Here is a 60,948-nt window from a genome sequence, read left to right on the forward strand (position 1 = left end):
TCTCTAAGGCGCTCTATGGACTTAAGCAAGCCCCAAGAGCATGGTATGAATGCCTTACAGACTTTTTAATTGCTAATGCTTTCAAGGTTGGGAAAGCCGATCCGACCTTATTCACTAAGACTTGTGATGGTGACTTATTTGTGTGCCAAATTTATGTCGATGACATAATATTTGGTTCTACTAACCAAAAGTCTTGTGAAGAATTTAGCAGGGTGATGACGCAGAAATTCGAGATGTCGATGATGGGCGAGTTGAACTACTTCCTTGGGTTCCAAGTGAAGCAACTCAAGGACGTCACCTTCATCTCTCAAACGAAGTATACGTAGGACTTGCTCAAACGGTTTGGGATGAAGGACGCCAAGCCCGCAAAGACTCCAATGGGAACCGACGGACATGTCGACCTCAACAAAGGAGGTAAGTCCGTTGATCAAAAAGCATACCGGTCTATGATAGGTTCCTTGCTTTACTTATGTGCTAGTAGACCGGATATTATGCTTAGCGTATGCATGTGTGCTAGATTTCAATCCGATCCTAGGGAGTGTCACTTAGTGGTCGTTAAGCGAATTCTTATATATTTAGTCGCTACGCCTTGCTTCGGGATCTGGTATCCAAAGGGGTCTACCTTTGACTTAATTGGATATTCAGACTCCGATTATGCTGGATGTAAGGTTGATAGGAAGAGTACATCAGGGACGTGCCAATTCTTAGGAAGATCCCTGGTGTCGTGGAGCTCTAAGAAACAAACCTCCGTTGCCCTATCCACTGCTGAGGCCGAGTACGTTGCCGCAGGACAGTGTTGCGCGCAACTACTTTGGATGAGGCAAACCCTCCGGGACTTTGGCTACAATCTGAGCAAAGTCCCACTCCTATGTGATAATGAGAGTGCTATCCGTATGGCGGATAATCCTGTTGAACACAGACGCACAAAGCATATAGACATCCGGCATCACTTTTTGAGAGACCATCAGCAAAAGGAAGATATCGAAGTGTTTTATGTTAGCACCGAGAACCAGCTAGCCGATATCTTTATCAAGCCTCTAGATGAGAAGACCATTTGCAGGCTGCGTAGTGAACTAAATGTCTTAGATTCGCGGAACTTGGATTGATTTATAGCATACATGTGTTCTATGCCTTGATCATGTTCCTTATGCATTTTGTTGTTTATTTATGGTGCTCAAGTTGTACAAGCACTCCCCGGACCTCACAAGTCCATTTGCAAGTGATGCACATATTTAGGGGGAGATGTGCTACAACTTGACTCTTTGGGACTAACCATGTGCTTGAGTGTTCTTAAATTAGTCTCAAAGGTGGATTGAAAGGGAAAGGTGGACTTGGACCATGAAAGACTTCCACTGCACTCCGAAAAGAGGGTAACTTACTCCAAGTTCATCTCCATGTCTCTTATTGCCTTTTGCTCTTAATTGATAATTTTGGTGAGGCAATGGGGTTTAAGGGCCAAAAATGATCCCGTTTTGGTGCTTCATGCCAAAGGGGGAGAAATTAAGGGCCAAAGCAACAAATGGATCAGCTACCACTTGAGAAATTTTGAAAATAGTAGAGTTAGGACTTTTGATTTGTCAAAATTCTAAATGTCACTTTTTGTCAAAAGTTGGTCTCTTGTGGGGAGAACATTTGATTATGGGAAATAGGGGGAGTTTTTGAATCAGTGATCAATTTCTCTTGGAATACCTTTCTCTATGCCTCAACAAGTGAATTTGACTTAGAGATAGGAAATTGAGTTTGATTTGCAAAAACAAACCAAGTGGTGGCAAAGAATGATCCAAATATGCCAAATTTGAATCAAAACAAATTTGTGTTCTCATTTGCATTGATGTTGCACTTCTTTTAGTTGCTTTTTGCTGTGTTGGCATAAATCACCAAAAAGGGGGAGATTGAAAGGGAAATGTGCCCTTGGGCCATTTCTATAAGATTTTGGTGATTAAGTGCCCAACACACATTAAGGAATGAGTATATGCCAAAGGGTGGACAAAGTGCAAATCAATACAAAGGTATGATTCTAGACTTAGTACATTGATTTTTGTGTACTAACATATTTGTCTAAGTGCTAGAATCAGAGAAAAGACAATTGGAAAACACTTGGCTCGAGCAACCAAGACTCTGCTCAGTCTGGGTGCACCGGACAGTGTCCGGTGCGCCCGGCTGGCTCTGGTGAAAAGGCCGCTCTCGGGAATTCGTCGGCGGCGTACGACTAAAATTCACCGGACTGTCCGGTGTGCACCGGACTGTCCGGTGAGCCAACGGTCGGCCGCGCAATCCGCGCGTGACGCGTGGCCGGGCCAACGGTCTGAAGTGGGCACCGGACTGTCCGGTGTGCACCGGACACTGTCCGGTGCGCCAACGGCTCCAAATCTTCAACGGTCGGCTGCGTCAGAATAGGAAATAAATCCGCACCGAACAGTGTCCGGTGGTGCACCGGACTGTCCGGTGCGCCAGTCGACAGAAGACAAGAATTGCCTTCCTGGAATGCTCTCAACGGCTCCTTGCTGCCTTGGGGCTATAAAAGGGACCCCTAGGCGCATGGAGAAAGACACCAAGCACACCTTGAGCATTCTTGATCATTCACACTTCGTCTTTGCACACTCGTTTGACATTCTTAGTGATTTGAGCTCTGTTCTAGTGAGAACTTTGAGATATTCATTTGAGCTCAAGTCTTGGCCGTGTGTGTGTGCGTATTGCTGTGGACTTGTGTGTGTTGCTCATCCCATCCTTACTTCCGTGTTCATTTGTGATAACCTTTTGTAAGGGCGAGAGACTCCAAGTTGTGGATATTCCTCACAAACGGGAAATAGTGAAAGGAGGAAACATCGTGGTATTCAAGTGGATCTTTGGATCACTTGAGAAGGGTTGATTGCAACCCTCGTCCGTTGGGACGCCACAACGTGGAGTAGGCAAGTGTTGAACTTGGCCGAACCACGGAATAAATCATTGTGCCTCTCTGTGTTGATCTCTTTGTGGTTGGTGTGTTTTACAAGAACTCCTCTCTAGCCACTTAGCTTTATTGCTCTAACACTTAATCAAGTTTGTGGCTGTAAGTTTGAAGTTTTTACATGATCACCTATTCACCTCCTCTAGGTGCTCTCAGCAAATCGTACACACGTTGGTGGAGATGTGATAGTATATTTAAAAATGTATCAGAGAAAAGGAAAGGATTGCTTTTAAAAGCTGATATATAAGGTAAGAGGGTTGTTTTGTACTCCTTGATCTCAAAATATAATTCGTTTAAAATTAATTGTATATTTATTAATTAACATCCGAATGAATAGGTTTATATTTGTTATTATTATTTGAATGAATATGGAAAGAAAAAAACGGTCTGCAAATAACTATATTTTAGAACGGACCTACTAAAAATATTATAACGGTTTGCACGGTTCCATTCATAAATGATCTATCCACAATCCGTTTGTCAGACACACCACCAGATTCGCGTGTGGTGAAAGCTACTGGTAGATCGCTTGACGGAATTCGGAAGCCACTGAGGCGAGCGGCGAGCGCACACCGTCACAAGCACCACGCCGCCGCTACTGACTGACCCGACCATCACTCACCCAATACTTGGAGGTGCGAGATGGCAGCGTCAGGATCGGGAGGCAACGAGCCCGGCGGGCGGCCTTGGACGGCGACCAGCACGTGGGTCCTCGGTCCCGCCGGCGGGACCGCGGAGGACGCTGTCTCGTTCGAGACCTCCGACTACGACGCCGAGGCGTCACCGGCTGGCGTCGTGCTCTGCCGCCCGCCGGCCGACGCGGAGGGCGACGTGCATTCCTGCCCCTGCGAGCTCACTGGTGAGTCCTCTCTTTGTCTTCGGTAGAACCAACCAACCTAGTAAAAATTAAATTTGGAGGTTTGTTGTGCTCGCTTAGTCGAATCGTTGATCGGATGCAACTGCCCGCTCGGCTGGGAAGTGTTGCTACTTGCGTCACAGTCGGACAGCGTCTGAGCGGGCAAAACCCTAGTAGGCTTATATACTATCTATAAATCGAATTGGGCATCGGCTATTTGGGTTCTGGGGATCTAGTGCTGTGATTGTTCCATTGGGCTGGAAGTGTCGTATTAATGTTTTGTTAGGGAGAAGGTTATCCCCGCTTTTTTTCTGCATGACGCATTCTAGGCACGTCCGCCCACATTGTCTTGGTCCAAAATCTGGAAGACTTGAATAGCTACATGGCCTAAACTTAAAGTTTCTCGAGAAATGACTTCATCAGATACTGCTGCATCTTCCCAGTTGGAGTCCTGAACTGTTCCAGTTGCATTGAGCTTTAAAGTATGAGTGAATTGTCCACTTCTCTCCATTAGCTTAAGCTTTTGGGTTAAATTGGTGGATTAATGCTTTGGGGTCCCTTTGTTAATCTTACGTGTTGTTGAAACTAAGTAACTACAACAACTTGTTGAGATGCCTAAACCCTGCTCATAATGTTGGTACAGACTAATAAATTGATGTATGACCACCATGAGTTAGTTACCTATAGCTAGGGGTGATAATGGGCTCTAGATTTTACACTGTAAAATTTAAGGATCGAATCGGATTAGGATTAGGCTTCATTCCTATTTATTTTTGAACAAGAATGAATTAATGGCCCTAACTTATTGTAAAGAAACATTTGGATCGTGATCCATTACCACGCTTACCTATAACACTTTGACTCTTCTTATTCAGTCCACGATCATAGCAACAGCATTTGGTTGTTAAGGCCCATATTACCCATATTACATGTGCCTATATATTCTACCAAGTCCCTAAGGACTAAGGACTCTTTTTCAAATCCAAGGTTAGTAACATTGGTAGTTTCAGATGTATGATACTTTGGAAATTACATTTGCTGGTGTTTTACATCTCCTATAGCTAAACATTGTCGGATTCTACTTTACCATGGAATCTGATTATGGCATTATTTCCAAATCAACTTTGATAGCGTTGTACCTGGTTTTGGCGTCTTCTATTGAACAGTCGAACCGTTGGATTCCTATGGAAGCCTTTAGTAATGCAAATTTGTAGACAGTTACATTCTCATCCTGTATACACAAAAACTTAATCAAGGATTTTGTTCAGTTAGTTTCAGGGGGAAGTATGAGATTCACAGGGTATATGTGCGAAGCACAGCTCGGATATATGAACTATACCACTCTCCTGATGCAAAGGGCACCGGCAAGGATTATCTATGCACCGTGCGTTGTGGACTTGCTGTTAAAGAACCGCAGCCCTATGGCGAAGAAAGTATGTCCCAGCGGACTGGCAGTGCTTTAAACAGTGCCAAGCGTGAACATGAGGCAAAAAGTGTAAGCAGTGGTAGTGATGAAGATAGTTGGGTTGATGTCAATATTCCAGAATCTCCTGCGGGAAATAAAACACTAACATCTCAAGAAAGGAATGTGATTCGTACCTGCCAAGTAAATACTATGGTATGCAATTCATTTTTTTTATTCTGCCGATGAAACATTGGTTAATACTCATTTATCACCAGAAATTTATGCAGGCAATGGTTTTGTTAGATAAAATAAGGATGTTTTTCTTTGTTATGAGGTCATCTCTAGCAACCTTATCTGTCTCACCTCCTATTTCAAACTTCGCTTTGTGAACAGTGCAGAGACTGCTGTGCAAAACAGTGTTTTGCACGGTCTACTGGAGTTTCTTATTGAGTTCTTTTTAAGATATCTACAACCTTTTTGTTAGTGATACTTTTAGAGAAGTGGGATTGATGAGCAGGCGGACTTACAAGTTGCAACTTTGGACGTAGTAAAAACATTGTCCTTATCTTCTGTTATTATATGTATTGCAGGCACACTATGAAGCTACTGCCGAGATGACTGATGTTAACCCATGTGCATCCCTTACTATACGTCTTCTATCACTTCAGTCAAATACGTCAGTGCACATTGAGGAAATCTACATATTTGCTGATCCTGTTGAATCCACCAATGATGTTTCAGTAAGAGGTCCTGGAAACATGGGAGGCAGTTCTTTGCTGGCAATGCTTGCTCCTGGCCTTATGCAAATGTCTAAGTCAAGAAATTTGAAAATTGATGGTAGTTATTTTTCTGACAAATCAAGGGATCAAGATAGCGTCACATGTGAAAGGGTTACACAGGAAGCAGGGCTGTGTAGCACAAATGATTCAAAATATACGTCTGCAGGGATAGAAAGTGGAATGGGCCCTACAATTGGTGTTACAGTATCTGATGAAAAAAGTAGCCAAAGCGAGTTCCAGTTCAAGGAGCCCAATTCTCTTCCACTGCCTGTACAAACATTAGATAGCACACAAGCGCCTTCAGTGAAGGATCGGCGAGAATTAAACACAGGTCATCCCCTCATGAATGAAAACTTTACTCCTTATAATCATATTGAGAGAAAGCTGGATACTCTGCTGTCAAAGGTAGAGAAGGTGGAATTATATTGCTCTAGGTTTGAGGACAGCATGATAAAGCCCCTTGGTAGCATTGAGGCAAGGCTTCAGCGACTGGAGGAACAGTTTAGTTCGTTCTCTCTGGATATTCAGTCTTTGAGAGGTTCTTCTGCATTTATGTCAGCACCAGATGGTATGCCTAATACAAAGAGCTCGCAGGAGGAAGCACCTAATGATGCTAATGATAGAAGTACTTCTACAACTGACAGGAAGCCAGGTTTAGTTGTTAGGGCGCCAGATTTTATGTCAGATGATTCCTGTGGTTGTAATGTAATAACTAATGGAAACCAGGTTAGTTGCCATGGGCCTAATGTGGTGCCAAGGCTACTTGTGAAGGTCCCTGATTTTATTTCTCAAGCTGAGTTAACTGATGGAAACCTCCATGATGGACATGCTCTATCTTCTGAAAAGGAGTGTAAGCCTTCCCCGGGTTTAATTGTCAAGGTTCCTGAATTCCTAGATGATGATGATGATGATGACGATAATGACAGCGACGACGAAGTGGAAGGGAAGAAACAGGCAGAAGTTTGTGGTGATGGTGATGCTCACGCATGGTCTGATGATACTCTGAAGAAAAACACATCCAGCAACACCAAGAGCAAAAAAACTGTATCTATCAATGGGGCATTGGCGTCCGCATTGGAGGCATTACTCACTTCCACCATAGGACCACCATCTTCAAAACCTGCTGTTTGCGCTACCAGTAATTTAAGTGCTGAAAATATTAATGATTCCTTCAGTTGCTCCCGTTATCCTGGAAAAAGTGGCGAGATGCCCACTAAATATGGTTCAGTTGACCAATTTCTGGGTACATCTGGTGATCCAAATTTGGTCGGTGCCTTCATATCTTTTCAGGATATTGATACGACTCATAATTCTCTGTCAAAGGAAATGTTGGATAGCGAGGTTGAGATAAATGAACATAACTGTGATCTCAATACAGAAAAGGTGGCATTTGTTGCAATCACAGAACCATTGGATGTTTCCTCACAGACTGATAAAATTGACGAATCTATTTGTGATGGAAGTTGGATGAACAGACAAAACAATGGTTCTAATTTTGATACAATGCCATATATCATGAACATTGAACCTTTGGATCCTTCTAAGCCTCCTACAGTTTTTGGACCTGTTGATAGTGGAGTTCAGGTGAATGAAGATAGACCTTCCATATCCTTGCTGGAGTTTCTTGCAGCAAGGAATGCAAACTCTTGCAAGAATGATACTTCGGAGGTATGCCTTGGTAACGAAGCTGCTGAAAAACTGTCTTTTGAGAGAACATCGGCTGGAGCTGGTAAAAACTCGAAAAATACCAGTCAACTTCTAGTGAAGAAAGCTCTTGAGATTGACGCGGACGAGAGATTTTTTTTGTCTAGTGTACCCATCGGGGCAAAATTTGAAAGAACAAGCAGTCCCGCCCCCAGAACTAGTGGGCACGATATTAATAATACAAAAGAAGCTGTCTCAGATAAGGAATGTGGCCTGGAGGATAGAGAGAATGGAATTAGGCTCTCTTCGAGGATGGACTCTATATTTTCTCAGTGTCATGCTACAGACTCCTTGTCAAGTTTGAGTAGTATGGAGTCATTTAGTGCAGCACCTGCCACAGACCCTGTTGTTCCAGGGAATGACACATCGGGAAATTTCGTGGAAGATCTTGCAGGCATTGGAGATCATCCTGTTGCAACACTAATATCTGGGGAAGATCTCCAAAAGGTTTGTGATTTGCTTTATGAGTTGAAGGATGACATGTTGGGCATGGCCTCCACAGCAAAGTGTACAAACAAGAGCAGCCCGTCCCTTGAAGTCTTGCTTGCTGAATCATCTGATTCTGAAGTGCAAATTTCTGATCTTGAGGAGGGTATTGCCAGTGGCGCTGGCATTGGCTCAGCTGGACTGTTTGGTACATTCTCATCTTCAGATGACGATGCTTCTGCTGCAGGCGAGCCTTTAGGTGATGTTGCCGACCTGACTACACCATCAGAGCCATATACTTCTGCCTTCAATGAGCCTCTGGTTGACGTGGCTGACCTGACAAACCCTTCAGGGACAGATGCTACTTCAGTGAATGAGCAGCCTTCGGCTGATGTGGTTGATCCGCTACATACTTCAAACGAGCCTTTGGTCAGTTTGGATGATCTGCCAAACCCTCCAGAGATGTCTTTTGGTGGGAGCAGTGGAGAACATCCTGACAGTCTTATATAGGATAAGGCTATGCGACACTGATAGTTCAGAGATGAGCGATTGAGCGGAACATGTTCCTGCTGCTGCACTAGTTGGTGTGTGCTGTACAGTGATGACTGTTTTCTTCGTGCAGAAGTTTCTGTACATAAATAAGTCTTTGTGTCCTCAATAGTTTATGCTAAATACTACGAAAGCAAAGTAACTTTGGTTTCGGGTTGCTATTCTCCGGTTCGTGCAATCCATCATTACAACCGAACACCTGCCGGCATATTACTTTTTACTGTTGCCCGTTCATTTTAAGATCTGAGCATTTGCAGGAGAAACACGTAGCTACCACTTACCAGACGCGCCTATATTGGGTACAATTTCTAGACCAGACCAGAGTTACAATCAAGAATCAACCCTTCATCTAGAACAGACCATACAAGGTATGGCAAAACTTCACTGCGTAGTACTTTCATTATCTCCCTCTTTTCTGATACTAACTGCTTTATTAGTATGTAATTTCTTGTAGTAATCTAGTGACCATTTAACCGCTGGCAGCTGGCAGGTGAATCTCGGAGCACGCCATGTTCTGAGACGGTACACTCCATGTTTGTTTCATAAGTAAGCGGACAGAAGAACAGGCGGCGCTCTGTTCACATGTGAGCTTGCCTGCCGCCTGCGGTCCGCGTATAGGCGCACATGGGCTAGCGACCTGGCAAAGTCGTCCCGCCATTAGTACGAGGCACGGGCCCGCGCGGCCCATTAGTGGGTCCGAGGTGCATCTTCTCTCTGTCCAGCTGCAAGGAATCCATGGATTCTCATCCTCTCCGGTCTCCGCCCCCGTGCAGTCAGAGAGGTGCATGAAGGACGATGTTTTCTTCATCCAAATAATCCTCTAGAAAGGAGACGAAACAATTCTCAGGTATTATGGTACCAGAACCTCCTTTGGTCTCTTCGTATTAACATTGTTACAGTGTTAAACCGAGCCTAACAACAAACGAAAAAAAAACTTTCGTCCATAGTCGTTGCCGAGTGAGTAATAGACTGAAGACCATCTTTTTGTGCACTGCACTAAACTCCCCACCCTAGAATTAAGTAGTTGAAGGTCACTTTTCTGTTAGGGACGTGGATATTGTCGATCACCTTCTTTTTTAAAATATACGACGACTTGTCTGGAAGCACCATGTAATGTAAATAAAAAACAGAGGGGGTACTAGTATGCTTGCCTTTTTTGATAGACTATGATAATGGTAGCCGGAAGTATGGGTCGGAATTTATTAATATAGCGACACGAAGACCTAGCCCTATCATCACATCAGCCTCCTTTTTTGCAGACGGCACTTTCGGATATACTAGGATATATTGTGCGTTAATGATGATTGCCATTCCTCTCAGTCTCGCATTTGTTAACAGCTGTGAGTTGAGAGGTGACATTCCATTAGTCAGAAACAGCTTCCCCGTTGAGCACTTAAAAACATTGCTGGGCTGGGTATATGGAAGCTTCACAGCAGCGAAGGAATTAACACAAAGAAACAACAGAAACGAAGAAAGCCGTTGCTTCAGAAATCAAGTGTGCAAGCGGTCCAGTTTACGCGGTGGTAATGGTGTTCATATCTTTTCGTAATTGACATACACAACCATTATATTGGTGAAAAATACATGCAGCTCCTGTCCTCAAGACTCGGGCAGAGGCGCAGAGCACATCCTTCTAATGGTGTATACATATGCTTTCCCTGTCTATCGTGGCCATGGACTTTGCAATACCATAGATACCATACGAAAACACGAAACGGGAGAAGCAAGGAAACGTTACAAATCGTACATGTGGATACAACACTAAAACAAGCGTTCCACACAGCTAGCACGGCACTGATCACTGTGCCTGATCCCGTGGAGTGAAGCGGTGAACGGTCCGACCCACAGGACAACTGAACTGAACTGAACTGCACAGGCGGCGGCGGCAAGACAGAGGAACTGGTGAAGAAGAGGCCGGTGGGTTCAGAAGAAGGAGCGCTTGGTGGAGGGCGCCCTCCCCACGGCCCTCATGAAGTTGGCGAGCTCCAGCACTCGCGCCACCTTGGTGCCCCGCTTGGCCTCCGCGGACGCGCGCTTCTCCTCCGCCTTCCGCCGCGCCTTGGCCACCTCGTTCTGCGCCTTCTCCATCGCCTTGGCACGCTTCTCCTCAAGCTTCCTCTGTGCCATACAACATAACAACACTGACGATATCAGAACTGGGCAATCCAGATACATGATTAGGGGGGGTTTGCTGGGTTTTGAAGCTATAGACCCATGGATATTAATTACCTCGTACTTCTTGAGCCACGCGCTGGCCTTCTCGACCTGGTCGCCCTCCCAGCCGTTGATGACGACCTCCTCGCGCTTGAAGCGGTTGTTGACCTTGGCCACCTCGGCGACCTGCCACGCGGCGATCTTGGACTCCACCTCCTCCTTCCTGACCTGCCCCACGGACACCCCCCCGCCTTCGCGGCTTCCGTGCCCGTCGGCGGCCACCAGCGCCGCCGCGTCGGCGCCCGGGGCGGCGGGCGGCGGGCCCCGGCGCGGCGACGGGATGGGGTTGCTGTCCGGCACGATGGCCAGCGGGTTGGTCTCCTCCAGCTCCTCCTCCTCCTCCTCCTCGGCCCTGCCCACGACGTCGCTGCCGGCGTCACGGCTGTCTGCTGCGGCGCTGGCTGCTGCGGCGACCATGGCCGAGAACTCCCTGGTCATAGTCGGGAAGGGCTCGCTGGGCGCGGTGTCGCTCCCCACGGAGCGGACGGACGTGTGCCTGCTCCCGCCCGCGGCGGACCCCCACGGCTCGCCGCCGCGCGCCCGGCGGTACGACGACGGCTGGCTCGGCGGCGGGCTCAGCGCGTGGATGTCCCTGAACTCCTCCTCCTCCTCCTCGTTCTCCGCCACCGGCTGCAGCCACCTGTCCTGACGCTCGACGCCGCCGCCGCTGCTGCTAGTGCTAGCCGCCGTCTGCTCACTCAACATGTGGCACGCCGCTTCCTCCCTCTTCGTCGACGCTAAGTCTCTAGCGGCCGCGAAACCATCTGCCGCTATGCTGGTCAGCTACCTGGTCGAAGGGCTTGGCGCCGCCGGGTGTGCGGTGGTGGTGGTGGTGGTGTGTGGTGGGTAGGATGGTGGCGGGGGCGCGCCTTCTTAAATAGAAGCCGGAGGCGGTGCCTGGCCAGCGCCCACCACACTAGCGTAGGGCGGCGAACCAACAGAGGAACAGATTGGTGTTATTTTACAGGACCATTGGCCGTCCTGGATACTTATTTCCCAAATTTCACGTCCATTTCTCGCGGCTTTTTCGTGACCTTCGTCTCGCTTTCCCGGCACCGGAGCAAACTGGCGTTTTTTTTTTTGGGTGTGTGGGGTGGGAGGGGCACGGGTCGCGTGGCGTGGGCAAAGTGCGCTGACTCACAACCGATCAGTGCCTGAGTTTTCATGTTATCTTCTCCCGGTTAGATACGCCTGCGCGCACGTCAAGTTGTTTTCGTTATCGATGTGCAATGGGCAGGTATCATTGGTGGCGACCATTCCAGTGCTTCCGGTAGCGGCGGTGCAGTGTGCGGAGATATCATATCCGAGCAAATTGACACACGACTGAATTAAAGCCACTCTGCGGTGATTATGCATGCTGACCGAATTCCAGTCGATTTTAGCCTCTCGAGCAAGGGTTTGTAGCCCTCCACAGCTGATGATAAGGAACAAACAAGAGGAGGAGGACCTCAGCGGAAACAACTCTTTACCACATACAGCGCCGGTATGATTTCAGATCGTTATCAATCTTATTAAACTTTCGTTTGACCGGGGCGGACAAATTTTTGTGACGTACGCCTCCTCCTATTCACGTACCAGCCGGATAGAAAGAAAAGAGAGAGAAAGGGATAGATATTCCGTTATTATGGGTGGGGGATTAATTAGAGACGTGGTCGGCCGCGGCAACACACGTCACCGTCACACGAACACGATCAGAAGAGTGGGCTTGCTGTGACGAAATTGACCGCGTGCACTGACGGGTGAAACATGACGGAGACGGACGCAGGCGGAGGCGGTGGGGAATTAGCGTTAACCCCGCGTGGGGGCCCTGATAGCTCTGCTGCGTCGATGTGATAATTAATAATAAACGGCGCCCATTACAAATAAACCGGTAGACGTGGACAAGGCGTGGGCTGGGCCTGGGCCCTGCCAATATCGAGGGAGATACGTCTGGTGGAAGCATCTTTTTTGCGAGCGAGAGTCTGTGGCGTGCCATCTAAAGATGGCAACCGTTAAAAACTCGTTAGGTATTACTTGCTCAAATTTATATCCGCGAAGAAAAAATACGGCTGCTAAAAAACTCATACCCATGACGGATATAAAATTTGCCTAAACCTATACCTGTGGGGATTTCGGGTACCCAACGGGTTTTCCATACCAACTAACACCAACATAAAAAATAATTCACCATGTAAATAACAATCAATACATTAATAAGCTAGGATAAAAGGAACAAGTGATAACTAATTTTAGCTTAAAATTTGTTATATAAAGTTTATTTCAATTAGAACATATCCAATTAATAATATTATAAGATATATTTATAATGAATGATGATGTTAAGGCAGGTTTTAAAAACCTTTGCGGGTATGGGTAGTGGAAGAATTTTGAGGTGGGGTGGTAGACTGGTATATAGTTGGCTCTCAGAGCTCGGAAGGGGAAACGGAACGGGGGTGCAGAACGGCCCCCAAGGCCGCAGAACGCACTAGGGGACCAGTGTCGGAATCGCGAAACTGTGCAGTGCACACCTGCTGCCGCGCGCACACAGACACACGGACACACGGACGTGGGTGTGGCCCACCGTGTGTCCCTCCTCCCGTTTCACGTTTCGACGCGGCATCTTTCACACTTGCTAAGCACTCTCTCTCTCTCTCTCTCTCTCTCTCTCTCTCTCTCTCTCTCTTCGCCATCTGAAAGCTACCGGCAGTCCGGCACATAGTACTAGCTTGGTGCCATGAAGCACCTAACAACAGTCTCGGAGTACAGGCCCGGTGCATGTCATGCCATGCAACATTCATGCGTTCACGCATGGTAACACTGCCATGCCCATGCATGGCTCTCACCTACACCCAGCGCCATGACATGCACCACGTACGTACCTACCGCAGCGTGCGCATCGAATCAACGAAAGCTGGAACCAACTTTACTCCACTTTACAGCTGCTCCTGGTAGTTACTAAGAATGTCTGCAAAGCGCTTGTTCTTCGACGTGGTCAAACCCACGGCGCACAAAAAAAAATCGCTCGCAATACCACTCTCTCTCTCTCTCTCTCTCTCAGTCTCTCTTTATCTCGAGGGAGCAATTAATATCGCTTTCTCTCTGATAAAAACAAGGGAAAGCCGCATCTCACGTTTCTTTTGTACCACTGCTGCCTCGTGGGATGGAAAAGAGAACGTGAACGCGAAGCTTCGGTGACAAGGCGCGGAGCGGACACAGACACAGTCATACGTCAGAGAGATCACGGGATAACGGAGCAAGATTGGGAAACCCCCCACCCCCATCGTTGCCCCTTGGATAAAAATCTGGACGGGACCCACCCAGACCTTGACGCGCCACAGGTAACGGACAAAGGCCCGAGGACCGATCGCCTTCACAGTCACGTCTGTTGCACTGTGCTCTCAGCTCTCTATATATCCGTTGCATTGCACGACGCCTTCGCGTTTTCAGTAACCATGCATCTCCTTTCCCACATTAGAGGCGTAGCAACAACAAAAAAAACGATCATGAAATTATTAAAGCTGGCGCTGGCGCTAGCACTCTGCAGCTTCGTAGTTAGTGTGCTCTGAAACAGACAGCACAACTGCAGCGCATCGTTCGGCGCCAAAAAGAAATAATAATAATAAAACGCGGCATCGACGATCAAGATCAACCACCTTAAATTGCTATTCCTAATAATATTGTAAACCACCACCACGTATAGTGCGCTTTTTAGAAGAAGATCCTGATCCTGGCTGGGAATAAACGGAACCGAACGGGACGAGGTCAAGGTCAGCCATAGGTACCCTACCAGTCTACCACTCCCACCACACCACGCCCGTCCTGCTCTGCTCTGCTCGGCTCGGCTGCTCCTACCACTGCAGTGCGCAACCCGACGCGAAGCGCAGCGCAGCCAAAAAAGCGAGGCGCGCCCACCACGTCATGGGGAGCCATGGCGAGTCAGACGCGGTTGTCGGCCGGGGCCGCGCAGCATGCTGGCCAGACACGTGGGTTACCGACAGCGCCCGTGCCCCGCGGGGCCCGGCGGCGCTACGGCCACTCCATGTCCATGTCCAAGCGGCTCGCCCTCGCTCTGGGCTCTGGCTCCTCCGGCACGGCGATGCATCCGTCCACCCGTCGCTGAGAGCGCCGTGAGTCCGTGACGTCTAGCCTTGCCGTTGCCGGTCGCGACGCGTCCCGTCCCGTACCGGGACAAGATCACGTTGAGAATTTATGGATGCGGTTCCCAGGAATGGAGAGCAGGAGAAAGAGGGGCGATTGGTTCGCGGACCACTCCGGCTGCCCGATGTTGCGGCCGGCCACATGCCGCCGGCGGTTGCTTGCTGCCTGCTGGGTGTGGTGACGGCGCCCCCCTGTTAATTATCGATCGTATATTCATACTGCTTTAATGCTTTTGTTCGTGGGGAATCTGGATGATAGAAGCTGATAGTATGATGGATTCGTTTTGTTATCATTAGAGTATGTACATTGATGTTTAATATAGAGCTTTTGAGATGTATCCGAATACTTAGTATTCGTATGCACAATAAAATGCACAATAAAAACTGTTGTATGCATTATTTGCTCCCCCACAATAAAAAAAAAGGTGAAATGGAATATCCGAATACTAAGTATTCGTATCTATATGTAGATTTTATATCTATCGTTTGAGAATGTAGATTTGATGTTTACCTTTTATTAATATATACAATATCGATGGTGAAAATAATAATACGAATTTGTACAGCAGTATCTATATCCTATCTATTTATAATAAAAAATAGCGAAAAGAATAAAAAATGATAGTGAAATAATTATTCATCTTCATCCCAACAATGGACTCGTTGCCGCCGCAACGAAGGCAACCTAAACTGCCTTCTCCACATACGGGAGTGGTGGCCATCATTGCACACTCAGAAACCACTCCCACCAGTAGGGGTGAAAACGGGCGGATACGGACGGATAGTAGCTCATCCTATATTCTACCCTAATGTATTTAAAACGGATTCGGGATCGGATACGGATAGTTAGAAACGGGACGGATACGGATACAGGGACCGGATATTTGTCTGGGCGGATAAGTGACGGATACATATATTATTTGATCGGATAACGGATACTTGTCGGATAATGCATTAATTGGTTATCATAAAATATTCTTGTTCGACCACGAAATTGCAAGTAAATTAATACTAATAAACATTTAATAGAAGATAATCTCAAGTTCCCACATAAAATGGTAAAGTGAAGTATTGATTATGTTGAAACTTGGATACTTAGAGTGATTTCACGTGTAACTCACGTAATAAGTGGAAATAAAATAGAAAAAACGTTGACATCCTGTGGATTTTATGGCCCCATTATTTTTTTATGACTATATGTGGCCATATGTTGTACCGTCGTATAATTTCATAGATTTCTGAGGCTATTTGTACATTATTAATTTCTTTCTACATAAAATCATCAAAATATAATTAAAATTCATAAATACACTAGTTTTGACCCAAAATTGCAAAAAGCTTACCAAAAAAAATAAACATTCTATTCAAATAAAACCTCAAGTCGACACATGAAAATGATAAGTGAAATATTAATTATGTTGAAACGTCGATACATTAAATGATTTCACATGTAACTCACGCAATAAGTGGGAGTGGAATGGAAGAAACACCAACATCTTGTGGATTTTATAATCCAAATGTTTTTGAGAACTATATGTGGATATATGCTGTGTCCCCGTAAAAATTCATGAATTTTTTAGGCTATTTGGTGTATTATTAATTTCTTGTCGTAGAAAATTATCAAAATACAATTAAATTCATAAAAAATATTGTAGTGTCGAACGGAAATTGCGAATAAGTTACCAATATTAATAAATAGTTTATAAAAAGATAATTCTAAGTTCCCACGTGGAGATAATCTTAAGTCCCCACATGAAAATATTAAAGTCTATTATTTTGATATAAATTTAGACATTATTTCAATGATTTTGGCCTAAAGATATATTTAAACAAAAATGTGTTGTACTACAAAGTTATAGATCTCTTCGAGCTCTACAATTTTCATATAAACTTTGTCTTCATCCGATTTCATATGTAAAAGTTATGATTTTATAACTATATTATTATGCAGAAAAAGAAAAAAAAAACGGGTACCCGAATTCCGGGTACCCATATCCGACACGAATATCCGGGTATTTACCAGGTAGTACTCGTTCCGTATCCGACCCGAATCCGAAGTTGTACTATCCGGGTATTACCCGTATCCGTCCCGAATATTAAAATACCTGTATCCGTATCCGAAAAATGGTCCCGAATCAGTACCCGTATCCGGTACCCGTTTCGGGTAGCCTACCCGTTTTCACCCCTACTGGCCACGAGAGCCCCAAGAGTGCTATGCTATGCTAAAGAGCCGTAAGTCAACTAGCCCAATGCCACCGAGGGCATGTGGATGCCACGCAGTAGGCCAAGCTACTCTCTTCAATTCCCGCCGAGAGCCTGGTCGCTGGCAGTCCAAACTCCAAAGGAATGCATGTCTCATGTCTGCGCTTGTCAATTGCTTTGACAAACCCAAGGAGAGAGGGGATCTGCTTCGTGCCATGCCTGATGCCCCAGACGTGACTGGCCGCCTGGCCGCGCATCCACATCGCGATCGCCTGGACGGCTGGCTGGATCGCACCGGATGGAGCGGAGCCTGCATTGCCCTGCCTCATCGACTCGACGCTGGGTGTTCGGATGAGACGACGACGATGGGTACGTGCATGTGAACGCGCCGTGACTTGACGTCGGCCCTGTCGTCAAATCGCAACGCCTATCGGGCCCGCTGCTCTCTCCCTCTCTAGTTTTGAAAGGTCGGCCCTGTTGCTTGAATCACAGGACTATGTGCTTGTACATGCATGCCTGATGCCTCGCCATGGCACAGACCAGAGAGACCACAGGTACATGATATCGAGTAGGCTGTTGGCTACAGCTCGTTGCCCTTCCCTCTGTGTAGTCAGTACTACTCCAGTCACACACACACTCCGTAATTAATCCGGAAACGGGACATGGGGCGAAGTTCAGTGCACGCGGGTGTTTTCTTCGTTCCTCCTAGCAATAATTGGGAATCCGCACGCAGCTCAGGTCGTACTACGTATTGGACCCGGAAAGATCTCTAGCTAGTACCGACGGGCGTCGAGGGGAAGGGAAAAGGAACCGAGCGAGCATCACATCACATCCTCCTCCGGACGAACGCGACTGGATCGACGACCCCTGCTACCAAGCACATGTCGGCAAGTGCGTCCGTCCGTCCCATCTGCCGTCTCAGCTCCGCAAGCCCGAAAACAAGCGCGCAAACCCAGCCAGCAGCAGCCAGCAACCCCACGCACGGACAAACGCATGCCACACGCGCCGCGTACCGATCGGTCGCCGGATCGGCAAAAGCGATCCAATCCAGCCCAAGCCCAAGGGGACCGGCCGGGGCAGCGACAGCGGCCGCCCCGGACGGCGCCAAACGCGCGCCATCCCGCGGCCGGGACGACGAGCGAAGCTTCGGTCGCCCTCCGTGCCTGTGCATGCACCTCTCCCCGCCCCGGTCCGGCCGCAAAGCCGCTGGACGCACGACACGGATCGTTCTCGACCGCGCGCGCGGTAGTATAGTACAATACGACGTGGTGGCGCTCGGGCCAACGGCGAGATCGATCGCCGTGGAGAAAGGCGCCTGCTGACTGCGCTGCGCTGGGTTGCATCAACGCGTGTTTGGGTAGCTGTTTTACAGCTGCGGATGATGGCAACTAATGCTACACGCCGGTTCGGTCAGGAGCAAGGAAGGAACGGTACATAACTACATACGTCAGGTCAGGTGAATTTACAAAACAGATATATGGAGGGCGACGCGTTCACGTTTACGGAACAGTGATGAGTTGATTAGTCGCCGGAGATACGTAGGGTAGTAGGGTGTATCCAGCTGGTCGCCCTGATTGCATGGTCGATTCCTGCGCATGTGCAGGGACATAAATGTTTCTTTTGCCAATTGTACCTTTAACTATAATTTTACCTCTTGTTTTTTCAATTTTATAGTTTTACCGTTGTTTGGATATTTTATTATTCACATCAATCCACATGTATTGATATAGATTGAAGTGTAAATTTACGCTTCAATCTATCATAATACATACGGATTAAAGTAAATACTAGAATATTCAAACAAGTCCTGACATATTTTCTTACAACAGCGGTACTGTCTATCTCAGATAGGTCCTGTAATTGTTTTACAATTTTTTGTCGAGTACAGCTCTTCCTGTTTTTCCGGTACGCTTTCTGCTCTCATCTATAGTCATACTATTAGTACCTAGTACCTACGATGAGTATTATATTCTCTCTCACTAATTTTAGCAGTATGGAGCAATGTTGCTACGACTACGACGCAGTCACGAGCAGTACCAAACAGGCCCTAAGTAGGCCACACCGTACCTGTTTAAGGGCCCGTAGTTACGATTATGGGCCTTGAGCCCGTTATTATGACTACGGGCCTTCGTTTCCGCGCTGCCAATTCACCGGGACAGAAGAACACGGCGCGAACTTCAACAAATAGCAAGCACAGATGCAACTTTACAAGAAAGGGATCCCCGCTCCAGTATTAATGACCACTGTACTTTCACTTTGCAGTACACTCGAAAATGAACGAGCAACCTTCCTAGCCAGGGTACTTTCACTTCAAATGTGCAATGTATAGGATCTGTTTGGTGTTATTTATAAACCGTTTATGGTTAAAATAAACTGAAACTAGATGGGGAAAAAAAGGATAATGACTAAGAAAGTAAACAACAATTGTCAAAGTTATTTCTTATGTGTGATGATGACCCCACCACAAGTGTATGCTGGCCTAATGCTTAAAGTTATTTTTTTTAATGCATGGTGTGTCTATCATAGCAATTGGGTGATGCGGCATAGCATTATCTATAATCGTGATAATGTAGGTATTGTTTAAGTGGCCAGAGAGAATCCAAAATCTGTACCCCGATGAACAATAAATAGCTTGATAGTTGTCACTTCTAACTGTACTTACTAGTAAGAACAAACAAACTAAACCATTTTTAGATTCTCACCACATTAGGATCCTCATCCTTGTGTTCAAATTATCATGAGCTGCTAAATATTAGTGTAACTAGTTTCTAATTAAACGATATCCATTATTACTCCTAATTAATATTAAGAAATGCGATGTAGCCAACCAAGGCCACGTTTGGTTTGATCGGCTAAAGATTACTCACTCCATTTTAATGAGTTGTGTTATGAATACTTTTAAGGGATGTTTGGTTATTTTAGTCACCTTTTAAATTTTAGTGACTAACTCTAGTTCTTAAAAAAATATATTTTAGTATCTCGTTTGGTATGTTAGAAACTAAAAGTGTCACTAAAGTTTAGGATACACCAACCAAACACCCTCTAAATTAGATAGAGACTAAACTTAGGCCTCCAACAAACTTTAGTCGTGAACTATGAGAATGTTTGAATGTATCATAATTAATAGTTACCTGCTAAAATTAGTTGCATATATCTAAACAATCTATCTAATAGTTCAATTATTAGTTATTTTTAGCAAATTAATTAATAGTTAGCTAGATATTTGTTAGCTAGCTAATTTCACTAGAATTTTTAGCCAACGGACTATTAACTCTAGTGTATTTAAACATTTCTAAGAGAGCTGATTTGGTGAACAAGTATCACGATAGGAATCACAAAATAGCAATTAAATTTCTTTTCATGATCTCTCTCGATCACGGGTCACTAAACCACCATAAAAAATACCAAACACTCCTTAAACTTCAACCAATCACCCCTCGTTGACCTAGTAAACTCCGGTATCTCGCCTGTCTGATGGCCGCCACAACCGCCGCCGACGCATTCCCCTCCACCGTCTCCTCAGACTCGGACTCCGACGACCTACTTCTCCCGAACCTCCTCCCCTCCACCACCACCGCACCCGCACCCTCCTCCCCATCGCGCGAGCAGCTCCACCACTTCCAAATCCCCTCCCTCCCGTCCCCCATCACCGTCCGCGCGCTCCCGTCACGGGGCCTCTCGTTTCAGCTCTGGCCCTCGGCCTCCACCCTCCTGCGAGTCCTCCCTGCCACCCCGTGCCTCCTCCCGCGCCCGCCCGCGCTGGGGAGCCCGCTCAGCGTCCTCGAGCTCGGCTCCGGCACCGGCGCCGCGGGGCTCGCCCTGGCCGCGGCGCTCCCGGCGCGCACCGTCCTCTCCGACCTCCCCGACGCGCTCCCCAACCTCCGCCACAACGTCGAACTCAACGAGCACCTCCTCGGCTCCGCCGGTGGCGCGGCCTCCGTCGTGCCGCTCCGATGGGGCGACGCCTCCGCGATGGCGGACGTGGCCGTGGCGCAGACGGCGTCCCCGTTCGACCTCGTCGTGGCGTCGGACGTGGTGTACTACGAGGAGTTGGTGGACCCCTTGATAGAGACGCTGCGGTTCTTTGTGAAGGGGGAGGTGGCATTCGTGATGGCGCACATGAGGCGGTGGAAGCGCACGGACAAGAAGTTCTTCGGCAGGGCGAGAAAGCTGTTCGACGTTGAGGTGGTTCACGAGGATCCACCGCTCGAGGGCTGGCGCCACGGGCCGGTGGTTTACCGGTTCACCGCCAAGAAGCAGCACGGCAAGAAGTGAAGAAACTACCTTAAGGTAAAGGCTGCTTGCTTGCCTATCTGCATGTGTTCATGTTGCAGCGCTGCTGCTGCTGCTGTTTGTCCTCGTTTGTTGCGTGCTAGATTCCAATGTTGGAAACAGAAAGTAGTTCCTTGGAACAATGTGCAACTCTGGACCAAAACTGGGTTGAATTTGCAGGCATATTGATTTACATTGTATCGGTGAGGTTTTGCTCTGGTTTACTATATACTATCTAGTTTGATGAGTTCAATGTAAGTGTCATATTACATTTTTCGAATTGAGGAATCTTTATTCTTCTCTGTTTTTGGTGGTAGCTCATGTTGAGTTTCAACTCTAACCTAGCCAAACTTGTAGGGTAAAAGGCTTTTTTGTTGCTGAAGGATCTTGTTCTTATGTATGATACATTTTCCTAAAAAATCTTATATATGGTAAAATATATGATGTGAAATACTAGGTAGTTGCCACATGTACTTTGCAAGTAATAATGTAGTATTATATCCACATGATTGTTTGGATGGTGTAATTTCATGGTTTGATATTTCAAACTGCTTCTAGGTCCTTGTGCACTACAAAACAAATGTTTGTTTCACCATTAACTTAAGTAGCATAAATTAACCGGTAGTTTCAAACTTTCCAACACCACTTCTATGCCATTATGTGATAATAATAAATGTTTGCTTCAATATGACCTTAAGTAACAGAACATATTTATCCATTGTTAAACTGCGATCGGAGGTTGTCAACATGCGAATGCTTTGTCTGTATAGCATGTTAACCTCGCTCTGCTTGGAGGGCTTCTCTTGCACTATTTTCTAAAACTTTTCTCTAGGTGAAGCTCTAATGAATTGAGTCTTTCTCATATGAAATGAAAGGTTCCCTTCATGTGTTACAACGAAACCTTGGATCTTATTACTATATTGTGATGTTGAATATATGTCCAAGAGGCAATCATGATCCATAAGAACGCTAATGGGTCTTTAGGGTAGCTTCTCCACTGCCACCAATGCCTCTAGTCGGTTAGAGGGGATGGTGATGACGTTGTTGGGCCCCAGCATCTTGAGGACTAGATGCCCTGTAGAGCATGTGGCGCCCAAGGTTTGCGTTGTAGGGAAGATGGAGCTCGACAACGGTGAACTCCACATATTCAGCGTGGAAGTTCACGCGAGTGCCGAAGGCGACCGGCACCTTGATTGAGTCAATTGGGAGGATCATCCTCGGGGAGATTTCGACAAACAGGCGGGCTTCGTCTGTGGACTGTGGGATCTACATCTTGTTAAAGGCATACATCAACAAGATGGTGATGCCGGGCCTATCATCAACCATGACATGCTTGAATTTGATATTGTTGATGGTGGGAGAGACGACAAGAGGAAGGATCCCTGCGCCTACCATGTTACTAGGGCAGCCAAAGTAATCGAAGGAGATCGAGGTGCCAGCCTATCTGAGGGTCTGCCGTGGAATGGCGACGTGCAGAAGCTTTAGGGCTCACCTAAAAGACAACTCGGTGGTGTCGTAATTAACGGAAACCGTCCGCTCTAGGTCCTGTAACTCATATTCGCCCTCCTCCTTGGAGAATGGAAGCCAAATGTGTTTGGTCTTGCGTGATTTCTTTTTTCTTATAGGGCCTGGGGCCTCGCTTATACCGTTGTTGATTGAGGTGCGGCTGTTTTGGGTCCCCTTGATCGGGGCATTTTTTGTCAGGGCACTAAACCTTGACTAGCCGTCAAGTCGTGGGTACTCGACCGGTGAATGGGGCAGTACTTCTCGATACCTTCTGGCGCTAGGCGAGGCTGCTCCTGACCCCAGGCAGGTTTGCTGTCAGCTTCAGTGGCAACACAAACATGGGGGTTCCCTCGAGACCTTGTTCTTCTTTTTCTTCTTTGCACAAGACAACATCCAGGTTAAAACCCACATACAGACACACACTGTCTCACAAGGTTTCACCGAGTTGTGCGAGGACAAGAAGGGTCCCAGCTCACTACAGACCCCTATCAACTGTTCTATTCATGCAGCAGAGCTGCCATATACAGAAATGAGCCAGTCAAAAAAACATTGAAGAAAATATACAGCATCTATTGAAGCAGCTATTGCTCCGCGTCAATCCTTAGACTCGCCGAAGTTTGTGTCATCGGTCGGCCAGACCACTGTCTCGACCAACCTTTGGCGCATGATATCCAGGTTCTCTTTGGAGATCCGTTCGTACATCATCGCGTGGTCGCATCTCTGCTGGGACGCACGTTTCAACAGAAAAAGGCAAGCTAAGTTACCCTCTTCATGCCGTCGAATACCTCTCTTTCAGATTCAGCTAAATTTAGTCCGTTCCTACCTTGATCCATTTGCCGTACAGGTGGAGGCGCGTGATCATCACTCTCTCTGCGAGGTCTTGCCTCTCCTATCATACGCGAACATGAAACAAATGTTTGGAGAACACTCGTGTTTTTGTCAGTTTCGTCAGAAGAAGAGGTAGATATGTACCTTGGCGAGCAAGCGAAGGAAGTAATCGCCATCTAATGGATCGTTGACAGAAATGTAACTGGCAAAAGAGTTGTGGAGTATAATTTAGACAAGCAGTTGCACACACACAGAGCAGGTATTAATGTTACAGATTGGGATCGAAAGATTCAGCTGACACACCTATAGAGCCAGGTGTAGGCTGGGGGATTCATCTCGTACAGCTGATGGAGGACCGTGTGCGTGGCCTTGTAAGTGAAGTAGTTGATGATGTTCTGCAGTCAAATTGTCGGTAGGTAACTCAAGTCAGTTCACGCACCAGACCAGGCTAAAACGTGTTGATGCCTCATTTGACGACGAGCCAATGTTAAACGACAAATCGACGACGCTACATGTTCGGGTGAGTGCGGCCGGGCGCACGCGCACCGTGTGTCATGTACCTTGTGCACGTCCTCGAATCCGTCCTCGTACGTCCCGCCGAACTCGGCCACGACGACGAGCCCCCGGCCGCGGCCCGTGGCTCGGCTCCCGCGCCGCGCCGGGCGTGCCCGTGCCAGCGCGCGCCGGCGTGGTCGCCACCTGAACACGCCAGTCGTCCCGCTCGGCGAAATGCCCCGGCACGCGGCGGCCGCAGCCACCACCGTTGCGGCCTGGGCGACTGCCATGGTTCGTGGAGATGGGATAGCTGTAGCTCTAGTGGGCCAGATATTTCCGTCGGCTGGCCTCGCCCGGTGCGGGTGCGACGCAATCCTAGCCGTGAAAAACGTCAGTAGCCGGGCGTGTTCGTGCGCGTTTATGGAGTCGGGCAGTTGGCTGTTTGTTTTTTTGGCTTTCGTCGAGAGAACGAGAGGACAAAGGCGCAGCGGTGAGCAGCACCTACGAGCGCCGTGGGCTGATATTTGTGGTCAGGAATGCGGATGAGATTCTTGAGGGCCACGGCCGCACGGGGCAGAGCTTCTGCTTCTGGTGCTCAAGGCTCAAGCCCTCAAGGGACGACACTCGTAGATTCAGCATTGTGGTTTTTGTTTTTGTCCCTTCTGGTGTTTCGGCAGTCTTGTCGGAGAATCTTTTTTTTTTCCACTGATATATATAACTCTTTCAAAAACTTACTAGAAAAAATAGCTCTTTCTGAAAAAGGCGTATGAAAATAGATAATTTGATTGGGCTTGTGAGGACCAAAAGCCCAACCAAACGGATTCTGTTTCTCCATAGGCTAGACAACACTTTTTTGCTTATATCTGTTAAGTAACCCTAGTTAGGGTTATGTGGGCAAATACCGGCTTTGCCCCTGAGGGGTCTCACATCTCTATATAAGGAACATGTACACCTTCTCATAATACAGATATCAGAAAGAGGCCAGAGGCCCAACCCTATATCTTGTGTCTCGTGTGTTTCCTCTGTCGTGTATATGGGAAGGGAGACGAATCTTCTACAGCTTCTTGCGTCTCTACTGCTGACGGGAGGGAAGGGAGCGGATCTGGTGATCCGTGGTAACGTAGTTCTCAACAATATCCACTACGATCCATCCATGCACAGCCACATGAGATCGCAAGGCTACAGCTACATGCTACAGCTCGAATAGGCTGATTGTGCAAAGAAAGATCGCAAGGCTACAGCTACATGCTACAGCTCGAATAGGCTGATTGTGCAAAGAAAGATCGCAAGGCTACAGCTACAGGTATAGATGTCCAATAAGCACGAGGCCCGCGAGCCCGGCACGGCCCGGCACGAATAAGCAGGCCGGGCTCGGACAGGAAATTAGGCACGGTGGGCTAGCCCGACACGGCCCGTTTAGCTCTAAGCCCGTTAAGCCCGCTTTTCGGCCCACTTTTTTCGTGCTAAACGGGTCGGCCCGGCCCGTTTAGGCCCGTTGCGGGCCGGGCTCGGACAAGAAATTGAGCCCGCGTGCTTAGCCGGCCCGGCCCGGTTTTTTAATCGTGTCTGACGGGCCGGACCCAAAACGGGCCGAGCTTCACCGGGCCCGGGCCGGACCGGGCCAGGCGGCCCGTTTGGATATCTCTAGGTACAGGCTACAGCTCGAATAGGCTGATTGTGCAAAGAAAGATCGCAAGGCTGACTGTGTCCAGATATGCGTCTGGATGGTCCTGAAGTTGGACCCCTTCGTAGGGTAGGAGCATCCTAGAGTTTGATGTAGGCCCAGTTTTATTTGAGGGGCTAAAGATTAGTCTCTCTATTTTAGTACCATTTAGTTTCTAAATTGTCAAACGGTACGACTAAAATAGGGACTAAACTGCTTTAGTTCCTACCCTCAAGATGTGGCTAAAAGAGACTAAATCATATTAATTTCAAAATTGCCCCTCATGTAGTTCAATTATACTAATAGCAGGAGAATGTTAAAGACCATTTTAGTCTTCTTATGAATCATTTAGTATATTCTTATTAATTTTAGTCTTAGAATCAAACATGTTAGAGACTAAACTTTAGTCACCTAACTAAACTTTAGCCTATAGACTAAAGAAACCAAACATGCCCGTAGTCGATGACCGCTGGGACTAACAACCTGCCATGCAATGCAATCAACATATAAAGTAAGCACTCTCGTCATGACTGTTTTGACCAGAATGGATCTCCAGCTGCGTTCAGCAAAGCTGTCTTCTGCTCATGCTCTCTGCCCGCGAAAACCGAAAACCACAGTTTTGGTTGCGTTTTCCAGACGTTTCTGAGCTCCAGTCCAACCATCCCTTGCTGTGCGGCGGGCAAAACGGGCGCGGCTGAAGCGTCCACGGAACCTACCCGACAGAGGAAAGCACCGAAGCGGAAGCGACGAGCCGACGATATCGTCGTGCGGCACGGCAGACAACCCCACCTGCGAAAACGAGGAACGCGGCCGCGTCAACCACGCCGCCCGTCACGAACGCGACGCCGAGGCCGGGTCAGGTAAAAGCGACGGGCTCGCCGGGTGGACTAGCTCGCCGGTCGTCCTTCATGTTATCTCCAGCACCAGCAGCACGCGCGATCTCGTCCGGTGGACTGGCGTTCACGTAATCACGGTCCACAAGTCTCGCCGATACGCGATACGGCGATACCGGCCGTCGCCGTCTCATGGGCTCCGGCTCCGACTCTCACGGTCTCACTCTCACCTGCTATAAGAAAAAGGGCCCAACAACTACCACGTCAAAACGTTATGTTTATTCGATTTCGTGTCCCGTCCGTTTGACGACCGAGCCCTCCCCCTGCCCCCCTTTTCCAGTTTCCTTCTCCCTTCCTGCCGCTACGGCGGTGGCGGCAACGACTCGCGCGGGCCGGTCCTAGGTTCTCCCGGAGCGGGTGGGCGGGCGGGCGGTTCGGCGGGATGGGCACGCCGGAGTTCCCCAACCTGGGAAAGCACTGCAGCGTCGGCGACTGCAACCAGATCGACTTCCTCCCCTTCACCTGCGACCGCTGCGACCATGTACGTTTCCTGCAACCCCGTGCTTGGTTTGGATGTGGTGGTGCTTTGTCTACTTACTCCGAATCGGACTGTTGGGCCAACCAAATTTTGTTGCGCTGTAGAATTGATGTTCCTTGGATTATGGAACTCTAGAACTGATTTTCCTCCCCCCCCGTGGAAATCCGCGAGACAGATCTTGGGAGGAGTTGTAGTTGCTTGGGCGGCAACCATTCATTAGATTTTAGGTTTTGGATGATGATGTAAGTAACAGCCGTCTAGGCAGTAGTCAAAGGGGACCTTAACCACCCGTGCTAGTGACCGGGCAACACTTGTGGGCGGCGGTCTTTTTCGCTGTTTTGGTGAGGTACCGAGGTTGGATCGTTGTATCTAACCATTGAACAAGACAGTGATCCTTTGGGTTCTGCTTTTTGCTGTGCTCCATTTGTTATTGAGGTAGAGTTCTTATGTCACCCTTCACCACTCGTATTTCATATTTTCCTCTAATGTCAACATTTTTGGTGTGGAACCTTTAACCACTTGGCCGATTCTTGGATCCAGTAAAAAAAATCCAGATGCTCAAGAAATAAGATCTATTAGTTTATTTATTACTGGAACCTAGTGAAATGTTTACTGATTCACACACTATCGTGTTTGCGTCCAAACTCTAAAGCCTTCATCGTGTCTGAAAGAATACCAGCCTTTTCATTTGGATAATCGCCTGAGGCACGATGCTTAATGGTTCACACTAATAGGCACTTGGAAAAAAAATCAATATATGTAGATGCCAGTGATTGATCGCTAACTGCAAAAATAAAGCATATTTTCTTATTGGAAGAATTGGCTGCTTCAGTTACAAGCCAATATTGGACACTGATAAAATCGGTAAGAAGGGTAGAAGAAAAAAAAATCGTCCTAGTCGATGACGGCCACTATACACAAAATGTGATTGATATTGATGATAATTGATAACTAAATGCATGGAATGCTAAGGATACCAACATCCACTTGTTTCACACAAACACAATTACCATTGACACATCATGTTGGTCACATGGCTGGAATCCTCACATTCGATGCCTGAAAGTTGCTTTTCCCCTGTTAGATGCTTAGTTTCTGTATTTCACATTGCAACTTGCAGTTCCTAGATTATGTATTGTTACTGAGCTTAATCCCTATTTATCTGATGGAACTCTCAATTGACAATGTAATTTACTAGCACCATACCCTCTTGGTCACAGGGTTTAAATGGTAGCAGATAGAGAATTTTGGGCTTTTACTTATTTATTTTTGCTGAATTTATTTAATCCTTTTGATGTTGTTTTGACTGCAATAGCAATAACGAGAAGTACATAGTTAAGAATTATATGGAAAGACATTTCCCGAGGCCACTTTTACATATTTCTTTAGAAAAAAAGGTAGTATATAGATTTGGTGAAACTGAGTTCAGGCACCTATCTGTTGCCTGAAAGCTGACTGTCCATATGTAGTGTGTATAATTATCCTCACTAAATACTGTCAGCCAAAATATTAATGTGGTTGTTGGACATTGTATAGGTCTTTTGCCTTGATCACCGAAGTTATACATCACACCAATGCCCAAATGCAAACATGAAAGACGTCACTGTCCTCATCTGCCCACTCTGTGCTAAAGGTGTTCGCCTCAATCCAAGTGAAGACCCAAATATCACCTGGGATACTCATGTTAACACTGATTGTGATCCATCAAATTACCAAAAAGTGATGAAGAAAAAGAAATGCCCTGTTCCTGGGTGCAGAGAGACACTGACATTTTCCAACACCATCAGATGCAAAGATTGCACCAGAGAACACTGCCTAAAGCACAGATTTGGGCCTGATCATAAGTGCCCAGGACCAAGAAAAGTGGATTCTGGCTTTCCCTTTGTAAGCATGCTAAGGAGAAGTCAGAAAGCGGAGACACGCTCAAATAGCAGTAACAACAATGGTTCTTCGTGGTGGAGCTCCAGTCTTGTGAATGCAGCAACGAATTTCAAATCATCAGCCGAAGCTGGAATGCAGAAGCTGAGCACCGTGACTAGCCAAGCCTTCCAGAAGGCTAAGGATGGGATCGCCCCAAATAGCAGCAGCAGCAGTGGTGACCTTGTGGAGCAATGTGTTCACTGCCCAGCAAGATTTTCCACCGTGGGGGCCTTAATTGAACATGTTGAGAAATCCCACCAGATCAACTCACAACCAAGTCATGGCCGAGTGACGATTGATGTTTGCCCAAAATGCAGCAAGGCGTTCCGGGATCCTGTGTTGCTTGTGGAGCATGTTGAGAAGGAGCATGGAGGAACGTCAAGAGTGTAGTGTAAAGCTTCGTGTGTACTCTTAACCTTTGTAATGTGTAACTTTTCGTTACCTTTTCTCATTTCATCAATTTGATTATACTCTACACTTTTGGGCTCAACATTTGCCCACAGGACAAGTATATTACGCTGGATTGAAGGCAAAGCAGCCATTGTCCATCATTATAGAAACTGAAGTAAGATTTGTTAAGAAAATGTTAATATCTGTCGCAACTGGTGAAAAAAAAGGCAGCAGCTGTTCTTGGCCTTCGTATGGTTTGCCTCGTTTGTTAAGTGAAGAGTTCATGTGTCAGTGTGTCACCATTTACCGTTGGTGTTACTAATAACACGTTCGGGAATGCGGACAATTCTAACCGCTTGGCTGATTCTGCGATCCAAGATCCAATGAATAAGACCAAGATATTATAAAACAATCTCTTCATTTGTTCTTACTAGACACCATTTGATTTAAATCATACATCATGTCCAGGGCCGTAGTACAAGTTCTCCTTGGTGCATACCAAACTATGTTCTATTTTTCATAAGATTATAAGGACCATATTAGCTGACATTCCCTCGTAAAAGTTGCTAGTGCCAGCTATGCTTAGGGTTAGTTTGAAAACTCAAATCTTCTTAGGGATTGAAGATGATCGAGAAAACTAGCTTATTTTTCCGCTCAATTCTCTCCAATTCTCAATAAAATTTGAGTTTCTAAACTAGCCGTAGACGTAGAATCTCCGCCGCTCAACACCTCCAACGCCACCTACAAATATATAGATTGTAGTCTGTTTGATTGATAAAACATTTTTTTTGCTATTTAGCAATATGAAAATATCTCTACGTATATGACTATAACTAGAAGGGCTCTATCCTAATATACTCACTTCCTGCCAGTGCTACCTACGTTTAGGGTTAGTTTGGAAACTTAAATCTTATTAGGGATTGAAGATGATTGAGGAAATTAGCTTATATTGTGTTTGGTTTGTGGAGTCACTCTATACCTCATGAGGTGATGCATCATAAGTTCATTCCATCAATTTTGGTGGAATTAACCCACTCCTCATCTATATACTAATTATTAGCTTATGAGGAATGAGGTGGTGATGGATCAACCCATTCTATTCCACAAACCAAATAAAAAAGGGAGGAGTGAGAAGAAGATGGATCAGTTCATTCCTCAAACCAAACACACTGTTATTTTTTCGCTCAATTCTCTCCGATTCCCAATAAAATTTGAGTTTCTAAACTAGCCATATACGTAGAATCTCTGCCGCTCACCACCTCCCGCGCCACCTATAAATATATAGATTGTAGCCTGCTTGAGTGATAAAAACATTTTTTTACTATTTAGCAATATGAAAATATCTCTACTATATTTAGGTGGAAAAATAAGCCTTCATGCGTTGCCCGCATCTGCCCCCGCCTGGTGCTCCCTCGCGCTCGCAAAAAATAAATGCTATAACTAAGGTTCAAACCCTAGCCACAAGGTTCCCAACACTAGGCATCTACCACCGGATCTACATTTGTGTTATATAATTGATAGATATTATATATATATATATATAGAGATAATAATTTGAAAAAATAAAAAATAAGACTAGTTAATCGTTACATTCAATTTGATGGAAGTACCATTTTTTGCCAATTTATCTGAAAGAAAACATTCGATTGAACGATATATGCTATTTCTTGATATGTCATTCGGTGAAATTATTTTATTCGAAAAATAAAATTGGTTCCTATCTTCTAAAATTGTGTGTAATGCTTGTTTTTGTTCTTTTTTTAAGTGAAGGAGAATTATAAAGCTTGGCATAGTACAATCTAAATTACATGCAAACGAACCTAAAATTAAAAGGCATACTTCTCTCATATTCTTTTCTAGTGGATTTTGTCTAGATGAATACGACCCATCAAATAATAGAGCTATAGTACAATCCTCGTATCGAATCCGTCAATCAACTACAAAATATTACACATGTTGCAAGATCCAATGATCCACGAACATATTAAATAATATCTGAATCAACGAAAGAATGTCATGACCCGTGTTTAAAATAGCGGGCTAAAGCATTTATCCCTGCCTTTTTTAGTAGCTACAAAAGGATATATCCGGATATAGCTGCAGCTAAATTATTTAGCGGTTTTCAAAAAACATCCGATTCAGCACACATTTAGCACACATATAGCAAAACATTCATGTTCAGTAAACAATGGTAAGTACTTCAGTAGCACACATAGTCATATATAGCAAGCATAGATTAAACACCAGTCAGCTCAGGGGAGAATCAGAGAAGGTAGAAACGATGTTGTTTGTCTGCTCAAGGGAGAAGTCCCATAGCTTGACGGCGATCTTGATGCGCCCTGAGCCTTGCTTGGTATAAGTGTAGAACTAACATATACACATTGAAGGAATCTGCTAGCATGACACCATATGATCCGGTGTGGCCTTTTGTGGCCAATAGACCATTCAATGCTCATTGTGCTGGCTAAAAAATTATAAATGCTAGCCCTAGCTCATTTAGAGTAGCTCTTTGAAAGTCGCCTAGAGGGGGATGAATAGGCGAAACTTGAAAATTATAAACTTTGAACACGCACTACACCCAGGGTTAGGGTTAGAAATAAATTTGGAGTGCGGAAGATAGTTCCTCTTGCTATGAGTTGCTCAATCAATGCAGATAACTTTGGGAGCAAACTCAAAACAATATGAGCAAGAGAACTTTAGAGAGAGAGAGAGAGAGGAGAGGGGAGAAACAAATCGAGTGATGAAGATTAAAACAAATGAACACGGTGATTTGTTTCTCGAGGTTCGGTTCTAAAGAACCTACTCCCCGTTGAGGAGGCCACAAAGGCCGGGTCTATTCCAACCCTTCCCCTCTCTCAATCAGTCACTTAGACCGGTCGAGTGCTTCTTCTTAATCACACGGGTCACTAAGACCCCGCAAGGATCATCACACAATTAGGTGTCTCTCGCTTGCTTCACAAAACACTTGAGAAGTTTAGAATGAGAAGAAAGAAACCAAGCAACAAAAGAAGCACAAATCACTCTCTCTCAAGTCACTAAGCACTTGATTTGATTTTGGAGCTTGAAGAGGATTTGATGCTTTGATTGTGTCTTGGAGTGTATGTTTTTGCTCTAGTATTGAATGAGAAGGTTGGAAAGCTTGGATGGCTTTAATGGTGGTGGTTGGGGGTATTTATAGCCTCCAACCACTTCTTAGTCGTTGGTTGACTTTGCTATCGATGGGCACACCGGACAGTCCGGTGGTGCACCGGACACAACAGTACAGTGCGTGCCACGTTAGTCGACCGTTGGGGTTTTGAGCTGTTGACCGTTGAAGTCTTATGTCCTCTTCCGACACCGGACAGTCCGTTGTGTTCTGACTTTGCAGACTGACTTCTGAATTATGCTATGCTGACTGCGCTGCAGTTAGTGTAGTCGACCATTGGGCGAAGTTGACCGTTGCTCTGTTGGCTCACCGGACAGTCCGGTGAATTATAGCGGATGAGCGTCGAGAAAACCCGAGAGCGGCTAGTTCGAGGAGGGCTGCAACCTGAGCACCGGATAGTGTCTGGTGCGCCACTGGCTGCGCCAATTCTTGTATGCTCCAAACTTTGTAGAATTCTCTCAAGTCTTTTTCTTTGTATGTTTGTGTTGAACTTTATGCACCTGAGAAAAAATATTCACTAGGTAAACTAGTTAGTGATGGACGTCAAACAACAAAATCGATTATAGAAAATGTTGAGGCCATTTCCCTTTCACTCTTCAACCCCATTGTACCCAATATATAGAGAGGTTTGTGAAGCATTTGGAGATCCACCCACGCTAAGTGAGATGGGAGTGTTAGCTAGAGTGCTATCAATGTTCTTGGAGTTTATTTAGGAAAATCTTGAAGACTAGTTACTCTTGGTGTTTGGTAGCACCTAGATGGCCTGATGATGGACTCCAAATTAGCATAGGATTTCATGATTGTACTTAAGAACTTCAATCTTATTTTAGCGTGAAACATTGTTAAGGATATGGTAGTTTGTTGGCTCTAATAAGGACTACCTAGTTTTCTTTGTAGAAGAACTTAGGAACTAGAAATTTGGGTGGGGGGGGGTTAGTTTTTTTTTGCATAGGTTAAAGTTTCTTGATTTAATTGTTTAGAGCCCAATTCAATTCAATTCAATCCTCTATTGGGCCATTTGGTCATTTCACCACTAATCTACTTACATTTTTGTTATCCCTTCTTTTAAAAGGATTAACATCGAGCTGATGGTGGACTCTACAAGCCTTCTATGCCATCCCACTCTAAAAAATCAAAATGAGACTAAACACCCTACAATCTGACGTTAGTATGGCAGCGGGGCGGGTGGAGCGTTCGCGGACCCGGACCCGAAATCCAAGAAAAAACCCGAACCACATCTCGGGCTAAAATCCATCCCCGCCCCCGAACCTGTCGGACACCCGAGACCTGAAGGGTTCCCTGAAATACGAATAGAATGAGCAACACAAGCTAGCGGGAGTGGCTGTCCTCGTGGAGTCGTGGCTCCAGTCCATCGGCTGGCCACTACTGCAGTACTGCTGATCCCTGTGGCAGCTTCCTACGCCACACAGCGATTCCATGAAGTGCTGAATATATAAGAAACATAACTGGGAAAAAATAAAGCCGGATGACTAGTACATATTAGAAATATTAGAAATGAACCGAGTTCAAAATATCAAGTATCAGATACCTATATTCAAATGTTGCTCTACTAATAAGTCCAAGCAACAATGAACCATGGAATAGCTGGCTAGGCATTTCCACTAAATCACTCGCCCAATCGGATCCGAAGAGAGTAATAAGCCTACAAAGAACATTGAAAAGGAAAGTTTGCAGCTCCAGCCACAGGACTGCTACTGGCCACAATGCCACATGAATGCTACTAGCTGTAGGGGGAGGAGTTGCACTGCTGTAGCAGGCGCCGGTCGAGGGGAGGAGAGGAGCTGCGCTGCTGCAGCAAGCGCCGACCGAGGAAGGAGAGTAGCGCTACAGCGGGGCCGCCACGCCGAGAGCCGGGGAAGCAACTTCGGGCTTGGGTGGGGTTGGAAGAGCACTGCACACCAGGGGTGGGAGGAGGAGCGGCGCTGGCCGCCTGGCCGAGCCGCCGGGAAAGTTAGACAGCTAATGGAAGCAGCGGCGACGCCTGTGTTTTGTGGGAGACTGTGGGCCTTATGTACCTAGAGATGCAGCCACACGTTATTGGGCTTGAGCCAGATATGTATGTTTTTCAGGCCTGTGGGGAACCCGCGGGCGGGATTTATTACCCGCTCCGAACCCACAGTTGTACGGGTCCTCCAACCTGTCGATGTCACAACGGAATGACACTAGTCTTGACCGTTCTCTCACCCCTGCACAAGCATATTTATGGTTTATTTGGTTGAAATGTGGCTATAAAAAAATTGTTGTGGGCTATGAGCTATGGAAAAAACTGCTGTGGGCTGTGAATTGTTAAAAAACTAAAAACCGTTTGATGGAAACCACTAAAAGTCGTTAAAAGTTCTTCGATATATGTTTTCACAGTTCCATCGGAAAGCCATTAAAAGTAGGTCTAGTGGTGATTTCAATTTTACACGCGAGAAAGTCGGATTACAGAAAAAAAAAATTGATTCCTAAATCTAAACATTTGGTTTGGCTTTTTAGAGGGAAAAAAAATCAAAACTAAAAGCCAAACTAAACACACCCTTAGCCCATCACAGCCCACCACACTAAAGCAAACTTGTCTTCGAGGACTTTGCACCACGACAAAACCCAGGTGCACAACTTCATGCCCTTCTTCGGACGGCCATGCTGATAAAGTGATAACGACAAAAGATGGATATAAAGTTGAGTGTACATATATCTAGGCGAGCGTCTACGTTTGTACTATGATCTACAAAGATATATGCAATTTATTAAAAAAGATATGCATGTAATAAATGCACATAAACAAATATGCCTCTTTGCTTAATATGTAAGTTTCAAAAACAAAGATAAAAGGCGTCATGGCAGCAGTATAAATGAATACCTGCGCCCTTCTCTTTTCCTCCTCACTCGACAAAAACAAATCTCCCTAATTTCAGTCATGAAGGCCCAGGTCGCAGCAGCAACTGTCTTGGTCTTGCTCCTCCTGACCTTTGGTGAGTAAATTCATCCAATCCCTGCCAAAGAAAAAGAAATTGAACATGAATATAGGCAGTAGCACTTGTTTTATCCATCCAAATGTCCTGACTCGCCATTGTTTTGATTATCTGGCTGAGCATGTAGCTGCGGAGGCTCGTACGTGCATGTCGCGAAGCCAGGAACAGAAAGGGAGGTGCTTTCACGATACGGATTGTGCCGCCGTCTGCGTCAAACAGAGCTTCACCGGAGGCTTATGCAACGGGCGGCCGCCGTTCAAGCAGTGCTTCTGCACTAAGCCATGCAAGAGAGAGAGAGCTGATGCTACACTCCGGTCGTCAGGCCTCTGATCATGTTGTGCTTGATCCGCATGACAGCGCGACTCTCGCTTGTATGCCTAGGTTGATGTGTATGTAATAAATAAACAAAATAGTAAATGACATGTTTTTCTTACATGAAAGTCAAGCGATTTTGCTTATCTGACCGGCATGTGTCCGCGCGAATCGATTTGCTCTGAGATGGTTTTATTTCTATACATCAGAGAGAAGGAGACGCTCGCGTCGCCCCCCGCGCGGGCGACCGAGCGGACACCTAATCCTAGCCGCCGCGGCGCCGCCATCCTCACCTCGCCTCTTCTCGCCGCACCGCTGCCCGAGCAGGATGCCGGCTGCTCGTGCGGCCTGCGGGGAAGGCGGCGGCGGGGCCCTCTCTTCTCTTCTCCGGTGGATTGGGGCGGACGCGGCTGCCTGGTCCCCCGGACCTCCTCGTCGGCGATGACGGGCTGGCGGTGGAGGAGGATAGGGCCACCAGATCCGATATTCCCTCGGCTGGATCCGGTGGCCGTGCGACGAGAGGTGTGTGATGTGCGTGGGGCGGCAGGACGCCGGGCAGCGGCGGCGGCCGGCTCGGGCGGCACCGACGGTGGTCGTGGCCAGTGCAGGTGTCTGGCGCTAGGGGCTACTTGACTTCGTGCTGTGGCTGCAGGCCGTGGCCGGCTGTGGCTGCCGTGGCTTGGTTGGCTGGGGCAGCGCACGGACGGCAGGCTTTGTGGTGAGGCAGTTCTTGCTTCTCGGCGGTGATGCTGATGGTGCCGTGGTGGTGCTTTGGGCTGTGACGGGCTTCTTCCGGTGGAGTCGATGCGGGGGCAAGAGGAGCGGGCTGGGCTACTGGCTTGGGCAAGAACATATGGCAGGTGCTGAGTCGGGCGTAAGTCTTCACTGACGTCTATGTCAATGGCGATGGTGGTGACACCCTTGTGGCGTTGAGTCGGGCGTAAGTCTTCACTGACGTCTATGTCAATAGCGATGGTGGTGACACCCTTGTGGCGTTGCTCTACCTGTTGGGGGCACCATTGGGAGGCATCATGTCCCCTACTGCATGGGGCTCTCGAGAGTGTGAGCCTTGTCCATCCTTGGACGTGCGACGGTGGCGTCATTGGCGTCGTGCCCTCCTTAGAGGTGCCGCATCTGAGGCCCATCTTGGTCAGGTAGTGGCGGTGGTTGGTTGGTGGTGTTGCTCGCGCACAGCAGTAGAGGAGTGCCGGTGGGCGGAGATTTCTAAGTCCTTGGCAGATGAGTGTGTGCTGAGCGATCGACGACCGTGCGTGTGGCTTGAGGGTGATTTCCCATGGTGGAGGAGTTGCAGGTGTCGCTGAGGCTTGCAGCGGGCTGCGGCTTTTGGCGTGGCACAGCGTTGGCGACGACGGCGCAGTTCACGACGGCTTCTTTCTCTTCCTCTCCCAGTTTGTGGTGGTGTAGTGTTTTGTTGGGTGTGTTGTTTGCGTGGTGGTGGTGTTCGCTTCGGCGTGTTACTCTGTCGTCGTTGTGCTGAGTTTGGTATGGTGTCGCCGTGTTGATGTCCCAATCCAACCGCCTGTTGTCTGTCAGCCCATCTTATGGAGTCGGAGCTGCTTATCCCTTGTGTCGAGCTTGGCAATGATAACTCTAGTTGGGCTTTGTGTGTGGGGTTGCCGTTCTCTAGGCTGTTTGTGTGCTCTGTATAGGTTTTGGGCCTGGTTTTCCTTAAAACTGGATCAATTCCATTCTTCTTAAATGAAAGGCAAAGCTCCTGCTATTACGTTAAAAAAGATTTGCTCTGAGGTTTGCGAAGTTTTGTTGACGACGAAAGTCACGCACACATAAAGGTTCATTTGGACTCGAGGTTTAAGAGAAGCTCTAAAATAAGCCCTAAACTAACCCGAAAATCAACATAAAGCAATTAATTTTTTATGTACCTTTTTATTGTTCTAACAGGTCCCTCTTTCTTCCAAAAAGATTCGTGTCCCTCATCTGTGTTGGATTTATAGGCTAGGCCTAATTGTGAAATTCAATTAAATCCTAGAAAAATCTCAAAAGTCATGTATGAGTATGGCAAGAGAATGGTGGAACAAATAGGCACATATTTCTAGTCTAAGTGGAGTGAAACTAGTTTAAATATGTAGGCTACACTCACTCACCAAGTTATGAATGAGGGGAGAGAGTGTGGAGAACCACAAGTGCGCTCGCTCACCTCGCCTCGCCTGGGCGAGGTGGGGCGAAGGGTGCGGACGCACATGAATGGTCCGTCAAAATATGCCCCTCGCCTTGCGGGGCGAATTCCTTTTGTCGTTTTATTTTTTGGTTGCTTTGTTGTTAAGTCTAGATACCTATGCGATCGCGATAAGGATCTGAGCCATTATCGGAGCGCGAGTCTATCAGTTCGTGGATAACGTGTAGATCGTATCACGAGTCTACTACGGACTATCCGAAGGAGAGAAGAACACCGTCCGAGACCAAGCTCAAACCGTCCGCCCATTGGAAACCAGAGAAACCCGAATGTGCCAAGTTCGGTAAAAAGAAATTATAGCGTCCTCGTGGACCGTTCGAAGTACATGACCGGACCGTCCGCGACTGCTTTATCTGACATATAACGACACATTTAATGCACTTATAGTCGTTGATATAGCCGTTACTACTGACTGTTGCGATTTCAGTCGTTGATGTGCAGGGGCGAAGCGTCCGAGCCAGGAGTGCGGACCATCCGCGGTTGGCAGAAAGTGGGCAACGGCTAGGAAGTGGTTGGTGGTTATAAATATAACCCTAACCACCTCCACTCACTACATCCAAGCATCCTATTCATTCTCATTCAATACAAGAGCAAGCACTTCATCCCAAGACACATTCAAAGCCTCCAAGCTCCTCCAAGTGCCATAATTGTGACTAATGATCATTAGTGATTAGTGCTTTGGAAAATCTAGAGAGAGAGACAGAGTGATCTTATGATTTTCTTGTTGCTCTTGTTGTTTGGCTTTCTTAATCGTGTTTTCTTCGTCTCCTTCTAAACTATCAAGTGTCTTGTAAAGCTAGCAAGAGACACCTAATTGTGTGGTGATCCTTACGGGGTCTAAGTGACCCTCGAGGCTAAGAAGAAGCACTCAACCGGTCTAAGTGACCATTCGAGAGAGGGAAATGGTTGAATGAGACCCGGTTACGTGGCCTCCTCAACGGGGGTATGTTTTTTTGGAACCGAACCTCGGGAAACAAATCGTCTGTGTCTTTGTGCTAATCTTGTATTGCAATTTGATTCTTCCTCTCCTATCTCTCTCTCTCTAAAGTTCTCTTGCTTGCAATCTCTTTGAGTTAGCTCCCAAAATTGTCCGCATTGATTGAGCAACCCATAGCAAGAAGAACCCTCTTCCGCACTCCGATCTCATTATTACTCATTCTAACTCTAACCCCGGACAAAGTTCGTGTTCAAAGTTTATAATTTTCAGCTTTTGCCTATCCACCCCCTCTCTAGGTGACTTTCACATGTTAAAATATGATTGAAGTCTATTAGAAAGTTGAGAAAATCCAGAGTTATAAGTGTGACTTATATTTCAACAGATAAAAATCTAACAGATCCTTTTACAAAGGGACTACCACGTAATGTGATAGAAATCGTATCGAGGGAGATGGTATGAGACCCGTATAAGTTGCCATGGTGGAAATCCAGTCTATGTGATCGGAGACCCGTGAATTAGGTCCTGGGAGAACAAGCCATCGGTGAACTGAGAAGAGTAACTTTTGATTCTCTCTAAGTAAAAATGCAATACTCTCAAATGATGTAAGTCAGGTTGGCTTTGTGCCTTAATGTGCTTCTATGGGCTTTTACTAGTGAAGATGTTCACCTGCAGAACATTCTTGAGAGAACACACCTATATGAGTTAGACTGTCTAACTTCGCAGTCTATGAGATCTGTGTGATCTCTAGTAAACTCATGAAGAGACCTTGGAGTACGACGTATATGCTCCACACGAGAAGGGGACTATTGGTAGACAGGTACTAGTTATGGCTTTAAGTGAAACAAATTCACACAAAACTTGCAATTCAAGGCATAGTCTATTGTCCAAGTTGTGGGTTGGTGTAGCTTAGAGTTCTAGGCGAAAATTCAACTTAACAGTCTCTGTTGAAACACTAGTATATTAAACAATAGTGAACAATGGCAAAACTGTAGATGGGCATTTGAGATCTGGTGGAGGTTTGTTGGATTTATGGGCTAAGCCCAACTGTGAAATTTTATTAAATCCTAGAAAATATCAAAAGTCCATGTATGGGTATGGCTAGTCCAAGTGGGGTGGAACTAGTTTAAATATGGAGGCTTGGATGCAGGGAGAGAGTGTGGAGAACCACACTCGCGCTCGCTCGCCTCGCTTGGCCTGGCCTGGCCTGGGCGAGGCAGGGCGGGGCGAGGCGAAGGGCGCGGACGCACGACATGCACGTGAATGGTCCACCAAAATTCGGCCCCTCGTCTTGCGGACGCACGACATGCACGTGAATGGTCCTCACACGACTGCTCGTGATCTTTTCGTCGACCCTGCTGCTTTGACGTCGTCGACCCTACTACTTCGACATCGTCGACTCTGCTGCTTCCACTCACGCCGTCTACCGGTATGTGTGATCAGTACACATCATCTAATTTGACCCTATACTTCAGTTTATCTGTTATGGTAGATGTGTGATGTCTTTTTATGATTAACATGTTAAGTAACATGTTAGGTTACTTATAGTGGAACAAACACCTAAACTATTTATTATTGGTCATGATTTATATTTGAAATTTAATCTAAAAAATGTCTAACTATTCAACGATTTGTGACCTCCATTCTCTCATATTTCCGTGTCCCTCGTATGTCGCTAAAACCTTTTGCATGCAGCATCTCAAGCGTGGGCGTCGGCCACCTGCACTTCAAAAGGCCCACGTACGGTGCAATTTTCAATTTTAGCATATATTTAAAGAGGTTGTTGGAGTATGTACATTAAAAACACCTTAAACTTTTTTAACATGTCCCAATAATCATTTTTGAGAAATTTTTTAGCATGCTTTTGGAGTTTCTCTAATTGTGTTAGCCTATTGGTGGATTAAAAGGAGCTAATGAAATGAGAAAACACCTATTTTATGGGGTATTTGATTTATGACAACATATCCACATGGAACATTGGTGCACATGGTGCACATATTAAATCATCATCACTCATTTTAGATTTAACGTTTCTAGTTGTTTGGTACATTTTACTAAGGACACCCTTCAACGTGGTGGTGTGTAGTGGTGGAAGGTGTTATTTATAAATTGAATAATCAACTAGAGACGTTAGATCTAAAATGAGTGGTGATGATTTAATATGTGCACCATGTGCACCAGATATGTCCCCTTGATTTATATGGTCTAATTTTTAGTTCCTCTATTTTATTCTATTCTAGTCTCTAAATTATCAAATACAGAAACTAAAATATAGTTTTAGTTTTCAAATTTAGCAATTTATGGACTGAAATTAAATAAAATGGCGAGACTAAAAATTAGTCACTAGAAATCAAACACTCCCTTGTACCTCAAGTGCACGTACCAAGGTCCAAAGGAATGTCGTGAATCCTATCATATATTAGATCATGTATCAGATAACTATTATAGAAGCCTACCATTTATTAGCTCGTGTATCAAATAACTATTAATTAGTTCAAATTTGGCACAACTCAGCTTTATTATTGAAGCTACAGCTTCATAAGCATCTTTTTTTATGAAACTAAGCTGTTTTGAGAAACTATTGGATAAAATAGCTTCACCAACAATTCTATGCAGTGCTAATAGAGAAATAATAGAGAGTTGTGAAATATACTTTTTAAGCTTCACCTATCTCTACTACTTTATGAGAATATAAAAAACTTCACCTATAAAGTTACTTTTTTAAAAAGTTGATTGACCAAAAAATAGTTTAATAACTCGTGAAGCTGGTGGTGAAGCTGTGTCAAGCATGATCTAACTAGCTAACAATTAGCCCTAGCTATTAACAAACAAAAATTAATTATATCTCTTCCAAATGGTCCCAAGTTGGCGTTAAGATAGTGGCACACATATACTTACATGTTGAGATGATCAAAATCTATACTATTTATTAAGAACGCAAGGGTAGCCTGCCTCCTTGCGTTCTGCCGTTAGACAATCTCAACCGTCCGTTCTATCCTTCTCTGATCTAAACCGTCCGATCCCACACAACAGTCCCACTCCTCGATCCTGCCCACCAGCCCCGAAGCCGTCGCGGGTGCTGCTGCGGAGGCCCAGGACCGAAATTGAACTGCAGTTGGTGAGGTGGCGGCGGACCGGGTGGCGGCGGGGGCGGGGGCCCAGCGTGGTAGGGCGGCACCGGCATCCTGTTGTAGGGCGCCTGCGGCGGCGGCGTGTACGGATTCATCTGCGACGGGTAGCCGCCCTGCGGAGGCGGCGGTGCGTACGACCTGTAAGACGCCATCGCGCGGCAGCTAGGGTTCCTCGGAACCCGAGCCCTAGCACACAGACACCGCGCCTGCGGACACTGCTCGCTCCCCTTCTCCTCCGTCGCCGCCACCGCAGAAGCCTCTACCACGCGCGACCAGCTCGCCGCCGCGCCCGCCGGGGCCGACGGCCTGCACGCGCTCGCCGAGCAGGTGGTGCAGCTCGTGCTCGCCGACGGCTCCGGCGCCAGCAGCCCGCGCGTCGCCTTCGCCGACGGCGTCTTCGTCGACTCCTCGCTGAAGCTCAAGCCGGCCTTCGAGGAGGTCCCCGTGGGAAAGTACAGGGCCGACACCCAGTCCGTCGACTTCCAGAAAAGGTTGATTTGATCCCCTTCCTACCGAGCTCCCGAACACTTGTGTCCTGCTACCGTAGGTGCTAAAGATTGTTTGCCTGGATGTATGAATCAAATCTTGTTGTTTCGGCTACGGGACATACTGGCTTGTAGCTAACTTTCTCTGTGAACTGTTCGGCACTGATGAATTACTGTAGGTATTGTGTGTGACAGTTCACTTTTTATTGTCACCTTTATGACTCAGTTCATACTCTTATGACAGTGGTCATATCAACCAGAACTTATCAAGGAAGTGTGAAGCATTAGTTGTGTCAGGTTTGGCAGAATATGGTGATGAAATAGATGGGATTGTCCCAGCTGATATCATGAAGATTCAGCCTATCCTACAGTAAGATTTCATTACTTATGTTTACTTGAAGCTACAGTTGAATGCATAGCCTATTCTTGCTTTTGTCTATTTATGGTGCAACGCTTAGTGAAACATATTTGGAGATAATTCACCTTATGAATATGATAGAGTCACCTAAGTGTCGAACCATTACTGAAATCGATCATCTGTGGGGTGCTTCCGCTCTGAAATTCAGAGAAGATCTGAAACTAGATTTTTCAAAATCACGTACAAATAAGACAGGGAATGCTGAAATTACTAAGAGGAGAAGGGTACTCTTTTGGAGAACATATGACGTGATTCGGTTTAGGGATTTTTTAGGAGGGAAATTGGGAGCTCAGTGCTGCTCGATCTCACAGTGTTTTGGCCTCTGGTGCTCGGCGGGGTGCTAAATTTTAGTTTTTAGTGGGTAATTTATGATGAGTGGGCAGGGGTTTGGTGGATTCAAGCTTGGGTTTCAGGTCACCCGTGCTCAGGCTCTTGCTAATTATGTTATATTTTGCATGCAAAGTTGTACATAAAATTTATATTCCTTTTGATCTCATTGAACTATTTCAATTTGCAGATGGTCGTGATAGATGAGGTAGATTCTTTTCTCTTCAGACCACATGTTGGGCTTAGGGCCAAGTACCAGGCAATATGTAATTATTAAAAGCACATTATGTGCCATTATTGTTTCAGAAATTCCATAGACAACATCTTCATTAATATTGAATTTTACTGAATTATCTACCAAACTGGCTTCTAATCATTAGAAATATGATTTACATTATGATTTTTACCTTCTAATTTGTGACATCTCTACAAGTAATTTTCTTACCAGATTCTTCTTGCAAACAAGGGAGATTGACCTAAAATTGCAAAACAGTTGGTGGATGTCTACGCGCGCAGTTTAAGGTTTGGATGCGTTTCAGCTTTCTATAGTTGTTTATGCTTATTGTGTGAATGATTTGTTAGCCTTTATCTTTCCTTTTTTCTTATTAATATAATGTTGCAAAACTCTCCATGTTTGAGAAACAAAAATCATGTCTTCCATTATATTTAAGTTTTATTACCCATCACATGGGCATCTCATGAGTTTCCTTCATGAGCATTTTGTGGTTTGATCAATGGGGATGTCTGTGTAACCAGATGTTGAGGGCCTGAACCGCATGTAAGGTGGTATTGTGGCACTTCAAGTTTGTACAAAGATGGGGTGATCCTCTAGGGAGGGTAACACATTGGTAAAATAGTCACTTACGTGTGGTACTGTGGTGGGGTAGTGACATATTATCTTGTGATCTTTGAGCATGTGGTCATGCTTTGTTTCAGTGCTTGGAACATTGCCAGCCATCTTGTTGATGTGTTTCACTGGTAATTATTGTTGTCCAGCCATCACATGTAATTTGGGCATGACATGCTATTCTGTGTTCATGCATTTGAATTCACAATTTTAAGAATGGGCATGTTACAATGGACATGGACTTTTGTGGGGATCTAAATATCATTCTTTCGGTAACAAAATAAACATTCTTATGTTTGAAACACTATATTTCTAAATCATGCTACAGTGCACGCGCTTGGCTGACTGCCCAGTTAGCTATTTGCATACACCAAGCGGCAGTGTATATATATTTTGTCGGTTTAAGGACCATCTGGAATACAATAGATCGATCGTCAGCCGCTTAAGAGGAGCAGCTCCCCTTATGGTTTTGTGTTCTCACAATTTATGGTAGGATGCCATGCAAAACCCTTTTGGTTCAATCACTCACTTCATAGTTCATATTGTATGGTGATTTACTTCTACAACAACATGATATCATTAGCAACCCTTTTTCTGTGAGACTATCCTTGTCCCCCATACAATACATCTAGGAGTCTTGTGCATCTGTTGGTGAAGAGATGATGGCAGTTTAGTTGTTGGCTCTAAACTCTGAAAAAAATATTTTTTTACCAAATACAACATCAGATGTAATCTCTACTATTCTTAAGAAGATACCGTAGGCGTCCACAGTGGTGTGGCGCACGGTTCTGCCCTGCCCCTGCCTCCGACATCCTCCCCTTGCCCCGCTCTTGGTCGCGCAATCCCAGGAACCCTCCATCCGCCCCACCATCATCGCACTATCCATCGCCGCCCCGCCATCATCAGCCCGCGCCCGTGCGCATGCCCTGCCCCCGACATCCTCCCCTCGCGCCCTTCTATCGGCGACCGCTCCCACTCGCTGTGCATCGTGCCCTCGCCCCCGTCAACCACCCCGTGCGTCGATGCCTGCCCCTGCCCCTGCCCCGCCCCCATCCCTGCGATGCCCGCGGCCACAGCGCCCCTCCCCTCGACGCGCTCTGCGCGCCATGCCTGCTAACCAAGACCACAGCGCCTGGAGCAATGGGGAGGATGTCGGCCTTGCATGGCACCAGAGAGGGCGGCCCCTGCGCGAACGCGGCCCCCGGCCTCAGCCCCGATGGCGGCACGCTGCCCCACCGGCCCCCCGACGCGAGCGGGCGCGCCGCGGCCCCCACCCGACGGCGCGAGCGAGGCACGCGGCCCTCCCGGCGGGGTGGACGCGGTCCCTGGCTGTGAGGCGACGATGGGGCTGGGGGCTGCGATGGCACTGGGCGACCCACCGGCGGACTACGCATCCATCGCGGCGGTGGGGCTGTTTGTGGCACTCATGTGTGTCGGCATCATCGTCGGGCACCTGCTCGAGGAGAACCGCTGGATGAACGAGTCCATCACCACGCTCTTCATCGTGAGTCCAACCGCCTCCTTTTCTTTTTCGCTTTTGCCCTGCTGTGCTCATGCTTCTATTCTTAATCGAGGCTTCGGGACCTTGATGTTGCAATGCTGTATGTTGGGGATTGCAGGGGCTGGGAACTAGAGCAGTCATCCTGTTCGCATCGAGCGAGAAGCATTCGCGTGTGCTGGTGTTCAGTGAGGACTCTTATTTATTTACCTGCTGTCGCCGATCATATTCAATGCAGGGAATGGGATTCGTGTATTGATGCTATGTTCTAGCGTTATGGTGTTATTATTTTATTTTTTGTTAGTATTTATATCAGTTTTTCCTGCACATAATAATAAACACAACGAAAAAAGCAAGAAGACCCTAACTATTAAAAGTAGTATTTATATCAAGAGAGCTGTTGCTACCCTGCCTGTGTGCTCAGAAAATTCCTCCTTTTCTTTCTAATTGATGCAGGAGGCAGGAGCATCCTTAATTGAACGACAGTGATCCTGCAGTTTATGTTGGAAAGAAATTAACATAGGAGCATTGCACGTATTTGGTTATTGTTTTAGAACCTATTTCTATAGGTTTTCTCTTTGGAGCTTTCTGAGCTAAAGTCCAAAAAGGATTCCAACTTCTGAACACTTCAGTAGCAAAGCAACTATGTTGTGCTATTAAATATAAATCTGCAATTATTCCACCAAGTCTTTGGCGTTAGGAGTGTAGCTGATATGTTGTCATGTATGATTATGCTGAATATCTGGCACTAAGAACCTTTGTGTATAACCCACTCACAATTCTTTTTTTTCCTTCCCCAATAAGCCAGGTTCCAAGTGAAGAAGAAACAGTTCTTTCGAAACTTCATTACTATTACACTGTTTGGTGCAGTTGGCACCTTGATCTCTTTTACTGTAATATCCCTTGGTAGGTTCAGTCCCAAATTTCACTTTTAACATGATTATATGCTTCTAGATTTCTGCCTGCCTAACTCACATTTGATCTCAATAGGCGCTCTAGGACTAATATCAAGGCTTAATATCGGCGCACTTGAACTGGGAGACTATCTTGGTAAGTTCATCACCCAAAGCATAAACACTTATGTTGCCCATATACAGTTCTTTCTTTCTGACTCTTGTACATCTTAAATTTCAGCACTTGGGGCAATATTCTCGGCCACAGACTCGGTTTGCACCTTGTAGGTGTTAAGCCAAGATGAGACACCATTCTTGTACAGCCTCGTGTTTGGTGAAGGTGTTGTCAATGACACAACTTCTGTTGTGTTGTTCAATGCAATCCAGAACTTTGATCCTGGAAATATCAGCGGTGCCAAATTACTGAACTTCATTAGCAGTTTCCTTTATTTGTTCGGCTCCAGCACCATTCTTGGAGTAGCTGTAAGTTATATGCTCTTCCGCTTCTAGCTTTGCTAAAGTTTACTGACATGTGTTTTTTTCTGCAGTCTGGACTTCTTAGTGCTTATACCATTAAGAAGTTGTACTTTGGCAGGTTTGTACTTGACACAACACAATTTTTTTAATTGAAAAATTGATGGTATTTCCACATCTTACATTCCTCTTATTTGACATGCACCCTAGGCATTCAATCTATCGTGAAGTTTCCATTATGATGCTAATGGCTTATTTATCTTACATGCTAGCTGAAGTGAGCACCCTGTACTTTTAACCTCTTCAGACATTTTGCATTTTTTAAAAGCAAACATAGCTGTAAATTGTTATTAACGGGTTGCCTTTTTATTGTAAGTTGCTCGATTTGAGTGGAATTCTCACTGTGTTTTTCTGCGGTGTCGTAATGTCACACTATACTTGGCACAATGTAACAGAAAGTTCAAGGGTCACAACCAAGTAAGTAGCTTCATACCTTCTGTATGAACATTTGCTTTTGATCATGCATTCTTTGGTAATGCTTATGTTAATGTACTATTGGATGGATCACAGGCATGCCTTTGCAACATTGTCGTTTATCTCCGAGACTTTTCTGTTTCTTTATGTTGGTATGGATGCATTAGATATAGAGAAGTGGAAGATTGTCGGTCAAACTTATAGGCATACTCTCTCCCTCTTTCTCTCTCTTCATTGCTCAACTATAAGATCTTTCTTCTAGATCTGTATTTTCTATCATGTGCAGCCCGGTAAAGTCTATCGCTTTGAGCAACACCATTTTAGCCTTGGTGCTGGTTTCAAGAGCTGCTTTTGTTTTCCCACTATCCTTTCTATCAAATTTGACCAAAAAAACTCCAAATGGAAAGATATCTTTTAGGCAGCAGGTAAGTCTTTAACTTATCAACATCTTAACTTCTTATGTTCTCTTGAAACAGTTGTTATATTCCTTACATGATATTGGTCATTTAGGTTATTGTTTGGTGGGCGGGTCTCATGAGAGGTGTTGTGTCTATTGCGTTGGCTTACAATAAGGTTAATCTTGTGTTTGGTCTATATGGTTTGAGCTTTGGTTTGGATGTGTTACTGCTTTTGCTTCCTCTATCCATTCCAAAACATAGGACATTTTTTGTTGTAGTAAGTCAAAATTCTCTAACTTTGACAAAGTTTATAGAAAAACAAACCAACATCAACAACCTTCATTTCTTAATCTTATATAGAAGTTGCAGTATTTTAGTCTAATAGATGGACATGTTTTAAATTTTGAGACATTGAAACAATTTGCATCATGAAGGCGTTTGACTTAATGTTTCCAAGGTTCTGTGGAAGTGCGAGGCATTTTGGGAGGTGGTGAGCGCCTCGCTTGGCACCTTCATTTTCGTGATGATGCTATCCTTCAGGCTGCAGTGCCACACAAGTTCGTTTGGTGTAGGTGCTGCTTGATTTTTGGCGGTGCATGCCGGGTGTTCGACAATGTTTCTGAGGTTTTGTGGCAGTGCGAGGCATTTTGGGAGGGACATCATCATGCCCAACTTGAAGTCGTCCGTGACCACAACAGCGAGCGCGGTGGAGTACATGGATGAAGTATTGAAGGCGTTGCCGCTAGGTAGTACCTTATTCCCACTCATGACACTACCTCGTAGACAACACAAGTCTAGATGAGATCAGGCTCGCAAGTATGACCTACATGTTGCCATTTTTTTGTTAATCTTTTAAACTGAAGCAAAAGTTTTCCCCGTGAGATTTTTTTCCCCTGGTTGTGTCGCGATTAGGCGTAATGGATGCCTCTTTTGCTGCTCGCATGTGCTTGTTTTTTTCCCGTGTGTAGCAACCTTTGCTTAGCATTCATAAGAAAATGCTGTCGTCCCCGTATTTGGATAGATAAATGGATCTAATTAAATATCCCGTGCCTATCATAATGTTCGCGTTGCTAGCAGATTTAAAGGGGGGTAGTGGGGAAACACCATTTTCCGTTGGTCAAGCAATTAACTCGCCTGAGTTAGTGTGAGCCATTGCTTGCTTTAGTGCCACAAGAGGGGTCTTGTTGCAGTTATGCAGCTATCTGATTTGTATGTCTTTTCTTGTCCGGAGATTAAGTCGATCTGACCGGTGCATTCCCATCCCCACCATCTGGTGAGTCCTTTTATTTGTTCTTCTGTAAAAATTTAAAAATGTCTCTTTGTTTTACAGGTGAGGCCAGGAATGAGGATTCACGAACACTGCAATTCAATTATGGTTCATTCAAACATAAGGCATTGGATAAATCCTTAACTAAAAAGGTTCCTAAAAATCGTTTGACTTCAAATACTAAACTAACACAATGTTGCTCTATTGTAGGGATTTTTGAAGCACTAACTGCATTCCCCTTCTCCCCTTCTCCCTTCCTGCTGTGCGAAGCCGTGCCCCAAACCCTCTACCATCTTATTTCAGTTCCCACTCTCTACCATCTTCCAGGAAAAAACACTAGCAATCTTACATGAGTTCCAAGTTTTGCAGGTCGTTGCTGTTTGTGAATGTGGTTTGGATTATGACAGACTTCAGTTCTGTCCGACAGATATGCAAAAAAAGTATAGAATCTTGTTCTCCTATGCACACAAATTGGCATTTAATCTATTCATTTCTGAGTGATTTATTTTGTATTAGGTACTTTGAGAAACAATTTGAGTTGGCTGAAGCAGTAAAGCTGCCCATTTTCTTCACATGTGTGCTGCTGGTGAAGACTTCTATGAAATCATGACACAAAATTTGCACAGGTAGCATATAATCTGTATTCCGTAGGTGGTGTTCCTCAATGATGCCCTGCTGGATACACTCTTGTTTTTAATGAAACAGTTGAAAGTACACTGGCCGTAGGATTTACCTATGTTTCAATTCACTTGTTATGTTTTATAACTATTCATTGATCTTTGTGTCTGTTTTTTCTCTTTGGCAGATTCCCTGGTGGGGTTACACATTCCTTCACTGACTCAACAGAAGATCAGGATAGGCTACTTTCTTTTGAGAAGATGTTTATCGGTAAAATCTCTTTACCTAGCAATAAAAATCTGCATCTCTTGCAACATGATAAACTTCAGAGTAAAGATAGTCAATTGACCACCCTTTAGGTAGTTGTAACAAGCTATTCCGAATTCTGTTGTAATTCCTCTTTGTGATTCAGTTCTGTGTTGAAAATTTCCATTTGGATATTGATAACTGAAACAACTGTAAAATTTGATACTCTGTTATTCTTTATCTCCCAGTCGGGTCAGATGATTGTGCATCGTGGTTGCAGGTGTTAATGGTTCCTCTCTGAAAACTAACGGAAATCTTGAGGTTGTACGAGGCATTCCTGTCGAGAGGTTGATGATGGAAACAGATTCTCCATATTGTGACATAATAAATACTCATGCTGGAAGCCAGTATGTAAAATCTGTCTGGCCATCCAAGAAGAAAGAAAAGTATGAGCCAGATTCAACAGTAAAAGGTCGCAATGAACCTTGTTTAGTCAGGTACGTTGCAACAGTTTGCCATCAATTCTTGGGTTTTCTTGCTCGGTATAGACTGGTTGCTGAGTTTTTAAATATGACAATTGTTTTCCAGTGTAGAGAATATTTGCTTATCATTTAAGTACTCCATTCTTTTACGCATGTGCTTGTTTTTTCCCGCGTGTAGCAACCTTTTCTTAGCATTCATAAGAAAATGTTGTCGTCCCCGTATTTGGATAGATAAATGGATCTAATTAAATATCTCGTGCCTATCAAAATGTTCACGTTGCTAGCAGATTTAAAAGGGATAGTGGGGAAACACCATTTTCCGTTGGTCAAGCAATTAACTCGCCTAAGTTAGTGTGAGCCATTGCTTGCAACTTTACTGCCACACGGGGGGTCTTGTTGCAGTTATGCAGTTGTCTGATTTGTATGCCTTTTCTAGGGGTGGGCGTTCGGGTTACCCGAAATTTTCGGGTCGGGTAATTCGGGTTTTTAAAATTTCGGGTTTTGAGAATCGATACCCGAAATTACAACGGGTTTTCAATACCCGAAAATTCGGGTACCCGGAATTTCGGGTTCGGGTTCGGGTATTCCCGAACTACCCGAACTATTGTGTTGGCTTCATAAAAACACATACATCCTATTAAATTAGTATAAAAATATAGTTTGAATAATGATATACATGGATATATAAAACACAAGAAATCTACAATCACAAGTTATGCACACTTACACATAATTATAGATGTACAAATTAAATATTAAGCATGACATGAGTACATGACACATGAAAGTTCGGGTAATTCGGGTATTTCGGGTACCTGATTGTGATACCCGAATTACCCGAAATAATTTCGGGTTTTGCAAGTTGCTACCCGAAATTCCTGAACAAAATTCGGGTTTCGGGTATTTCGGGTTCGGGTTCGGGTATTCCGGGTTCGGGTTTCGGGTTACGGGTTTTTTGCCCAGCCCTAGCCTTTTCTTGTCCGGAGAATAAGCCGATCTGCCCGGTGCATTCCCATCCCCACCATCTGGTGAGTCCTTTTATTTGTTCTTCTGTAAAAATTTAAAAATGTCTCTTTGTTTTACATGTGAGGCCAGGAATGAGGATTCACGAACACTGTAATTCAATTATGGTTCATTCAAACATAAGGCATTGGATAAATCCTTAACTAAAAAGGTTCCTAAAAATCGTTTGACTTCAAATACTAAACTAACACAATGTTGCTCTATTGTAGGGATTTTTGAAGCACTGACTGCATTCCCCTTTCTCCCTTCCTGCTGTGCGAAGCCGTGCCCCAAACCCTCTACCATCTTATTTCAGTCCCCACTCTCTACCATCCTCCAGGGAAAAAACACTAGCAATCTTACATGAATTCCAAGTTTTGCATGTCGTTGCTGTTGGTGAATGTGGTTTGGATTATGACAGACTTCAGTTCTGTCCGGCAGATATGCAAAAGAAGTATACAATCTTGTTCTCCTATGCACACAAATTGGCATTTAATCTATTCATTTTTGAGTGATTTATTTTGTATTAGGTACTTTGAGAAACAATTTGAGTTGGCTGAAGCAGTAAAACTGCCCATGTTTCTTCACATGTGTGCTGTTGGTGAAGACTTATGTGAAATCATGACACGGAATTTGCACAGGTAGCATATAATCTGTATTCCGTAGGTGGTGTTCCTCAATGATGCCCTGCTGGATACACTATTGTTTTTAATGAAACAGTTGAAAGTACACTGGTCGTAGGAGTTACCTCTGTTTCAATTCACTTGTTATGTTTTATAACTATTCCTTGATCTCTGTGTCTGTTTTTCTCTTTGGCAGATTCCCTGGTGGGGTTACACATTCCTTCACTGACTCCGCAGAAGATCGGGATAGGCTACTTTCTTTTGAGAAGATGTTTATCGGTAAAATCTCTTCACCTAGCAATAAAAATCTGCATCTCTTGCAACATGATGATCAATGCTCAACAACATTGATCAGGGTAGAAATACAAATTTCTAGTGTAGAGAATATTTGCTGCTCATTTAAGTACTCCATTCTTTTACATGCTTTCTCTGTAGAAGCATCCAAGTAATCCAACCTTAACTCATGCCCTTCTCTATAGAGAGACTAACAAGAAACTTGTCTTTTACATGGAAATTTGTATTTCTACCCTGATCAATGTTGTTGAGCATTGATCATTGACTTTTGTGCTTCATTAGCCTTATTCCCTAAGTCATGATTGTTCTATTGTTATTACTGGGAGCTGAACTCGTCAGACTTATCTGTTACTCAAATTTTTATTCTCACATGAATGTTGCCCCCAGAAAATTTGACTTGGAGCTATCGGTTTCAGGCAAGTTCTTGAGGTAGTGGCGGGAAGCAAAGAAATTTCTGACATAGAAGGCCTGAGTAGAACTCTGTACCACAACACATGCAGGTAAGATAACTTCGTACCAACCTTAGAATTTTCCACTGGTTATCAGTAACTAGAAACAACCCATGTCATAATCATGTTGCTTATTTGTAGCTCCAGCTCTGCGGTGTTCGATAAGTCATCTTTTAATCAATGTGAATACGTGATTAATGGATCGACCAATCTTGCAGGCTCTTCTTTCCTCAGGATCTTGACGCGTCTACTAATGCGCAGCTTGAGAGTGGTACTGCCGTCCAGGATTGCTGATGTCAGAGTGATTTTTTTTAAAAAATGTTTCCTTTTGGTTGGCGTTTGGTTTCGTACAACTTCCAATATGCCTATGAAATGTTTTTGGTCTTATAATTTTCCCTCGCTGCCAATTTTGCCATGTTTCATGAGCCTGATGACATGTCAGGCAAGTCCTGACTATGTACAAGTACCCTACTGAGACTATGCCCTAAAATCATTTAGGGCTGAGCATGTACAAGTACAGTTTGATGGCTATGTTGTTCACTACAATCAAACAACAACTAAGCTCTATATCTATATTTTATACAAATTTTTAAATTCCGTGGCAACGCACGGGCATGTACCTAGTGTACTTATAACATTTACATTGAACAATTCTATTTCCTAGATGAAGAAAAGCATGAAAACCACTCAGTATATCTATCTATCTATATCCCATATCTATATCTAATATATCTATATAATATAAGGTAGATGTGAATCAACAATTGTTGTCATATCTGTATCTATATCTAAAAATATTGAAGTTAGGTGCAAATCACCAGTCACTACCATATCTATATAATATTGTAGTGCCTATACTGGCAGTCTGTTTGCACCAACCACTATATCGTATCATAGTGTTGACCAAGACGCATTCATGTATCCTAGTATATGAAGCTACCACAGGATCCAACTACTGGACCATCGCTCCTAAGGCCCTATACCTCGGGGACATACTCTAGATCTAGCTAAGACATTGGCCTAACTATCTAGGCAGCTTAATATTAAGGTACTCCAAAGGAATGACATCTACACTACCATATCTTGCTAATAACTACAAAGGTCCTAGGTCCCTCATGGCCCTGAAGTACTCCAAAGTTTGGGACACCTCCGCACTTAGGGGAACCAGTCCGCAAGATTGGTCTAAGATTCACCCCTGTTATCTAGGACATCGTCCAACTAGAATGATCTAAGTCTCTTGTGCCCCCGTGCTTCGAGGTGCCTATGACGAAGGATTTAAGTGCCTTAGCCTCCAAACCCAGGTCACTCATAATGGTAGAAACACTTAGTTGCCTGGGGCCATTAGTGCCCCCTAAGTACTTAAGTTATATAACCTCATATAATATGAAATGTTAGTGCCTAAGACAAAGGCCTCATATGGGACCAAGGGACTCTTGCTACATTTAAGTACAAAGTTGTCCGTAAGATAGAAGGATGTGGTTGATCCCACCAAAGGTATCATGGCCCCCAAAACAGGGATGTCATGTGTAAGGCCTACTACTAATAGTCCCATAACGTTGACATTTTGGATAAGCCTCCCATACAACACATTAAATGTGTTATGTGCAACATCACATCTGACAGGCACACTATCCCCACAACTTAAGTATTAGGGTACTCGATACCACAATTTGGTATGTGCATTGACCCTACTGTAGCCATGTGTGTGCATACCTATGTACCATAAAGTATTATCAAGTACATGTTGCTACACTAGTTACCAACTACGTCGTACCCAACGTCAATGACTCTAGAGTCCATAGAAGTGACATAACATACATGCCCTTGCAACATGTATTATGCCACTAAAAAGGACATCTATAACAATATGCCTGACTAAAGGCATGGCCCTATCTTAGTTGATCAGACCCATAGTCTTGTTAACATGTAAACTCCACTCCCTTTATCTATAAAAGGGGAATAGAGTAATAAAGGAAGTGGCCATTTTGAAACATAGGAACAGGATTCTCATACACAACATCTAAGGACAGACATAAGGGTGAATTATAAACCAACAGGGCTAAAACTCTCACCAGAGCCAAGTGGAAAGGGGGAGCTAGGAGGTCATGGTACTTAGTTGATTCTTTTGATTCTTGAGCTTGTAATCTTCTATGACTTTTGTTCATCAATGAGTAGAAATAGAATATAAGGTATTATACACACAATGGCACAAACCTCTCCAACTGCATGTATGTTGGTTCCTGATCATGCCAAGATTCAATATTCCGCTCGCCTATGCCCACACTCTCTCTAATAAATCTCTTCTTTTTGTACCATACATACCTTGGTGTCTATCCATGATGCCTTCTAGCACTTTTTCTCTTGAGATTGTTCTGGTTTGCTATGCAGCATGGCTATGAAGACACCAACTTACTTGTCGTTAAGAGCAGTCATGACTAACACCTGCTCTAGCAACTCAGATCATGAGCCACGCCATAGAAGGCATCAGAACCTCACTCAGTTTTCCACACTACCGTCTTTGATGAGAGGACATGCTTTAGTGAGGTTGTATGGAGTAGTTCCCACAGGCCTACCTTCGATGCTTATGTCGACTAGGGTGTGCAACGCCATAGGGGCATCACACCATATGTCTCCATGAGCCCTAGAGAAGCACCACCACTCAATGTGTGTCACTCTCATAGCCTCATATCGGGACCAAGGCGATGCGACCTCCAATCATGAATGTTTTTCCTATCACTAGTCATCATGATGGGCTTGTTGATGTCTTGACTTTGGAATTTATGATGTTGTTTGTTCTCTTGATAAAGGCTCTTCTCTATAATCCACCAACACCAGACATTAGTCAGGTTACTATTGAACGGTGATGACAAGAAGTCGCTAGGTTCATGCCATTGCTAGGGCCAACCCTAGCCCATCTCATCTTGTGCAACCTAACTTAGAAAAGGCTGCAACATTAGGATCCACCATATGTACGCTCTCAGGCCCTAATCATGGTATCTCTAGGTCTACCCATTAGAGTTATACCTTAGTTTGCAGAGCCATAGTGTAGGGCCCCACCTTGGTGTTAGCTCTAAGAACTACGCTAGCTACATGAGCCATCACATGAACGTAGGGATGCCGAGATAGCACCATAATGAAAAGTTGGTCGCTAGCCACAACCTTCACTTAGCATCACCTACAACACACATCAACCATATAGCTCATCTGTTTAGGGATAGGTGCTTGGCCCTCACCCTCGTACCCCTTTTATTCTACTTAATGATTTAGTTCAGAGCCTAAGGTATGACACATCATATCAAAAGGGGTGCAGGCATGAAACATGACTACTGCCGGTGCTTTGTCTTCCAAGATGACGGTAAAAATAACTAATAATTGATCCTACACGAGTATACAGGTAAGACCTAGAGATAAAACCTAAGTAATAGCTAAATCATGATATGAATCTCTCTACAATGACGAGTTACTTTTTCTAGCATGATTTAATACTCTTCTTGTGCTTGAGCGCCCCAGGGACCTGATTGTCATGACGCCAACTAAAACCCTTGATGATGTGATACATGGTACAAATCGGGCATACTAAAAATCCATTTCATTAGGAGTCTAGTAAGAAAGATAGACCTAACTGCAATATAAGTCTGGCAACATACTTCAGGGGCTCTATCAGCACTTGAGGAAGGCCATACCCTTGAATGCTACCAAGACATATTCAAGGATCACAGTATATAGAGCTATTATGGGGCCTATTGAAAGGGAATTAGGCCTACACCTATTTCCTAAATGATTTTGGTGGTTGAATTGTCCAACACAAATAATTGGACTAACTAGTCTGCTCTAGTCTATAAGTTCTACAGGTGCCAAAGGTTCACAATAAGCCAATAAAAAGACCAAGAATGGGTTCAAACAAAGAGAGCAAGGGACAACCGAAGTGTGCCCTGGTCTGGCGCACCGGACAGTGTCCGGTGCACCAGGGGACTCCAAGCTGAACTCCTCACCTTCGGGAATTTTCAGAGAAGCTCCGCTATAATTCACCGGACTGTCCGGTGCACCACCGGACAGTGTCCGGTGCCCCAAGGGAGAGCGACTCTGAACTCGCCAACTTCGGGAATCCGCTCCGCTAAAATTCACCGGACTGTCCGGCGTGACAGCGGAGCAACGGCTACTTCGCGCGCAACGGTCGACTGCAACGCATTAAATGCGCCTGCGCACGCAGAGGAGCAGAGCACGCGCGGGTGGCACACCGGACAGCCTATAGGGCCTGTCCGGTGCACCACCGGACAGCCAGGCGGGCCCACATGACAGAGCTCCAACGGTCGAACCCCAACAGTCTTCTAACGTGGCTGGCGCACCGGACTGTCCGGTGCGCCATGCGACTACAACCTTTCAACGACCACTTTGTGGTGGTTGGGGCTATAAATACCCCAACCACCCCACATTCATTGGCATCCAAGTTTCTACACTTCTACACCTTACAAGAGCTATAGCATTCAATACTAGACACACCAAATAGATCAAATCCTCTCCCAATTCCACACAAGGCTTTAGTGATTAGTGAGAGAGATTTGTTGTGTTCTTTTGAGCCCTTGCGCTTGGATTGCTTCCTTCTTTCATTCTTTCTTGCAAACAACTCAATTGTAACCAAGGCAAGAGACACCAATTGTGTGGTGGTCCTTGCGGGGAAGTTTGTTCCCGTTTGATTGAGAAGAGAAGCTCACTCGGTCTGAGGGACCGTTTGAGAGAGGGAAAGGGTTGAAAGAGACCCGGTCTTTGTGACCACCTCAACGGGGAGTAGGTTTGCGAGAACCGAACCTCGGTAAAACAAATCTGTGTGTCACACTCTTTATTCGCTTGCGATTTGTTTTGCGCCCTCTCTTTCGGACTCATTATCATTTCTAACGCTAACCCGGCTTGTAGTTGTGATTAAGTTGTTAAATTTCAGATTCGCCCTATTCACCCCCCTCTAGGCGACTTTCAATTGGTATCAGAGCCCAGTGCTTCATTAGAGCCTAACCGCTCGAAGTGATGTCGGGAGATCACGCCAAGAAGGAGATGGTGACCAGCGAGAAGCCCACTACAAGCCACGGGAAAGCTCCATCGGGAGAGTCCCGCAACAAGGGGAAGGAAAAGGAATCCCCTTCTCACAAGTCGCGTCGAAGCGGTGACAAGAAGAAGAAGATGAGGAAAGTGGTCTACTACGAGACCGACACCTCGTCGCCATCCACCTCCGGCTCCGACACGCCGTTCGTAACTTCTAAGCGCCATGAGCGTAAGAAGTTTAGTAAGATCCCCCTACGCTATCCTCGCATTTCTAAACATACACCATTACTTTCCGTCCCATTAGGCAAACCACCAACGTTTGATGGTGAAGATTATGCTAGGTGGAGTGATTTGATGCGATTTCACCTAACCTCACTCCACAAAAGTATATGGGATGTTGTTGAGTTTGGTGTACAGGTACCATCCGTAGGGGATGAAGATTATGATGAGGATGAAGTGGCCCAAATCCAACACTTCAACTCCCAAGCCACAACTATACTCCTCACCTCTCTAAGTCGAGAGGAGTATAATAAGGTGCAAGGGTTGAAAAGTGCCAAGGAGATTTGGGACACGCTAAAGACCGCGCACGAAGGAGACGAGGTGACCAAAATCACCAAGCGGGAAACGATCGAGGGGGAGCTCGGTCGCTTCCGACTTCGACAAGGGGAGGAGCCACAAGACATGTACAACCGGCTCAAAACTTTGGTGAACCAAGTACGCAACCTTGGGAGCAAAAAATGGGATGACCATGAAATGGTTAAGGTCATTCTTAGATCACTTGTTTTCCTTAACCCTACTCAAGTTCAATTAATTCATGGCAATCCTAGATATACACTAATGACTCCCGAGAAAGTAATCGGGAATTTTGTGAGCTTTGAATTGATGATCAAAGGCTCAAAGAAGATCAACGAGCTTGATGGCCCCTCCACGTCCGAAGCACAACCGGTCGCATTCAAAGCGACGGAGGAGAAGAAGGAGGAGTCTACATCAAGTAGACAACCCATCGACGCCTCCAAGCTCGACAACGAGGAAATGACGCTCATCATCAAGAGCTTTCGCCAAATCCTCAAGCAAAGGAGGGGGGAAGGACTACAAATCCCGCTCCAAGAAAGTATGCTACAAATGTGGTAAGCTCGGTCATTTTATTGCAAAATGTCCATTATCTAGTGATAGTGAAAGGGGCGACGACAAGAAGGGGAGAAGAAAGGAGAAGAAGAAATACTACAAGAAGAAGGGCGGCGATGCCCATGTTTGCCGGGAGTGGGACTCCGACGAGAGCTCCACCGACTCCTCCTCCGACGAGGACGCCGCAAACATCGCCGTCACCAAGGGTCTTCTCTTCCTCAGCATCGGCCACAAGTGCCTCATGGCAAAGGACGGCAAAAGGAAGAAGGTAAAATCAAGATCCTCCACCAAATATGAAACCTCTAGCGATGAGGATAATGCTAGTAATGAGGAGGATAACTTGCACATTCTTTTTGCCAACCTAAACATGCAACAAAAAGAAAAATTAAATGAATTGATTAGTGCTATTCATGAGAAGGATGATCTCTTGGACACCCAAGAGGACTTCCTTATTAAAGAAAATAAGAAGCATGTTAAGGTTAAAAATGCTTATGCTCTAGAAGTAGAAAAATGTGAAAAACTATCTAGTGAGCTAAGCACTTGCCATGACACTATTGCCAACCTTAGAAATGAAAATGCTAAATTAATTGCTAAGGTTGATTCTAATAATTGTGATGTTTCAATTCCCAATCTTAGAGATGATAATAATAACTTACTTGCTAAGATTGAAGAATTGAATGTCTCACTTACTAGCCTTAGAATTGAAAATGAAAAACTAATTGCTAAGGCTAAAGAACTAGATGTTTGCAATGTTACAATTTCCGATATTAGAGATAACAATGATATTTTGCGTGCTAAGATTGTTGAACTTAATTCATGCAAACCCTCTACATCTACCACTGAGCATGTTACTATTTGCACTAGATGTAGAGATGTTAACATTGATGCTATTCATGATCATATGGCTTTAATTAAACAACAAAATGATCATATAGCAAAATTAGATGCTAAAATTGCCGAGCATGACTTAGAAAATAAAAAATTTAAATTTGCTAGAAGCATGCTCTATAGTGGGAGACGCCCTGACATCAAGGATGGCATTGGCTTCCAAAAGGGAGACAATGTCCAACTTAATGCCCCTCCTAAAAGATTATCTAATTTTGTTAAGGGCAAAGCTCCCAGGCCTCAGGATAACGAGGGTTACATTTTGTACCCTGTCGGTTATCCCAAGAGCAAAATTAGGAGAATTCATTCTAGGAAGTCTCACTCTGGCCCTAATCATGCTTTTATGTATAAGGGTGAGACATCTAGCTCTAGGCAACCAACCCGTGCTAAGTTGCCTAAGAAGAAAACTCCCAGTGCATCAAATGACCATAATATTTCATTTAAGACTTTTGATGCTTCATATGTTTTAACTAACAAATCCGGCAAGGTAGTTGCCAAGTATGTTGGGGGCAAACACAAGGGATCAAAGACTTGTGTTTGGGTACCCAAAGTTCTTGTATCTAATGCCAAAGGACCCAAAACCATTTGGTTACCTAAAGTCAAGAACTAAACTTGTTTTGTAGGTTTATGCATCCGGGGGCTCAAGTTGGATCATCGATAGCGGGTGCACAAACCACATGACAGGGGAGAAGAAAATGTTCTCCTCCTATGAGAAAAACCAAGATCCCCAACGAGCT

At 45.3% G+C, this 60,948-nt stretch overlaps 7 protein-coding genes and 1 pseudogene across 12 annotated transcripts; 5 read left to right on the forward strand and 3 right to left on the reverse strand.

Moving 5' to 3' along the window:
* Nucleotides 1–3,353: 3,353 nt before the first annotated feature.
* Nucleotides 3,354–8,827, forward strand: LOC103633312 (uncharacterized). Its single transcript, XM_008655035.4, has 3 exons — nucleotides 3,354–3,806; nucleotides 5,072–5,421; nucleotides 5,799–8,827. The coding sequence occupies exons 1-3, from the start codon at nucleotides 3,590–3,592 to the stop codon at nucleotides 8,625–8,627; spliced, it is 3,396 nt and encodes a 1,131-aa protein (XP_008653257.1). The 5' UTR covers nucleotides 3,354–3,589; the 3' UTR covers nucleotides 8,628–8,827.
* A 1,354-nt stretch (nucleotides 8,828–10,181) lies between these two features.
* LOC100284456 (uncharacterized) lies at nucleotides 10,182–11,701 on the reverse strand. Its single transcript, NM_001157351.2, has 2 exons — nucleotides 10,896–11,701; nucleotides 10,182–10,784 (listed from the first exon to the last, which is right to left on the reverse strand). Exons 1-2 carry the CDS (start codon nucleotides 11,583–11,585, stop codon nucleotides 10,590–10,592), a joined length of 885 nt encoding a protein of 294 aa, NP_001150823.2. The 5' UTR covers nucleotides 11,586–11,701; the 3' UTR covers nucleotides 10,182–10,589.
* Nucleotides 11,702–20,691: 8,990 nt separating this feature from the next.
* LOC100277827 (uncharacterized) lies at nucleotides 20,692–21,792 on the forward strand. The gene has a single exon (NM_001151296.2). The coding sequence runs from the start codon at nucleotides 20,693–20,695 to the stop codon at nucleotides 21,491–21,493; it is 801 nt and encodes a 266-aa protein (NP_001144768.2). The 5' UTR covers nucleotide 20,692; the 3' UTR covers nucleotides 21,494–21,792.
* Nucleotides 21,793–23,369: 1,577 nt separating this feature from the next.
* Nucleotides 23,370–24,677, reverse strand: LOC100275464 (uncharacterized). Its single transcript, NM_001371677.1, has 5 exons — nucleotides 24,385–24,677; nucleotides 24,128–24,219; nucleotides 23,969–24,026; nucleotides 23,820–23,885; nucleotides 23,370–23,716 (listed from the first exon to the last, which is right to left on the reverse strand). The coding sequence occupies exons 1-5, from the start codon at nucleotides 24,607–24,609 to the stop codon at nucleotides 23,591–23,593; spliced, it is 567 nt and encodes a 188-aa protein (NP_001358606.1). The 5' UTR covers nucleotides 24,610–24,677; the 3' UTR covers nucleotides 23,370–23,590.
* A 1,996-nt stretch (nucleotides 24,678–26,673) lies between these two features.
* LOC100127532 (uncharacterized) lies at nucleotides 26,674–29,911 on the forward strand. Of its 2 annotated transcripts, XM_035960331.1 has the most exons (3): nucleotides 26,674–27,032; nucleotides 27,156–27,356; nucleotides 28,890–29,911. In XM_035960331.1, exons 2-3 carry the CDS (start codon nucleotides 27,258–27,260, stop codon nucleotides 29,661–29,663), a joined length of 873 nt encoding a protein of 290 aa, XP_035816224.1. In that variant the 5' UTR covers nucleotides 26,674–27,032; nucleotides 27,156–27,257; the 3' UTR covers nucleotides 29,664–29,911. The 2 variants fall into 2 exon arrangements, with proteins under 2 accessions (XP_035816224.1, NP_001106258.2); NM_001112787.2 differs by having other exon boundaries at nucleotides 26,976–27,356; nucleotides 28,890–29,881.
* A 4,364-nt stretch (nucleotides 29,912–34,275) lies between these two features.
* On the reverse strand, nucleotides 34,276–37,892 carry LOC103633313 (translation initiation factor IF-2). 4 transcript variants are annotated; one of them, XR_002263646.3, is made up of 4 exons: nucleotides 36,218–37,892; nucleotides 35,672–35,804; nucleotides 34,845–35,015; nucleotides 34,276–34,759 (listed from the first exon to the last, which is right to left on the reverse strand). XR_002263646.3 is itself a non-coding variant. In XM_008655036.4 (2 exons), exon 1 carries the CDS (start codon nucleotides 37,238–37,240, stop codon nucleotides 36,239–36,241), a length of 1,002 nt encoding a protein of 333 aa, XP_008653258.1. In that variant the 5' UTR covers nucleotides 37,241–37,892; the 3' UTR covers nucleotides 35,584–35,804; nucleotides 36,218–36,238. The 4 variants fall into 4 exon arrangements, 1 of the variants encoding a protein (XP_008653258.1); XR_556451.4 differs by having other exon boundaries at nucleotides 34,276–35,015; XR_556450.4 differs by lacking the exons at nucleotides 34,276–34,759; nucleotides 34,845–35,015 and adding an exon at nucleotides 35,155–35,454.
* On the forward strand, nucleotides 35,670–36,261 carry LOC100286345 (low-molecular-weight cysteine-rich protein LCR70). The gene is made up of 2 exons (NM_001159232.2): nucleotides 35,670–35,783; nucleotides 35,911–36,261. The coding sequence occupies exons 1-2, from the start codon at nucleotides 35,729–35,731 to the stop codon at nucleotides 36,111–36,113; spliced, it is 258 nt and encodes an 85-aa protein (NP_001152704.1). The 5' UTR covers nucleotides 35,670–35,728; the 3' UTR covers nucleotides 36,114–36,261.
* A 4,202-nt stretch (nucleotides 37,893–42,094) lies between the features above and the next one.
* Nucleotides 42,095–53,696, forward strand: LOC103634347 (sodium/hydrogen exchanger 3-like; annotated as a pseudogene). The gene is made up of 23 exons (XR_002263409.3): nucleotides 42,095–42,863; nucleotides 43,102–43,227; nucleotides 43,793–43,810; nucleotides 44,051–45,953; nucleotides 46,069–46,197; nucleotides 46,752–46,853; nucleotides 46,938–46,997; nucleotides 47,082–47,323; nucleotides 47,389–47,435; nucleotides 47,525–47,591; nucleotides 47,691–47,791; nucleotides 47,885–47,992; nucleotides 48,075–48,213; nucleotides 48,299–48,932; nucleotides 49,517–49,893; nucleotides 49,970–50,079; nucleotides 50,259–50,341; nucleotides 50,598–50,814; nucleotides 52,032–52,255; nucleotides 52,332–52,442; nucleotides 52,621–52,703; nucleotides 53,135–53,218; nucleotides 53,386–53,696. The product of XR_002263409.3 is annotated as a sodium/hydrogen exchanger 3-like (transcript).
* Nucleotides 53,697–60,948: the final 7,252 nt, after the last annotated feature.

The sequence above is a fragment of the Zea mays genome, chromosome 7 (assembly GCF_902167145.1).
Source record: "Zea mays cultivar B73 chromosome 7, Zm-B73-REFERENCE-NAM-5.0, whole genome shotgun sequence".
Taxonomy (NCBI): Eukaryota; Viridiplantae; Streptophyta; class Magnoliopsida; order Poales; family Poaceae; genus Zea; species Zea mays.

Bases quoted from the DNA above. Each gene is read 5' to 3' on its own strand.
- LOC103633312 (XM_008655035.4), top strand. From the start codon at position 3,590: ATGGCAGCGTCAGGATCGGGAGGCAACGAGCCCGGCGGGCGGCCTTGG. The intron at 3,807-5,071 runs GTGAGTCCTCTC...GATTTTGTTCAG, and splicing joins CTGCCCCTGCGAGCTCACTG to TTAGTTTCAGGGGGAAGTAT. The intron at 5,422-5,798 runs GTATGCAATTCA...TATGTATTGCAG, and splicing joins CCTGCCAAGTAAATACTATG to GCACACTATGAAGCTACTGC.
- LOC100284456 (NM_001157351.2), bottom strand. From the start codon at position 11,585: ATGTTGAGTGAGCAGACGGCGGCTAGCACTAGCAGCAGCGGCGGCGGC. The intron at 10,785-10,895 runs GTAATTAATATC...TGTATGGCACAG, and splicing joins CGTGGCTCAAGAAGTACGAG to AGGAAGCTTGAGGAGAAGCG.
- LOC100277827 (NM_001151296.2), top strand. From the start codon at position 20,693: ATGGCCGCCACAACCGCCGCCGACGCATTCCCCTCCACCGTCTCCTCA.
- LOC100275464 (NM_001371677.1), bottom strand. From the start codon at position 24,609: ATGGCAGTCGCCCAGGCCGCAACGGTGGTGGCTGCGGCCGCCGCGTGC. The intron at 24,027-24,127 runs GTGTGTCAGCTG...CTCTTTTGCCAG, and splicing joins GCCTACACCTGGCTCTATAG to TTACATTTCTGTCAACGATC. The intron at 23,886-23,968 runs GTACATATCTAC...CGCGTATGATAG, and splicing joins TCCTTCGCTTGCTCGCCAAG to GAGAGGCAAGACCTCGCAGA.
- LOC100127532 (XM_035960331.1), top strand. From the start codon at position 27,258: ATGGGCACGCCGGAGTTCCCCAACCTGGGAAAGCACTGCAGCGTCGGC. The intron at 27,357-28,889 runs GTACGTTTCCTG...GACATTGTATAG, and splicing joins CCTGCGACCGCTGCGACCAT to GTCTTTTGCCTTGATCACCG.
- LOC100286345 (NM_001159232.2), top strand. From the start codon at position 35,729: ATGAAGGCCCAGGTCGCAGCAGCAACTGTCTTGGTCTTGCTCCTCCTG. The intron at 35,784-35,910 runs GTGAGTAAATTC...CTGAGCATGTAG, and splicing joins CTTGCTCCTCCTGACCTTTG to CTGCGGAGGCTCGTACGTGC.
- LOC103633313 (XM_008655036.4), bottom strand. From the start codon at position 37,240: ATGGGCCTCAGATGCGGCACCTCTAAGGAGGGCACGACGCCAATGACG.